At 36.9% G+C, this 72,089-nt stretch overlaps 3 protein-coding genes across 3 annotated transcripts; all 3 read right to left on the reverse strand.

Moving 5' to 3' along the window:
* Positions 1-9,210: 9,210 nt before the first annotated feature.
* On the reverse strand, positions 9,211-11,660 carry LOC133792611 (uncharacterized protein At5g39865). The gene is made up of 2 exons (XM_062230518.1): positions 10,555-11,660; positions 9,211-9,567 (listed from the first exon to the last, which is right to left on the reverse strand). Exons 1-2 carry the CDS (start codon positions 11,295-11,297, stop codon positions 9,561-9,563), a joined length of 750 nt encoding a protein of 249 aa, XP_062086502.1. The 5' UTR covers positions 11,298-11,660; the 3' UTR covers positions 9,211-9,560.
* A 2,487-nt stretch (positions 11,661-14,147) lies between these two features.
* Positions 14,148-14,615, reverse strand: LOC133789600 (uncharacterized). The gene is made up of 2 exons (XM_062227397.1): positions 14,393-14,615; positions 14,148-14,292 (listed from the first exon to the last, which is right to left on the reverse strand). Exons 1-2 carry the CDS (start codon positions 14,612-14,614, stop codon positions 14,167-14,169), a joined length of 348 nt encoding a protein of 115 aa, XP_062083381.1. The 5' UTR covers position 14,615; the 3' UTR covers positions 14,148-14,166.
* A 12,871-nt stretch (positions 14,616-27,486) lies between these two features.
* LOC133791694 (uncharacterized) lies at positions 27,487-30,019 on the reverse strand. Its single transcript, XM_062229612.1, has 2 exons — positions 29,856-30,019; positions 27,487-28,443 (listed from the first exon to the last, which is right to left on the reverse strand). The coding sequence occupies exons 1-2, from the start codon at positions 29,901-29,903 to the stop codon at positions 27,487-27,489; spliced, it is 1,005 nt and encodes a 334-aa protein (XP_062085596.1). The 5' UTR covers positions 29,904-30,019.
* Between the last annotated feature and the right edge of the window lie 42,070 nt (positions 30,020-72,089).

The following is a 72,089-nucleotide window of genomic DNA, read 5'->3' on the forward strand; positions in this document are numbered from 1 at the left end:
GTAAACACGAACACGACACGTTTAATAATCGTGTCGTGTTCGTGTTTGAGTTTTTGACACGTTTAATAATCGTGTCGTGTTCGTGTTTACCTTAATCGTGTCGTGTCATAATCGTGTCGACCCATTTAATAATCGTGTCGTGTCATAATCGTGTCAGACACGATAACACGAATACTTTACATAGGTTTTCTGATTTTTTTCGTATAATTATGATTAATCGTGTCATAATCGTGTCATAATCGTGTTACCGTGTTCGTGTCGTGTTGACCCGTTTAATAATTGTGTCGTGTTCGTGTTCATATTTTTGACACGTTTAATAATCGTGTCGTGTTCGTGTTGACCTTAATCGTGTCGTGTCATAATCATGTCGACACGAATCTGACACGTTTACACGAATTTCCACCCCTAGGTGGTATGACACATGTGCCACCGTCCATGTCACCTATGACAAATCATTGTTCAAGACCTTTGAAGAGTCAAAGGGCAACCATGAGATACAAATGGGCAATGAGGGCAAATCCAAGGTACTTGGCAAAGGTACTATTGATGTCTATTTCACCTCCGGCAAGAAAGTTACATTAGTGAATGTACTTGATGTTCCCGAAATGAGTAGAAACTTGGTAAGTGGTGATTTTCTTGGCAAGCCCGGCATTAAAGCCGTTTTTGAGTCCGGTAAACTTATACTTACCAAATCAAATGTATTTTTGGGAAAGGGGTACTCTTGTGAGGGTATGGTTAAATTGTGCACCAATGATGTAACTTTCAATGTTATCAATAAAAATGCTAATTCCGCCTATATTGTTGAGTATGATTCTTTATTTTTGTGGCATCTTAGACTATCGCATATAGGTTTTTCAACCATGAAAAGAGTAGTAAAATGTGGTATGATTGCATGCAATATTAAAAACTATGGTAAATGTGAAACATGTGTTAAGGCAAAAATGATTAAGAAACCATTTCCTAGTGTAGAAAGATCATCTAATTTACTAGATTTAATCCATAGTGATCTTTGTGAATTAAATGGTGTTTTAACTAGAGGTGGTAAAAGGTATTTTCTTACTTTTATAGATGATTTTAGTAGATATACCTATGTGTTTCTTTTAAAGCATAAAGATGAGACTTTTGATGCTTTTAAATTGTATAAATTAGAAGTTGAAAACCAACTAAATAAAAAGATTAAGGTGCTAAGAAGTGATAGAGGAGGAGAGTACTTCTTTAATGAATTCAATACATTTTGTGAAGAAAATGGTATAATTCATGAGTGCACTGCACCTTATACACCACAACACAATGGTGTTGCCGAAAGGAAAAATAGGACTTATCTAGAGATGATAAATTCTATGTTGGTGTTTTCTAAGTTGAACTTCAACTTATGGGGTGAAGCGCTTTTAATCGCTTGTCACATTCTTAATCGAATACCGATGAAGAAAAATGAGATATCTCCATATGAGTTATGGAAAGGAAGAAAACCCAACATAGGGTACTTCAAAGTGTGGGGGTGTCTTGCATATTGCAAGAAAACCGAACCTAATAGAACAAAGTTAGACTCAAGAGCCATAAAGTGTACTTTTGTTGGTTATGCCAACAATAGTAAAGCTTATAGGCTATTAGACTTAGAGTCTAATATTGTGATTGAATCTAGAGAAGTTGAATTCTTTGAGAATATGTTATGTGACAACAATTCTCAAGCTTCAACATCTCTAAAGGAGAATTTGTTATATGAGAATAATTCTCAAGCTTCTACATCCAAAATTGATTCTCAAGAGGAGAATTCTCAAAAGGATGTAAAGCAACCCTTTGAACCTAGAAGAAGTCAAAGGCTTAAAAATCATAAAAGTCTAGTAGTGGATGAGATAGATTATCAACGAATTTCATTCTACATGGTAGAAGGAAATAGAGAGGAAGTCATTAGAAAAATTCCTATTGTACTTCTCGTTGAGGATGATCCTAAGACTTATAGAGAAGTTATGCAATCGAGAGATAATGTATTTCGAAAAGAAGCCATCAATGATGAGATGGATTCCATTCTTTCCAATAACACTTGGGAATTGGTAGACCTCCCACCGGGGTCTAAGCCAATTGGGTGTAAGTGGGTATTTAGGAGAAAATATCACACTGATGGCACTATCCAAACCTTTAAAGCTAGATTAGTAGCTAAAGGGTTTAGGCAAAAAGAGGGTATCGATTATTTCGATACCTATGCGCCTGTTGCAAGAACAACTTCTATAAGAATTTTGTTCGCTTTAGCTTCTATACACAACTTGTATGTTCATCAAATGGATGTCAAAACGGCATTCCTTAATGGTGACCTCAATGAGAAGGTCTATATGGAACAACCCGAAGGGTTTGTCCTACCAAAATATGAACATAAAGTTTGTAGACTTGTAAAATCCTTATATGGATTGAAACAAGCTCCTAAGCAATGGCATGAGAAATTTGATCAAGCCATCATGTCTAATGGGTTTAGACATAACAATGGAGACAAGTGTTTGTATTCCAAAACTTGTAAGGGATATGTGATCATTGTTTGCTTATATGTGGATGACATGCTTATTCTAAGTAATAGCATGAAAGGGATAGAAGAAACGAAGAGGTTTCTATCATCAACCTTCATGATGAAAGATCTTGGAGAAGTTGATACCATACTCGGTATCAAAGTAAAGAAACATAGTGGGGGTTTTGCGCTAGGACAAGCCCACTACGTTGAGAAAGTATTGAACAAATTTAACCATCTCAACGTTAAAGATGACAATACTCCATTCGATCATAGTGTAAAACTAGAGAAGAATGAAGGAAGAGCGGTGGCTCAATTGGAGTACGCTAATGCTATAGGGAGTCTAATGTACGCTGCCCAGTGTACTAGACCTGGTATAGCATTTGCAGTAAGTAAACTTAGTAGGTTTACAAGTAATCCAAGTGTGGATCACTGGAAGGCAATTGGAAGAGCCCTTGGTTATCTCAAGAAAACCAAAGGACTAAGCCTTCACTACTCCAAATTTCCTTCGATATTAGAAGGATATACAGATGCAAGTTGGATATCCAATCTTGGGGACAACTTGTCCATAACTGGTTGGGTATTTACACTTGGTGGAGGTGCAATTTCTTGGGGTTCCAAGAAACAAACCTGTATATCTCATTCCACTATGGAAGCGGAGTTCATAGCTCTAGCTGCTACTGGCAAAGAGGCTGAATGGTTAAGGGATCTGTTGATAGAGATTCCCCTAATCAAAGATAATGTATCTACTATATCGATACATTGTGATAGCCAAGCAACATTGGCTAGAGCATACAGCGGAGTGTATAATGGGAAGTCTAGACATATTAGTCTAAGACATGGATATGTAAGAGAATTGATTCAAAGATGAGTCATCTCAATATCCTATGTGAGAACAAGTGAAAATCTGGCGGATCCTTTCACTAAGCCACTAACAAGGGATTTAGTGGCTGCATCATCTCGAGGGATGGGACTTAAACTCCCTAAAGAGATTCACGATTGATGGCAACCTATCTTAACACTAGTTATTCAACTAGTGTTAGGTTCAATAGGTAATAACAAGTCAATCAAGTGAATATTAGTTGTACTCAAAACAAGTCCCATCTGAGATATTGAGTACTTGTGTGTTACCAAGTGGAGGGTTAAAACCGAAAGGTTTTTTAATAAAATTCAGTCTTGTAAAGACAAGTATTTCTGGTAACAAAATACTGTAAGAATTCTACATATATGGACCTAGGGGTGGTGCCGCCTCTCATGAGAATTGGGAGTATTCTCAAGAACGTCCATGAATGGAAAGTGCACATGGCCATTAACGGTGCAAAGCAAGACATAGAGGTCTCAAGTGAACATCGCAAAGGTGTGTGTATTATCACCGATTTGTCATCATGAAAAGATGGTTCAATGCCTAGTGCAACCAAATTTTCGACAAATTTTGTGATAATTACACTATAGTAAAGTTCAAGTTGAAAAACACTTTACTTTATGCATCAATGCAATGACTCCTATAAGAGAGAGTTCTTATTTAATCAAGTGGGGGATATGTTATATTTTTAAATATAATGATTGATTAAATAAGTGTTACAATAGATGACTATTTAATCTAGTGGGGGAATGTTATATTATTTTATAATATAATGTAATATTATATTATTTTATAATATAATATTTTAGATTAAATAAATGTGACATAGAGTGTCACATATTGTAACATATAATAGAGAGTTACACTATTTGGATATATGTGAAATATCCAAACATGTAACATATTTGGTGTTACAAATTCATCACAAATTTGTAACTCCTAAATATCACCCATTATTGTGTAGATTTGTTGTTACACAATATTGAGATGAATTTCTTAAAGCCATATGAGAAATGGCTGATAGAGATGTGATTTTAACTCCCATATTGTGTATGGAATTTACAAAATCAAGTGGGAATAAATTGGAACGTTTTGGAAAAAACTGAAAAAATGTGTTGCTGAAATTGACTAAGGGCCGCGGCGCCTGGAACAAGCGTCGTGGCCCTAATGGCTGACAGCTTCATATAATTTCGGTTTTTATCCAATTTTGAACGATTGCAACAGCCAAGTAACTCCCAAGTCTCTATTTTAATTCCATAAAACACCCAATTAATCATTGGTAACAGCCATGAGGTTGGTGGAATTTGAAATTCAAAGGGTGTCTCTAAACTCTATAAATAGGAGCCTAATGCTCACTTGTAAGACACACCAATTTTCTATCCACTAGAGCACTTGGCTAGAAACACCTTGAGGCTTGATTATTCCAGAAAGCATTTCCAAAAATCTGAGAGAGATCCCTTAGTGCTTGAGTTAGGGGGAAATAAGCTTTTGGACAAAGGTTTTAAACCTTGTTCAAGTTGGTGATCCCCAATCCTCTTCACTTAGGTTGTGTAAGTGAGAGTTTGTTTGTGGTTTATGTTCTTCCTTTTATTCTATTGTTCTTCTTCTTATTCTCTTGTGTTATTTACTTGTATATTTTGTTTAAGAGTTGTAATCTCTTCATTTTGTCCAAACACTTTATTTTATTTGTAACTTTTGTTTTGAGTTGTATTTTACTATTCTCTTCTTCTTCATCATCTTCTTCATTTCCTTTGTTTTATTTGTATTTTCAGCTATAGAGTTGTAACACTTTATTTAATCAATCTTGTCCATTGTAATATTTTGCATAGAGTTGTAACATTATCTTACCATTTCCATTGAGGCAATATTATTTTTCCTAACAACAAGTATATCGCATTTACCACATTTATCACATTTATGCCCTCATCGGGCTAAAATTACAAACATGCTCCTAATAACCAGACGAGACCCACATGCATATTTAATTCACCTAACATGCATTTCTAATCACATACTCATCAAATTCTCATATTATAATAATAAATCACCTATTGCCCTCCAGGCACACTAATCAAGGCCCTAAGCCTTATTAGCAAATTTGGGACGCTACATCACTTGTATTAGGTTTTGAAGAACATGCAAAGCTCAGGTTCTCTTGGGGGCTTCAGGTAGCATATGGGCTCACTCTGAAACTAAGAACTTGTATTAGGTTTTGAAGAACATGCAAAGCTCAAGTTCTCTTGGGGGCTTCAGGCAGCATATGGGCTCACCCTGAAACTAAGAATTGGGCTCTTGTACAATGTGTGCCCTAGCCCTATTTATAGGCAGTTGAGACAATTAAGCCCATTAATTGGAACTGATTACAATTATTCTCCCTTAATGGAGATTTGCTACATAGTAAACGCACATGCTTGTAGTAAATGAGTTGGTGAGCTCCAGCGTATCTTGGTGGGCCCATTTTGGGGAATGTCAGCCTACTATGTTGTTGGGGGAAACGTCTCTAATACTGTCAGAGTGGTAGTTGCACGTTTTCCCATGTCAGGTGGCGTTGCGGTGCATCCATTTTTCTGCTTGTACGGACTTGACACCACGATCCATGTGATAGTGGGTGTCAGAATATTGTCTGTGGTCCAGGGTCACTGTGCTTGACACCTGACAACCCCTCTCTTGGACCAGAGGAAGGTTCTCATGGACCTGGAGGAAGTAATTGGAGGAGACGATCTTGTAAGGCTTGGAATACCATATCGGAACATGGTCCTCGAGAGGTGATGATTCTAGGTGGAAATACTCCTCCGATGGTGGTGAACTCAAGTTGAAGGATGAGTTTTACCTCTCGTGGAGCCCATAGTGGGCTCTAGGAGACTTCACCAGCTTTTAGGAAATCCTAACCCTTTTTAAAGTAAGCCCCATGTCACTTTGTGAAAACAAGGACAACATCTTAGATTTAAAAAATTAATTTTCAAGTCACAATTAATACGATTTTTTAAAGGGATTAATTTTCTTAAAGTACAACTTAATTATGTGAAAAATTATTACTTATTTGTTAATTTATACATTTATATGAGAATATATATTTGGAAACTTAACAAATAAGTCATAAAAATATTAACAAATAAAAATTCTCATATAAATAGTTATGCAGCAACATAATTAATTTTGATAAACGATGCATATGCACTAAAATTTAGTTTAAATCCTTGAAAATGACATATTAATCTTCTTGAGTAGGTCTATTATGAAAACAACTAGGCTGCCAACTCTTTCAGTGAAAAGAATGTTACTGAAAGTTTTTATTTATTTTTTTCCCTCAAACCCAATGATCCATCGTTGGCATATTATTACTTTAAACCAAAATTTGGTGAAGATGTATCCATCTATAAGAACATATAATCCAAAATTTTATGAGAAAATATCAACAACAAAAGAACGCGTGGCAAAACAGCAGTGCAAATATATCGCAAATATATCAATTGTGGGTATTTTTAGGGTGCAATTTGAAACTATGAACAGTTTTCGACGTGATATATTTTTATGATTATATATATTATAATTATTTAGAGTATTCTGTAAATTTTCAAAAAATTTAGAATAATTTACAGTACCAAAAATAAGATTTATACATGTTGCACTCATGATTATTTTTGGTACTCTAAATTATTCAAAATTTTCTAAAAATTTATAAAATATTCTAAATAACTATAATATACGTAAACATAAAAAAAAGAAAAATTATGCCAAAAATACAAACAAAATAAGGTGCACTGAAATACCACTTTTGGGAGTTGCCCCAAATAAATTCCCTATCATATGTATCAACCAACTGATTTAGACTACTTTTTTCTTTTTTCCTTTTTTATAAGAAACCAATTGACTGAGACTTATATTTATGGCCCATTAATAATATTCATGTCACCTTGCCAGTGTGCATGACAAATTTCCTCGGAAGAAAGAAAAGTGATCGAATGCCAAAATTTTGCCTTACCCAATTCATTGTTATTATTATTTTAAATATATATAAGAAAGTTTTTATTGAAGGTGATTCAAAAAGAGATCGGTGGAGTTATTGTATATTCCCGACATATAAATAGTTTTTGGTATGAATTTAGTTTTATAACTGTATATTTTGTAGTTATGTAAACTATTCTGTAAATTTTTAGAAAATTTCGAATAATTTATAGTGTCAAAAACTAAGTTCAAACATGTTGTTTTCCATGCGCATAAAAAATTAGTCACACGTACAACAATTTATTTTGAATCTAGTTTTTGGCGCTGTAAATTATTCGGAATTTTTTTAAAATTTACAGGATACTCTAAACAATTATAATATACACAGACATAAAAAAATTCGTCTTGAAAACTGTTTACAGGTCAGGAATATACAAAAACCCCATAATAGAGCTCTTTTTGTAGCCCCTACAGTAAAATCTCGATATATCTTCTATATAAAAAATGTATAGATTACGGAAATTCTTGGTTTTAACAGTTTTTTTAATTTTTTTGTTAACTTTAACGAAATATTCTTATATTTAACAGAATATTCTTATATTTAACTATAGAACGTAAAGATAACTTAAACTTAAATAAAATTAAATAAATAAATAATTAAACGGATTAAAATAAGATATATTTTACAATGATAATTATTTAAAAATAATAAAATCATACGTTTTATAACTTAAATAAAATTTAATTAAACTTACACTTCATGTATTAGAATAATCATATTAAACATATAATATAATATAATCTATTATCAATTAGCGACAAACTTAAATTTAAAATCCACGTATAATATTAATATTATATTAAACATAAAATATATAATCTCTTGTTATCACTGCCAAATTTAAAAAATAGAACAAACATAAACTTAAACAAAAATTAATTAATTAAAATAATATATTTTTAAGATATTTTATGATAATTTAAATAATTACACTATATTTATTTAAAAATAATAAAGACATATATATCATTTTTTTATCTTATAAATTTATGTGATAGTTTGTTTTTTATCAAGTTATTGGAGTTCTTTTTCTTCATCAAATTCACCAAAGGACATTGCGAGATACATTAGAAACTAAAAATAGTTGATACTGTCTACACTATAATTTTTTCTATTCTTATTTTATTTCTATTATTAATTTCTTTTTAAATATTATTATAATTTATATAAATATGTCAGGTAACCTTGTAAATATATATCTATGTGAATGTTGTGTTTAGATATCATATATATATATATATATAGATATTATTGATATAAATATTTATATATATTATAGAGATATAATTTATTCTATTATATATTTATATATTTTAAGAAAAAATAAGTTAACTAATTTTTATTAAAATGATTGACAAATGCTTATAGCTTTAAAAATTATATATTGCTCGTTGCTTATATATATTAAGACTGTTGATATGTGCTCTTTTATTTGCTTGTTGGTTATACTTTTTTAATAACAGGCAAGCCTCTTTTAGCAAAAAGTTTTAATGGCATTGGACCCTGCCTCTGTATAATAAGGGATTATGAGAATTTTATGAGTGGTAGTGGTAGGTATATCGACATTGAATGCTTTAGCAGCTTGAAAATATATGATGAGAAGAAAAATGCATGCATAACCATTAATCTTTTGTGAAGTTTTATTATGGCCATAATAATTAATCAAGATTGGTGCCACCATCCCTTAAACAATTAAAATTAGATTAATATTTGCAGACACAGACAACTTATCTATTAATGGAGAGTTGCATTTTACCTTGTTCATAAAACTACTTGCTTTGCTCAAAGAAAGGGATTTGGCAGCTGCTTTTAGCACTTATATAATAATTATATTTTTGACAAAATCCATTACTCAGTTCTGAAAGTGAAACCTGTTAATTTCATGTAACACTTGGAGTAACGTTTAAGGTCTTCAAATCATGTGTCATTTCTGAATTGACCTTTTTAATAAAATGTGATGAACAAACTTACTTGGGTACTTCTACTCTTTCTTGTACATACAGTTAAAGTTGCAGTGAAGTGTAGAAGACTATTTAATGGCCTAGTATTGTCCATGAAAAGCTGCCTTGTGGGCCTGGTGGGCCTGTCCTATAAGAGTGTAACATGTGCGCTTTGCTTCCCGGTCTGTATTTATAGAGCCTTATCTTCTATGGATAGAAAGCTTGTTCATACTTCATACTCGTAGCAGTAGCAGCGTACTACCACCTATGCAAACCACAACAAGAAAATCCAAAAAGTCTCTTTTATTATTTTATTAATGATTCATTTACACGAAATTGCATCTTCATAGGGTTTTAAACAAGTAAACTAACAACTGTCAGATTTAAAGATTATTCTATGTAGCATGTAGTAGTGTTCTGGTGTGTATTGAAGTTTTGGAATTGTACTTTTAAATTTTTGACCATAAATAAATGGATTGCTAAGGTACATTTGCAGTTGTGATCTGAAGATAAAAGTCGCATTCGTGTATTTTGTACTTTGATTAATATTAGATTAACTTTAAACATTATTTAGTAAGGAAGGAAGAAAAATATGTATATTCCAAGAAGAAGAAAATAAAAGGACAATACAAAATTTAATTGTCAAGGCATACAAGGGAAAAATTATTTTACTAAATATAACAAACTCAATAAAATAAAAATTGGTGAAATGGGTCAAAAGATTGACGATCGTGGATTAAAGTGCATTATAGAGTAAAATTCTTGAGAAACTATACAAGGGGATAAATTAATTTTGAAGACATTCGAATCCCAATTATAATGCAAACAAACACAACTTCTTATCTTTTTTCACTAACTTTAGTGCCTTAATTTTGTTATATAACTTTATTTAGTTCAATACAAAAAGAAAATTTTCATACATATATATATATATACAAACTACAAATAAATTTCAAAGTTAGCTGACAGAACAGAATCTTTGTTCTACAGAAAGCAACAAACAATTCAATTGGGGTGCCATTTCGTCTAATCACCCAAATTTATATAATTATTATCATTAATATATATGTGCTCGGACTACATTTTCTTCATACTAATAAAGAAAAAAAGTTTTAAAAATATTCTACAAAAATGATCGACCCATAAAAAAAACCCAAAAAAAATAAATAAAGAAAAAGAAGAGAATTTTTTCTATTAACTTTTTTATTTCATTCGTTTTCAATAATCGGACGGAGAAAAACAAGAAGGGCACCTGATGAGACCGTTCTCATTGCACGAGGTACAACTCTTGAAGCCGCCTTTCTCAGAGTACAACTTATGGCTGCCGTTGCAGTCGTCGCACAGAACAAAACAAATGCCGCCGCACGTGTCACACACGCCCGGTTCCACTGCTGGCAAGCCTTCGACGAACTTCTTGAGCTCGCCCATCTCGTGAAGCTGTCTCACCTCGTCGGCCCCACCCACGTACCTCCCGCCAATGAAAACCCTCGGAAGAGTCAACTTTCTTTGACCAAGGATTTGCTGCAGCTCAGCCAAGAAACTCGAGTCCATCGACAAGTCTCGCTCGTCGATCGACACCCGAAACCCTCTCAGGATGGATCGGACGGCCCTGCAATCCTCGAACGTCGACCGCACCACCCTCAGGCTCGTGAAGTAGACCACAATCCGCTTCTCCGCGCCAGGGATGGAGATCACCGGAGGCGGCGGAGAATGATCGTGTAGTTTTGCGGCATCGGGTTCGGGTTCGGGTTCCGGTTGGGGCTCGGGTGCAGCTGGCGGGCGAGTCGACCAGGCGCGGAGGAGTGAGTTGGCGGCTCGGACTCGGTGGAATACTACGTAGGTTTTCTTGGCTGCGGGAACGAGTTGGTGTGATTGAGTGGGTTCGTCTGAAGAACAGAGATTCTCGATGTCTTTAAAAGAAGAACAGGAGAATAGGGAAGAAGGTGATGACGTGTCATGAACCCGAGTCGGCGATTTTCCCCACGGCCGCCACATTTGGGGGTCCGGATCCAAATTCGGATTGACCAAAGATTCAAACCCAGCAATAAAATAACACAGCCCAAAATTTTATATTTTAATTTGAGAATTTTAGCGAAAACCCAAGAAAAAAAAGAAAAAGTTTTGGTGTTATTTCGGAGTTTAATATTTGGTTAAAGCGATGTTTTTTCGGTGATGGAGGGAAGAGCTATAAAAGCGGGTTGGAGAAATTGGGAGCCTCGGCCTAAGCCTTTTCTAGAGAGAGAGAGAGAGAGAAAGAGAAAGGGTATTTGGATTTTGGAGGTGGTGAGGTAAGGGGGGAATGGAGAAGAGGGTAGGGGTAGGGCTTTTGTGAAAGGCTGTTGGTTAAGGTAGTTGAGCGGGGTGTGTGTGTTTGTTGCTTTATCATTGCTTTAATAAGGGTTTAAAACTGTTTTAAGAGTCCCAAAACCAGGATTACAATTATTCACATTAATATATAAAAATAAATCATAAATTACACAATGGATTTTATTTTCCAATTGAGTACCACAGGTTATAATGAGGAGCTTTGGATACTTTCTTCTTTAAGGAAAAAGAATAAATATTATTAATAAAAAGAATTCTGGTTTGGTTGAGGATTGATTGAATGCTATAATTATAGAAAAAGAGGACAGTAATTTAGTTTAACGTACAATTTTAATTTTTTTTTTTTTTTTTTTATTAAACAAAAAAAAATAGAGATTATCAAAACAAACAAAAAAAAAAGAGAATTTTACTTTTCAGTATAAAAAATAAAGTATTAAGGAAAAAGATTTTGTTTGTCAAATCTTTTTACAAGAGAATAGTTTTGTATAAAATCAAAATTTAGGTATGAGTGTATTTTTTTTTAAAAAAATTAAATATGTTTAGGAGTTTGCATAGAAAAAAGAACACCAATGCATATAGTTACCGATATATAATTTGATTAATGATTTTTTTTTTTTGAGAAAGATTAATGAAAAAGTTGTGCCATCATTACTTATTTTTTCTAAATACGTGAAGCATCCTTTATCAAATTCCCATTCTTTACATTTATAACTTCTTTTTTCTTGGATTTTTTAAAAATCATATAAAAAGAAAATAGTTGTTGTTTAATAATTAAATAAAGAGTAATATTTACTTTGACATTCAATTTATTTAAATATTTCCTTATTAAAAGTTTAATCTTAAATAAAGTATACAACTTTAAAATTTTTAATTCTATTTATAAAATTTTAGGTTCAATTGTCTAAATTTTTTGTTATGGAGTCTCTCTGATTTTTAAAATTATAAAAATAAAACAATCAAATTTTCTTATTAAAAAATGATATAATATAACAGCAAGTTGATTATATTTTTTAATTACATCTTTCATAAATTTATATATTCGATTTTTTATTTAATATTTATGAATTTTCAATTAATAATATATTTTATTAAGAAAAAATCATTTAAAAACTTTAATTCCCAAATTTCAATATATGGGTTACCCAATTTTATTCTACTTTTATTTTTTATAAAATGGTGTAGGAATCAAGACATAATATAAGAAAGGGTTTTTACTGGCAAAAATACCCAATGTTTACATGTTGTTCCACTTATACACTCAATATTTATTTTTCGCGGTGAATATACTCAAACCCACATGAACTGTGTCTCCGTCACTACTTTACCCCTAACAGCATTAAAAACGCTTACGTGGCCAATTGCGTGTACAAAACCAGACACGTCATTTAGCCCAGGTAAGTTTTTAATTATTGATTGAAAAAAAAAAGCTTTAAATCCTTAAATACCATATGCACGAGAGATCTCCATTGTAGAAGAAGAAGAAGAGAGAAGAGATGAAAGGGGAAGACCCAAGTGTGTCTTGGGGCGAATCAATAAACCGAGGTGGAGCCAAAATGAGGTCGTCGAGATCTAGGGCACAAGGTGTATATCAAGCTTGTCGTAAGCATTGTGATTGTGGGGCAGAAACAGTGGAGAGGACATCATGGACCGATGATAATCCAGGGAGACGGTTCAAATCTTGCTATAGGATGAAAGTGAGCCTGTTTATATTTTTTGTCTTCTTTTTCCTTTATATATTATTAGCTTGGAAATAAATTAATTCAAGAAAACTATTTGTGAACAGTGGAATAGGGGTTGTAACTATTTCCAATGGATTGACCCCCCTATGTGTGAAAGGTCAAAGATGGTGATACCTGGTTTGCTAAGAAGAGTACGTGAGTTTGATGGTGATCTGGGCAGATATTATGAATATGAAGATAGATATGAGTCTTGCTTTGAACCTAGTGTGGAGCCTTTTCAATGTCAAAATTGTGGCTATATGACTGGGAGTTTGGATGGAAGAGTTCATGCAAGTTCCTGGTTGGTAAAGGGAAATGTGAGGAAGATGATGTTGTTTTTTTTTTTTTTGTAATTGTGTATTGGCTGAAAAAAAATTATGTAATGTTCGACTTCCCTGTTTATTGTATTTAGTGTTGCTTTCAAGCATAATAAAAATTATGTATTTTATTTAGTGTTCGACCCTTCTCTGAAAAAAAAAATCATGGCTTCATTGAATGTAAGAGAAATATATTTATTTAGTGTTGCTTTCAAGCATAATAGAATGATGCACCAAACTAGATATTTTGTCATTGATTAATATTTTCAACTTTACAGAGCAAACATATGACATATTGTTAAGTAGACTGAATATTGATAAAGTCAGACTGAATATGTACATGTCAAAAGTATTCCTAATGGCCAAGATGTCCCAAAATATTGATAAAGTCAGACTGAATATGTACATGTCAAAAGTATGGTAATGCCTATATTGTATGGCGACTACACCAAAAAGAAAACAAGTTTTCTACATCAAAAGGGTTTAAGATTAAAGAGTAGCTTCTTAGTTGGTCTGAGATGTGGAACCACCATTCCTTTGCTTCTGTCTCTTAGCTCGCTCCTTCCTTTTAATAGTTTCAGTAGTAGGATTCTGAGATGGTGGTCTTCCTCTCTTTTTTTGCCTTGCAGGCTGTAATTAAACCAAAAACATAAGTCATCATACTTAAGCAAATCACATTCATTTTAACTGCAAATGAATACAAGTCTGGCATACCGTGTACCAAGATTACCTCCATAGTTGCATTCTTGCATGTTACTCGTGAATGGCCTGTTTGCTTGCAATTGCTGCAGTGATTAACTTGGCCAACTCTCCTAGCCTTTGTTGCAGTAGTAGGTGGTGGTTCATCTGCCTCTTTGTTTCTAGACTTTTTAGGCCTTCCAGGTAAAATTGTCTCTGTTGGAGGATGTATCGGATTCAGACCAGTGTCAGGCCACTTATCTGGGCTAGGCATTGGTTCGATTGGTGTCGTATAAGTTTCTTCATATGCTTGCCTCTTGTAGTAGTCATCTATGAATCCCACTGGATCTAGGTTTGAAAACCAGATAGCAGCTAAAGCATGCCCACATGGTATGCTAGACAATTGGAATAGCCTACATGTGCATGTTTTCATTTCCAAGTTCACAACAAATGACTGAGCATTGATTCTTTGCAATAAATTTACCTGGAACTTACCACCTCCAGCAAGCATAGGGAAACTGTTATACCCAGATTTCGAGCCATAGTAAATATGACCTCGAAAGCTGAGTTTGCAACAAATGGTCCCGTGAGGATTAGAGTGATCTAGGATTGTATGTCGAGCCTGCAAAGTATGATATATGATCTCGAATGCAGTGATCTCGAAATGATCTCGATCTCGAAAGGTAGCTCCGAGAACACCTTCATCCTCAGGAACTTCGGAGCATGGGTCTTGAGCTCGATGTCCCATCTCGAAAGCAACGTTAGCTCGGGAGATGTCAGTGGCTCGCACAATGACATGAGACCTGAAATGCTGGAGCCTTGAAGATACATTATAACACCTTGAATATCTACAAGTATTATAACTATGAGATGTAGCCCTCATTAATTGATGTAAATCCCCAAGGATTGTGGGATATTATTTAATTCAGTTATACGCCCCCTGATCCTTGGGGGACGTTTCCTTTTATATCTGATTATTGGCATTTAAAGCCATTTATTTTTATTCACAAAAGAGTAACTACCCAAAATATGTGGGATAGTATTCTGCATCCTTCTCTATAAATAGAGAAGCCATGCACCATTGTAAAGGACCGAAATTCTGATCCTTGAGAGAAAACTCTGGAGAATTCATGCTAAAGAATTGTTCAGAGATAATCTTGAGATTAATAACAGAGACTCGTGGACTAGGCAGATTTAACTGCTGAACCACGTAAAAAACCGTGTGTTTGATTCGTTTGTTTCTTTTGGCCATTGTCTTTAATTGTTTACGTGCTCTCTTCTTTTATCTGTTGACGAAAAACGGCGTCAACAGTTTGGTGCTTTCATTGAGAGCCTCAAGCATCCATCCCTGAGAGATTCATGACTGCAAACAATCAGAACACTCCTGAAGAAAATTACCCAAGGCGTCCTGGAAAACAGCCAATGGAGAACCCAGACCCTGATGAAAGGAGTGGGTCCTCTGATTCCCGGGGACCACCTCCACAACCAAGGGATGAGGACATGTACTATAACCCTGAATGTTATGTCCCTATTGTAGAATTGGAGAATCGGCAGCTGAAACAGTTGTTGGCAGAAGCCAACAAACGTAACGAGGAGTTGACTAGGATAGCCGCAGAGGCGCAGGTGGCTCAGCCCCCGCCTCCGCGCGAAGACCAAGTCCCTCCTCCAAGGGACGTGCACGTTCCTCCCCGGAGGCCCCGTGGACGTCCACGAAAAAATGCTGCCACAAGGAGGCCGGCACAACCTCCAGCACCAGCAGAGCCATCTGCTCCTTCTAGGCCTCAGAGGAGTACCCGAGCTCGGGTCCCACCTAATCCACCTGTGGAAGCGCCTGCAGGAACTGAGAACAACCGAGCTCCTGCCGAGGCTCGGACTCAAGTTCCTGGTAGTGCACCGAACGCAACTGGCCCATCTCGGGCAAATTCTGGACCCTCTAGGCTGAGGCAAGGACGACAACCACCGTCACCTATACGGTTCCCTCCGTCTCCCATAAGATATCCTTCACCTCCCCGCAGAAACGCTCAACCTGGTCGAGATCAGGATCAAGGGCGTACAGGGGAAAGACAAGGAAACAGGGAGACGTTTCAGGAGCGGAGAGGCGCGCCATCTGAAAGAAGTCAGACGTCCCGATCTCGCACTGCGGAGACAAGGCGACGTAGAAAGGATCCTCCACGAAATGACCGATCAATGAGTTTCACCAGTGATGAGTCCGGAGAAACTAGGTCCGTCAGTAAACACGACCGGGGTCGTAAAAATACTGGAAATCACAAGAGTCATCCTGACCTGCGAAATCATCTGAATCAGAGCAGGGGGAAAGGAGATCAGACAAATCCGGATCTAAGGAATCATCTGAATGGGCGTAGAGATCCCTCACGGAGACGCGAGCCTGGGATCGCGATTAATGACTATCAATTCCAGGCACCACCTAAGGACCCAGTCCAAGAAAGGATTGATCAGCTCGAAAAAGCCTTTAGGCTTTTGAAGAATGAACGAGGGAGTGGTCGATACGAGGACTCTGAAGAGGAGCTCGAGCCGTTTGCTCCCAATATTTCTAACACTCAGTTTCCTCAAGGGTTCCGGATTCCTCACGTCCCAGCATTTGAAGGAAAAACCGACCCATGTAGCCACCTAAGTACATTCAACACTATTATGAGAGCCAGTAACGTAGGTTACGAGCTCAGGTGCATGTTGTTTCCGACATCATTGACCGGACCTGCCAAGAGTTGGTTCGAGAAGTACAAGAGACACTCGATAACTTCGTGGGATCAATTGTCTAGAGACTTCAAGAAGCAGTTCCGGGCTATGATGGGAGTCAGGCCAGAGGCGTCCACTTTGACTAACGTCCGACAACAACCGGGCGAAACACTGAAAAGCTACCTGACAAGATTTAATCTAGAGGTCGCCAGAGCTCGAGATGTGGATGACAGTGGGCACTTGATGGCAATCCGAGCTGGTGTGTTACCTGGAAGTGCCCTGTGGGATGACATGCAAGGGAAACCGGTGAGGTCAATAACCGAGTTTAACAAGCGGGCGCAGAGATTTGTTAATATAGAGGAGGCGAGGTCAACGCTAAAAGCGACCTCGCAAGCCGAAACTACAACGATAAACATTAACTCCGCCTCAACCTCGGCTGACCCAGCAGCTTCACAGCCTACCTCAGAGAATCCCTCTAAGAGGAAAAAGAGCGAGGGAAATAACCCGGAGGCTGAAGGGGGAAAGAAAAAGAAAGGAGAAAGGTATTACTCCGTATATAAAGTACACACCGAGCTCAACGAGTCTCGGGAAAATATATACCTGGCTAATGAAAACCAGGTCCCCTTCAGGCGTCCGGACCCTATGAGGAATCAAAAGTCCAAAAGGGATTCCAGTAAGTATTGCCGGTTTCATAGGGACACCGGACACACAACTGATGAGTGCCGACAGCTGAAGGACAAAATCGAAGGGTTGATCTCGAGAGGATATTTCCGGCAGTATGTCAAAAACCAGAGTACTGGACAGACTACTACCAGCCAGAGAGTAGCCGCGCTTCCAGCAGCACAGAATAATAACTCCCGATCTCGGGAAGAAGACAGGCCTCCGCCGATAGATGGAGAGGACGTAATAACCATCTCGGAAGGTCCTCATCTCGCAGGAGGGGGTAGAAATGCTCAAAAGCGATATGTGAATGAGCTAAAGACAGGGGACGGGTCTCCTTATGAACCCGAACCAAGGGCACCAAAAAGCCAAAGGGTTGAAACTTAGCCTATAACCTTCACCGAGGAAGATGCCTCCCATGTCCAGTTCCCTCATCATGATCCACTTGTCATCACCCTGCAGCTTGCCAACAAAAGAGTGCGCCGAGTTCTCATAGACAATGGGAGCTCAGTTAACATTCTTTATAAAGCAACACTAAAGAAAATGGGACTCTCCCTTCGCGACCTGAAGGCTTGTGCAACCACTTTGTACGGCTTTTCTGGAGAAGGAACCGCCTGTATGGGGTCCATCGAACTCCCTGTGACCTTGGGAGACTATCCAGTCTCGGTGACCAAGATGATGGAGTTCGTGGTAGTAGAGTTACCATCTGCCTACAATGTACTGCTCGGGAGACCCGCCCTGGTCGGGCTGGGGGCAGTTTCATCTGTAAGGCATCTAGCCCTTAAGTTCCCAACTCCAAGCGGGGTCGGAACATTGAAAGGAGATCAATTGGCAGGAAGGGAGTGCTACAGCATTTCCTTGAGGGGAAAGAAACAAACGAGCGCTCAAGCACTCGTTGTCATACAAAATAAAGATGGGACAGTTTTAGAAATTGATGAGGAGATCGATCCAAGGATTGAGGAAAAAGTTGACCTCCAACCTTTGGAGGAGCTCGAAGAGGTTCAGCTCGATGAAGCTGATCCCTCAAAGAAGGTGAAGGTCGGGAAACACCTCCAAGACGAATCAAAATAGCAATTAATTTGCTTTCTGAAGAAAAACCAGGATGTCTTCGCGTGGTCACACTCCGACATGGTGGGAATAAGCCCTAATGTAGCGAGCCACGCATTGAATATAGACAAAAGCTTTCCCCCGAAGCAGCAAAAGCGAAGGCAGCTGGATGAAGACAGAAAGAAAGCACTAAAGGAGGAAGTGGACAGGCTGAAAGAAAATAATTTCATAAGGGACGCTTTTTACCCTGACTGGGTGGCCAATCCAGTGTTGGTCCCGAAGCCCAATGGGACATGGAGGACGTGCATTGACTACTCAGACCTCAACAAGGCCTGCCCAAAAGACTGTTTTCCCCTGCCGAGAATTGACCAGCTCGTAGACGCCACGGCGGGGCATGGTCTGATGTCGTTCATGGATGCCTATTCTGGATATAACCAGATTCCCATGCATGCCCCCGACCAAGAGCATACGAGCTTCATCACAGATAAAGGGCTCTACTGCTACAATGTCATGCCATTCGGACTCAAGAATTCCATAGCCACGTACCAGCGGCTCGTAAACATGATGTTCTCAGAGCAAATAGGGAACAACATGGAAGTTTATGTTGACGACATGCTTGTAAAGTCTCAACTTAACAACAACCATGTTGATGACCTCGAAGAGTGCTTTGGCGTGCTCAGAAAATACAACATGAAGTTGAATCCTCAGAAGTGCACTTTTGGGGTGTCTTCAGGAAAATTTCTGGGTTTCATTGTCAATTCTCGTGGGATCGAGGCTAATCCCGACAAAATAAAGGCCCTGATCGATATGCCTTCACCTCGGAAGCATAAAGATGTTCAAAGCCTGACTGGCAGGATGGCAGCTCTGAGCAGGTTCATCTCGAAGTCAACGGACCGCGGTCTCCCATTCTTCAACTTATTGAAAGGAAGTAAGAAGTTCGAATGGACAGATGAGTGCGAGCTAGCCTTTCAGGAGCTCAAAAAGCACTTAGCCGAACCGCCCATCCTATCAAAGCCTGAGACGGGAGAAGTACTGTTCCTATACCTCTCAACTACCGAACACGCGATAAGCACGGTGCTCGTTCGAGAGGAAGAGAGAATACAGAAACCCGTCTACTATATCAGTAAAAGATTACTGGGGGCAGAGTCAAGATATCCACTGATGGAGAAGCTCGCCCTCAGTCTGATCCACTCATCTCGAAAGCTCCGCCCTTACTTTCAGGCACATCCTATCCATGTACTAACAGATCAACCACTAAGGCAAGTCTTGTCTAAACCAGAGGCGTCTGGTCGACTCCTAAAGTGGGCTGTTGAGCTCAGACAGTTCGAGATCACCTACCATCCGAGAACGACCATCAAGGCACAAGCGTTGGCGGATTTCATAGTGGAGTGCACCGGTATCGCCGACGACGAGGTAACAACCACGGCCCACGAGCTGTGGAAACTTTACGTCGACGGGTCGTCAAATGAAAATGGAGCAGGGGCAGGAGTTATTCTGATCACTCCTGCAGGGAGCAAATTTCACTCTGCTTTAAGGTTCGGCTTTAAAGCATCTAACAATGAAGCTGAGTACGAGGCTTTACTTGCGGGACTGCAAATAGCAAAAGAGCTCAAGGCCAAAGCTATACATTGCTACAGCGACTCCCAGCTCGTGGTTAATCAAATCTTGGGAGAATACCAGGCTCGTGGCACAAAAATGGCAGCTTATCTGGAGAAGGCAAAGTCCGCATTAGAGTTTTTTGAGTTTTATGCAATCGAACAGGTTCCCCGAGAACAAAACTCAAATGCAGATGCCTTAGCTCGGCTCGCCACCTCCGCCGAAAATGAGGAGCTGAATGTTGTACCCGTAGAACACCTGTCAGCACCCAGCATTACTGAGCCTGACGAGGAAGATGTGTGTATGATCGAGACAGAGCCGACCTGGATGAGCCCGATAGTTGAGTATCTCGAAAATGGAATTCTTCCAAAAGATCGAAATCAGGCTCGGAAACTAATGTATCAACTTCCTCGTTACACCATCCTGGACGGGAGGCTATACAGAAGAGGGTATTCCATGCCATTGCTCAGATGTGTAACTCCTCCCGAGGCAAAGAAGATTATTGAAGAAATTCATGAAGGGTTCTGCGGAGACCATACCGGGGGGCATAGCCTGTCCAAGAAGATTATACGCCAAGGATATTTCTGGCCAACCATTAAAACGGACTCTTTCGAGTACGTGAAAAAGTGCGACAAATGCCAGAGATTCGCCACGATACCCCGAGCTCCACCTTCCGAACTGACCATGTTGACATCCCCATGGCCTTTTGCGGTATGGGGCATCGACCTCATAGGCTCACTCCCAACTGGCAAAGGAGGAGTAAAGTATGCTGTGGTCGCGGTTGATTACTTCACAAAATGGACAGAGGCTGAACCATTGGCGACCATAACTTCGAAGAAGATCCTAGATTTCGTGGTAAAGAACATCGTATGCCGATATGGAGTGCCAAGAAAGATTGTGTCTGACAACGGAACCCAGTTTGATTGCGACTTATTTACCAACTTTTGTAACAAGAACGGTATAATAAAGAGCTTTTCGTCAGTGGCTCACCCTCAGGCGAATGGTCAGGTCGAAGCCGTTAATAAAACTCTCAAAAGTTCTTTGAAGAAAAAGTTGGAAGAAGCAAATGGACGATGGCCTGAGGAATTACCTCAAGTCCTTTGGGGATATAGAACTACAGCTCGGACATCAACTAGACATACCCCATTTTCTCTAGCATACGGCTGTGAGGCAATGTTGCCCATTGAGGTCAAAATTCCAACGATTCGAACTCAGATTTACGACCAAAGTTCCAATCATACTCAGCTCGAAGAAACCCTAGAATTGATCGAAGAAAAAAGGGAGGAGGCTCAGCTGAGAAATGCTGCTTACCAGCAACGAACCATAAGATATTTCAATAACAGGGTTCGAGATCGAAAGTTCGGAGTAGGAGATCTGGTATTGAGACGCGTATTCTTAGCAACCCGAGATCCAGCAGCAGGAGTACTCGGGCCAAACTGGGAAGGACCATACCAGATAGAATCAGTCATCCGCCCTGGCATATACAAACTTGCGAGATTAGATGGGACCCTCATACCACGAGCATGGAATGGCGAACACCTTAGACCTTATTATCAATAGTGTAGGAAAAGTGTTGCCTGTAACCATGATTTTCTATCTATGTTAGTTTGTTTTTGAATTTCATCAAATAAAATGTCTACTTTGTTTCACATGTAATTTATTTTTATTTTTGCAATCTCTCTTAATTTAATAACCTATGGTCACACTCATAGGATATTAAGGGGGCATCATTGGTATACATACCACCAGCTTAAAAAATAAAAAATATATATATAAAGTATTTGGATATAACCAAGTACGCGAGCTTAGATAGTTCGGATATAACCGAACCATCAAAAACAAAGTATTTGGACATGACCAAATACGCGAGCTTAGAAAGTACGCGAGCTTAGATAGTTCGGATATAAGCGAACCATCAAAAACAAAGTATTTGGAGTTAACCAGATGTGCAAACACAACAGGTTTGGAACAAACCAGCCAAATTATCGATCGATGATAAATGGGAGCCTAAACCTATTGCGAGATAAGTCAGAGTCGAGGCTGGAATATCTTAGAAATATAGTTTCAAACTATTAACCTCGGAGCTAAAATACTGAGGATGAGGAAAAGTAACTAAAAAAGATATAACCAAATCATTCGTATTACATACCATATAAGTACTTTCGAGTTCATGGTTAAAGTAATATCCGACCTTGATAAGTAACGAGGTCGGAAGCGGATAATTCGAATAAACTATGCATGAATGCATCGAATTTCGAGCCTAAATCCAAACTATGTTTGTATGCATAAATAAACATAACCGGTTCATCAATTATAAAAATGTGCAAAATATTTCGAGCCAAGAAATGTAAAGCATGTAAAAGAATTAGTTAAAGAAATTGTATCAGCCCCATGGGTATAAATTACAATAATTACATAAGGGGACGCAGCCTCGATAACTGATCTCCCCAAGGTCAGATTCAGTGAAGAGGAGTCTCCTTGGCCTTCTCAACATCAGTGGCACCGGACCCCTCAGGACGAATAGCATGACTATCCTCCTGAGCTTCCTCCGAAACGGTACCCGGAGCAGCCTTTTCCTTCTCGAGCTGCTCAGCCTTCTCTTTCTCAAGCCGTTCAGCCTCTTCCTTCTCGAGCCGAGCATTCCATCGTTCAAGGAACGACGCCTCGTGGGGACCGAAAAAGCTGGTGTCCAGCTCTTCGTTATAAGCCCACATCCGGTACATGGCTGAGTCGACTGCCGTTTCCTTCTTTTCTTTGTACTCGGCAGTAAGGCGAGCTTTGACATCCTCTATAAGGTCGAGGGTGACGGTCTTGTCTTCCTCGAGCTTCTTATTGGTCTCCCGAAGCTGGATGTTATCTTTCTTTTGCTCCTCGAGTTCAGTTTTCAGCTTTCCGAGCTCCTTGGCCATTTCCTCACGCTCCTTAACCACTGCCTCGAGCTTAGTATTCGCCGCCTTCAGGTCATCATTTGATCTAAGGTGGAGGTCCCTCTCCTCTTGGGCGTGGGTCCTGCTCGAATGGATCTCGTTGTTCAGCTCGTAATTGAGCTGGGCAGTGAAAGCAAGAGCCTGAAAAAAGGAAGAAACCACCATTAGCCTCGAGACAGTATGAATGTAAGCAAAAGGAATATAGAAGGATACTTACCGCGGCAGTGTGCTCGATACTCTTCTCATACAGGACAGTGCGGTCTCGGGTGCCAGTTAGGCACTGCCACTGAGGAGCCTCGAAACTGCCGTAGCTCTGGCCGATCCGGGACATGACATCCGAAATCAGCGTAGATCCATGAGGTCCGGCAGCGTTATCCACCACATACGAGTCCATATGGGTGGAGATGGTTAGCTTCTGAGCTCGAGAAGCGGAAGGTCTCTTGGCGAGCTGAGTAGAAGACGTTTGACCCGCCACAGGAGGTTGGGATTCGACCACGGCAGGGATACCAGCCTGCGAGGCCGGTGCCACCGCAGAGACGACGACCTGCGAGGATGGCATCGTCGTGGGGGCGTTAGTCTGGCCAGTCGACGCAGCAGCAGAGCTCGAAGCCGGCGGGGGAGGAGGAGGCGTTTTCCTAGATCTCTTGGAGCCTTTCCCAGGCTGGCTGGTTTTCAGTCCCCCTGCCCTGGGGCGTTTGCTCCTCTTGGCACCCGCATTGTCGATAAGGGCGTCGAGGTCGGAGTCCATATCGCCTGCACAAGTCAACACAGTGAGTCAGTAAAAGAGGTGTACAAGTTACTTCGGTATCACGTATAGAGTGGTGGTAGAAAAAACCTAACTGGAACTTTCCCCCGAGCTTGAGCTTGGGGACCATGAAATTCCCCCGTCTTCAGAAGAGGCGGGGGGAGTGCCTTCCCTATAAGTTGGTGATAACCTCGAAAGGTCCCTATAATCATTGGTCCCATACTACACAGCTATCCCATTCCACACCTCGTCCGTGGTGTACATAGTGTCGTATTTCCCGAGCCCACTATCAAACCTATGGACACAGTCATCTACCCAACTCCATATGTAGAAGTGGTATCTATCCTGTGGGCACGAGACTAGTCTATTGGGCCTGTGTGTTTAGCAAAGTGGGGGACCACATTCTCGAAGTAGGAAGGGTTTTACCTTCATCTGAGTCCGAGCTCGAGGCTTCGTCGTTGGCTTCGTTCCCAGATCGTGGACTCCTCAAGCGAACCGGGAGAGGTGCCCTCTTTTCTCTCCTCGGAAGAAGGGTGTTTGTGGGCTGTGGCACCTCCTCCCAACGTTCGTATTTTTTATTAGACCAGTCAGAGGTTGACTGGCCTTCTCCCAACAACCCACAGGCTCGGAGCTGGTCCTCATGAAGAAGATATGAGAGAGACCTCCTGCCATAAGGAAGTCCGAGCAAGGCCTCTCTGTGTTCCCTCATTTTCTTGGAGGGGGAGGGACGCTGAAAATTAGCTGAAAGGCGAAGCACATTTCAGCTAAGTATGGTTTTAAGGGCTAAAACTCCGAGCTCAAAAAAAAAAAAAATAGTAACAAGAGTACTTACGAATCCGCCTGAAAGAACGATGTCGAGACGGGGACAGACCGTCTGTCCAGAAAAAAGCCTTCTTGGAGTCAGGAGGGTGGTTTGGAAGATCTTCAAAAATCTTTGTCTCTTTGGGGTAGCTCGAAAGATAGTAAAAACCATCTCCTCCCCGAGCTCTGGAGGGATTACTCTTCAAACAAAAGAGATATAAAATCTCTTGGGGTGCAGGCCCTGTCCACCCCAGCTCGTGGAACAAGGACCTCAGGGCAGACAGCACCCTGTATGAATTGGTGTTGAGTTGGAATGGAGCCAACCCAACGAAATCAATGAAGTCTTTGAAAAAGGACTTCAGGGGCAGCAAAGCTCCTACCATTATATGTTCCTGGCTCCAGGCCGCGTATTTCACACTGGAATCGCGACCCCCAGGGGCGAAACAGCTCCGTTCATGCCTTGTCGGAGCTCGACACTTCAGTGTGTCCAACGAACTAAGGCCATGGAGGGCCAAGATATCAGTTATTTGGTCGGTGGTGGTAACCGAGCTCTGGTAGAATTCGGCTTCAAACATCTCCCTCCTAGGCTGTGAAGACGAAGGCTCCGTCATTAAGGAAAACTGGAGTTCCCCTAGGTGGTATGCAACCGTGACTTTTAACGCTGGGTCGAGGGGAATTGGCCTAGGTCCTGGGTTGGGCTCCGGATAGATGGCTTCCCGAAGGACTCTTCTCTTCTTTTCAATGACCTCGTCTATCTGACGACGATAGTGGGCTCGAATGTCCTCCTGCTCGTGCGCAAGCTCGTATTCTTTTATCCGACGTTGGTTCCGGGCAAAGACCGATTCCGGGCTCGGAGATTTGGGCTCGTAAGGGATTGCTCGTAATGACCCCCACCGTCTTTCCAGATTCTGTGACATCTAACGAGAAAGAAAAAATGGTGAGGGCCATGCATGCAAGAATCACGAGCTCGATGGGATGAGCTCGGGGATCTAAGGGCAAGAAACTAAGTATTAAGACCCTCACTAAAGAGTCAGAGCGCGTGTTCCACAGGGAAGAAAAAGAACGTGGATGATTTTTTGAAAATCCCGAAATTCAAGGGAAAGAAAGGTGGCGGTTAGCCAGGTTAGGGCATTTTTGGGTTTCGTGTAATTGTCAAGAACAAGGGTTTTTACCCGAAAACTTAGTGTACAAGAAACATGGCCTAAAATTTTCAAAACCCAGAAAGTTGAAACTCCGTTCAAAGGACAAAACTGGGCATAAACCAGAGGCGAACATCCAGAAAGAGAATCCAGAAAACATAAAAGCCTATTGATTCAAAACCTCCTATCGTACCATTCTAGTAACGCAAACTAGCATACGCAACAAGTACGACATAAAAAAAAAGCTAAAAACAAAAATAGCATACTTACACAGTGATGGTGATTGCAGCAAGATCGTCGTTCGGAGAAGAGGTTGCAAGAAAGAACTCACTGACTCGAACAGACCAGGATTCCTTTGTTTCTTGGGTCGAGAAAACATGCACGGGACGGAAGCTTCTTAAGAAAGTTTCTGGCTTTCTTGTTTTTTTTTTCCTTTCTGGTTTACGATGAACAAATGAGAAGAAGACGAAGAGGGGGTCTTGTATATATAGGTGGGAAAACTAAATTAATCAGGAGCGTTGATTAAAATCCTCAACAGATCGAATGGATGGGGATCGGTGACAAGATGGCGCCGAAAAGTTGTCAGAAGAACGATCGTGGGCGTGTTCCCAAGGTACTCAAGTACCTAAAGTGAGCAATACCCATCTGGCACGTGTCCACTTTCAAGAGTGTGACGGTATGGTTCCCAGGAAGAGTAGTTCAAAAGTTTCCTTCTCTTAGGATTCGAACAAATACTTTTGAGGGGGCAAGATGTTATACCCAGATTTCGAGCCATAGTAAATATGACCTCGAAAGCTGAGTTCGCAACAAATGGTCCCGTGAGGATTAGAGTGATCTAGGATTGTATGTCGAGCCTGCAAAGTATGATATATGATCTCGAATGCGGTGATCTCGAAATGATCTCGATCTCGAAAGGTAGCTCCGAGAACACCTTCATCCTCAGGAACTTCGGAGCATGGGTCTTGAGCTCAATGTCCCATCTCGAAAGCAACGTTAGCTCGGGAGATGTCAGTGGCTCGCACAATGACATGAGACCTGAAATGCTGGAGCCTTGAAGATACGTTATAACACCTTGAATATCTACAAGTATTATAACTATGAGATGTAGCCCTCATTAATTGATGTAAATCCCCAAGGATTGTGGGATATTATTTAATTCAGTTATACGCCCCCTGATCCTTGGGGGACGTTTCCTTTTATATCTGATTATTGGCATTTAAAGCCATTTATTTTTATTCACAAAAGAGTAACTACCCAAAATATGTGGGATAGTATTCTGCATCCTTCTCTATAAATAGAGAAGCCATGCACCATTGTAAAGGACCGAAATTCTGATCCTTGAGAGAAAACTCTGGAGAATTCATGCTAAAGAATTGTTCAGAGATAATCTTGAGATTAATAACAGAGACTCGTGGACTAGGCAGATTTAACTGCTGAACCACGTAAAAAACCGTGTGTTTGATTCGTTTGTTTCTTTTGGCCATTGTCTTTAATTGTTTACGTGCTCTCTTCTTTTATCTGTTGACGAAAAACGGCGTCAACAGAAACAATGCTTAGCAACATTCTTGCTTTTCTCAATGATGTCCATAATTCTTTTGGAAACAGGATGCACCCACTTAGAGACACTCATTCTTCTATTGTAGAACAAACTCATCATCCAATGCCTAATATTTTCTAGCAGAGTGATAATAGATTTATCTCTGGCATCAAGAATGGCATTGTTGAAACTTTCACAGAGGTTATTAATAAGATTGTCACATTTCACATGCTCCCTGAAATGAGACTTGGTCCATTCTTCTGGGTTTTTTTTCATCAGCCATTCATACGCCTTGAAATTCTCTTGCTTAATTTCATTCATCCTATTTTTCCATTCCACTTTAGTTGTTGCCCTTGCAGCGGTCCACATCATTTGCTTAAGTAAGAGTCCAGGGAATTGCTTCTTGAAATTGGCATGCATATGTCTCACACAGAATCTCACTTCCGAACCTTGAAATACAGTACTTAATGCCTTTTCTAAGCCCTTTTGCCTATCTGAAATCATTGTTAATCTCTCTGGTTCATCAATCTTCAAATCCTCCTTCAATAAATTTAAAAACCATGTCCAGCTACCTGTGTACTCCTTCTCCACTACAGCATAAGCCACTGGAAACATGGCATTTGCTGCATCAATGCCAATTGCAGCTAATAACATTCCTTTGCAATATCCTTTTAAAAAACAACCATCCAAGCAGATAAGGGGCCTACAACCATTGAGGAATCCATCTTTACAAGCTTTAAGACATATATACACCCTTTCAAATAACCTCTTTCCATCCTGCATTCTGGTTTTCAATATTGATGTGCTCCCAGGATTTGTCTCTAACAGTTGCTTGCAATAATCTTCCAGTATGGCATATTGTTCCCTTATAGTTCCTTCTAACATCACTTTTGCACAATTCTTTGCTCTGTAGAAAGTTGACCTTGTTGTTCTTGAAAACTGAGTACGTGTTGTTAGCTGCATGAAACCAGTGTAAGTTAAGTTTGGGTTTATTTTGAACTGTTCAAGATAATGCTTTGCAAGCCAATTGGAGGTTGCATGTTTGTTGTTGAAAACCAATCCACACGTGTGCCTATCCACCAATGTATTTACCCTGAATGAACGCTTGTCTGACAGTTGGACTCTTGCATAAATGACCCAATTGCAGCCTGCACTCTTGCATTTTGCCCTTACCCGACTTTGGTCATTGGCCAGCCAAACATACTCCCTGTTAATCTTAATAAAATGCTCCTTCAATGCAGTTCTAAATTGGTCCACGGTAGCAAAAAGCATGCCTAATTTAAATATGAAGTTATCCATGTTTGTTGCATGATTGAATTGGGTGTTGGATCTTTTTCTCCTCCTGGCATTACCATCCTCATCTAAACTAGACAAACTTTGTAGGTCTTCCTCACTAACATAAGCACCTTCATCATCATTTGGATCAGCTTGGCTACAACCGTCTGTAACTGAATGCCACCATGTTGCAGGATTAGCATTAGCAAACATCTCTTCAGCCTCACCCTCATTCTGCATGTACTCCTCCTCCTCTATAACAAATTCAGACTCTTCATTACCTTCACCTTCATTTTGCCCATTCTCATTAACAACAGCTTCACCTTCATTTTGCCCATTCTCATTAACAGCAACTTCATCATGCTGACTCTCTAGACCCCTTTCACCAACATCACCTTCACTCTGAATATTCTCACCAACATCAGCTTCATCATTTTGACTTGGGCCAAAATCATTATACTCATACTCATATTCGACCTCTTCTCCAACTTGGGCCTCTTCTGCAGCACAATTGAGTTTTGGTTTGACAACCACATCGACAAATACATCTGCATCATCAGGCAAGTCTTCAATGACACAACTAGATTGTGTCCATTCCTCTGGCATATTGACAACAAAAAAAGGGTCCTCATCTTCAGAGTTCACAGAGTCAATGTCTACAACTTCAGGACCATCCTCATATCTAATTTCATTGTGATCAAACCAAGGATCTTCATCATTTGATAATGGGTTGACCACTACATCTGCTGGGATAGTTGTATCATCAGGCAACTCTTCTATAGTGCACACCGTCTTCTTAGAAAGTTCTGGGATATAAGGAATTGCATCTTTCTCCTTACTCCATTCCAACTCCAAAGTTCTTTCTGGTTGGACCACAAAAATATCCACTTGTCTATACTTTCTCCTCATCATATCTTCAACCATTTCAATAACTTGTTTATCACCAATTACCATTTCAGCCAAATTCAAATGCTTCTCCTTAGGCTTCCACAAAAAACCCACAGGCAATTTATACCCTAAGCATTGCACCATCCAATCCAACTCATATCTACTGAAGTAATCAGTGTGATTCCAGTCAAAAAAAGAAACTTTACCTCCATGATACCTTTTGTTGCCAAATGGAGTGAAGAAATTTCCTCCATGGTGCATTGCCACAGTAAAATGGCCCCCACACAAATCTAGCATATCAGATAATAAAAAAATACAAATAAAGTTAGTGGGAAAATGGACAAACTCATGTGATATACGACAAAGCACATTACCCAAACAAAACAAAGAATATCCCACAAAAGTACATGCATAACATAGTCAGGGGCTTACCATATCCAGGGGGTTCTTCGTCCTCAGTCCGAAGCATGGGCATTTTGTTTCAGTTCCTCCTCCTGCTTCGTCGTCGTCCTCAATCCGAAACGGTAAAAAGCAGGGGGTTCTTCGTCCTCAGTCTTCGTCGTCCTCCTCAATCCGAAATGGTAAAAAGCAGGGGGTTCTTCGTCCTCAGTTTTCGTCGTCGTCCTCTGTGATCTTCGTAGTCTCAAGAAATTAGTTTCAGAAAAAACTTTGAATGTGGGTTTGCCTTTTCTACATGAAATGTGGGTATAAAGAAATCATTCTCTGTTCAAGCCGTTGGAAATTTTTTTTTTGATTTGCAGTTAATATTTTAAAGCACATGTGTCTGGTTTTGTACACGCAATTGGCCACGTAAGCGTTTTTAACGCTGTTAGGGGTAAAGTAGTGACGGAGACACAGTTCATGTGGGTTTGAGTATATTCACCGCGAAAAATAAAGATTGAGTGTATAAGTGGAACAACATGTAAACATTGAGTATTTTCGCCGGTAAAAACCTTATAAGAAATATATGAAGTGTAATTATAAATATATATTTTTTAATTTATATAAAATAATATATTTAATTTAGGTTGTATACATAAATTTATGGGTGTAAATATAACTCTCCTGATCTAATTTGTAGACTTTTACGAGTAAAATTTGAACTTTTTACTTTTAGTATTAAAATAGTATAAATAAGAACATAACATTGAAGAATATTGTAAATAAGAACAATAATTATTAATTAAATTTAAAAAGTCCATTTACATAAAACAATTAATTAAATTGAAAAAAATTATTTGATGGCTTTAATATTAAGATTGATTATAAATTGCATTTACAAGACACCTATGCTACTCACAGAGTAGATATTCCAAGCTGAACTCCTTCCTCCCACAAAAAAAAAAAATCTACATTTTATTATAGAACGCGAAGCTAAAAAATATTCATGAAATTTTGTTTTTTTAAATGATACTTTCATTATCAAAATTATTATGAAAAATATATTTTAGAAGAATAAAAGGAGATAACAATAGCAGCGCCCTTTTATTTTACCGACTATTTTTTTATTATTATTATTTGATTAGATTTGTTATTCTTGGAATTGATCTTAACAACAATAATCTATAGTTAATTAAACTCACCAGATAACCATTTTATGTTGATCTGTTTATTTTATCATCTTTTTAATTAAAGCCTATTTTCTAGATTTGTAACAATTTTTTGTGGCTTTATCTAGTTCTAAAGTGTATATGAGTGCCATTTATTACACAAAACAAGCTGCCATTTTATTTTCTTAGAAAGAGAGATGTAATAGACATTGACCCTAATATTTTTATCAGTTTGTCTTAAATGTCTTTCTTAAAAATAAATAAAATAAAATAAAAATTGGAATAGTTGACCTGGTCAAATCTTAAGACACCCTTGGGCGGGCTTTTGATATAATACAGAGTAGGGCTGTACAGAAATTTTTACAACCCGCCCAACTCGAATAAACCGTCCAAACCAACCCGAAAAAACTGCCAAAAAATGCAACCCGAATAAACCGACCAAAATTTAAACCGCCAAATTGTTATATTGGGCGGGTTGAAAATAATTATCAACCCGCCCAATATAACCCGACCCGCCCAATTAAGAACTTTTTATTAATTTATTATTTTTAATATATTTAAATAAATATATTAAATTTATATATACTTAATTAAATTTATATTTGTAATTGGACTTTGGTTTGTAATTGGACTTTGGACTATATTAATTTTCTTTTTCATTTTAATGATATATGTTTGTTACTTTGTTTAATACTTTTAATGTTGATGCAATTATTAATATATTGCTAATTAATATATAAGAAATTTTTTCAAATAAATTTATAAATTAATTAAGTTTTGTTTTATTTTTTTACTATAAATTTAAAATATTGTTTTAAGTTTAAAAAGATAAAATTCACACTATTAGTACTTGTATTTAAAAGAAAAAAAATTACAAAAATGTAAAAAAAAAAAAAACTACTTCGGTTTGGGCGGGTTGACCCGACCAACCCGCCCAAATTATTGGACGGGTTAAAAAAAAAAATTCTTAATTGGGCAAGTTTCGGGTCACTTTTGCTAACCCGATTATGATATTGGACGGGTAAAAATGCATTGTAACCCGACCAACCCGTCCAATGATCAGCCCTAATACAGAGGTTATAATATAATTTTATATTATTATAATTGGAAGTTGGAAAGAGAAACAAATGATAATGCTATGAATATAAAATTACTTCACTAATTTTATAGGGAATGTAAATATTAACTTTTACCTTCCCTGATAATAAAATATTACTGGTGTAGAATAATATTTGAATACAATAACTATCTCATGGTCTCAACACTGTTTACGGTAATTACTAAAATAAAATCATTATTCCATCCTTTATGTTTTAACTTGTCAAAACTTTTCTATGCATTAAAAAGGAAAGTAATTAATTTGGACAAAAAAAGTTGTGACTAGTAATAGTAGTAATTAACTGTCAATTCTTTTTGCCATTGGGATCTCAAATAGGGAAAAAGGAAAAGGATAGTCTTAAAAGATCAAAGCTATACTTCCTTCCTCGAATCATCAATTTAATTATAGCATATAAAAAAAATCCACTTTTCAATTTTTCTATTAATTGATTCCTTAATTAACATCAAAGTATGGGAGTGGGATGCTAGTGAGTGATCTAAGACCACTCTAAGTAATGTAAGTTTTGACAATTGTTTACAATAATGCCAACATCTTCACCTGCTGAGACCATTCAATTAAACCCACAAAATTAGAATTTTAGACACTTAGCCTAGCTAGCTAACCAATTATTTAGATTTTTTTAAAAATAAATGTGAGATAGAATAGAGTAGAAGAGAAAGATAATGATGCCCCAACATGTGTGTATGGGGACCATTTTATAATAATAATAATAATAATTACATTGGTGGAGAAGGAAAGACAAGGCAAGTCTGCTTGGCAGTTCTGAATAGTTGTAGTATGTAAAAAGATAAAGGAGTTGAAAGTAGAAAAAGAAAAAGGAGAAATTTCTGAAAAGTTTCACATGGTAGGGTGGTGTGTAGTGTGGTGTGGTGTGGTGTCTCACACTTTGATCAAAGCAAAGCAAAGCAAAGTATTAGTAGTACAGCTTAGCTTAGGCCTCATATTCTCCTAGAGTAGAGGGAAAGATCCTTACTCCTATTCCTCAGTCCTCACGGCTCATGCCATGTGATTTTCAACCAAAGCTTCATATTCTATTCACATTTTTTTTATGTACATTTCTAAAAGAGGGTTGTATTGATTCTTAACCCTACTACTAATCACATCATGATGATTTTAAGTGTAGGGTTTTTTTTTGCTTATTAGTGACCCAAATGCATCTCTACCAACTTGGACGGGACAATGGAGCTAAGTCAAACCAACAAATGTGTATCCTGTTCTGAAATATTAATAAATATTTTAAATGTATAAAGCAACAAAACAAAAAGATAAGGAGGGAAAAAGTAGTATTAATTAAATGGAGTATCATCTTCTTGGCAGTGGCAGTGGCAGTGGGTGACAGATGAGATAAAGATGTGTGTCAAGATTTTGTAAACAAAGTCTCTTGAAATGGGTCTCTGTTGATTATCATTTGCTTAACGCCCCTTCAAATGGACAATGTTGCATATGGTGTGTCGTTTTTAACACGCTCTTCCATTCATTCATTCAATATTATGATTATTATTATTCAAGATCCACGTGTTTTCTTCACAGCTGGAAACCCAACGAAAACGCAGCATATAAAAATAGTTACAATGTATCACAATCTACAAAAATGCTCTTAAAGTTAAAAAAAAATCTGAATATATGGTACATTACAAAAATATAAATCTTTTGATAAAATCACGAAATGACAAAAGTGTAAATACACAGTGGCAAAATTATAAATAAAAGTTGTAAAATATAATTTTTTGTGATCAACATTTACAAACTAGTAAATATCTGTTACAAACTTGTAAATATCTGTTACATATTTGTAAATAATATTTACAAAATCATTTATAGAATTGTAGATTTTTTTTTTGTAAATAAAACTTACAAACAAATTTGTAACTAATTTTTTTTATTTTTGTAATAATGGTTTACAAATATAGTTTTACAACTAAGAAATATATTTTTGTAACTAACATTTACGAAATTATTTTATAGTTAAGAAATCATAAACAAAATACACATAAAAATATTATACTTTTCCATATTGTTACAATATTGTACCAAAAATTATATGAACCAACATATTTATGTTATACAACTTAAAAATATAAATTTAAGATATTCATTATTTATAAAACACTTTATTGAATATAGTGGTGAAATACAATATTTTTTTTAAACAAGTTTTACATTTTTGTAGCAACAATTTACAAAACTAATTTCACAACTAAAAAGTTTATTTTTGTAACTCACATTTACATAAATATTTATAAATTTATTTAGCATGATTATTACAAAAATTTACAAAACTAATTTTTTAACTTTAAATATATTTTTGTAACAAAATTTGAAACCTAGATTAGATTATGATTTTGGTTTAACATTGATTGTTGAGATTTGACTAGCTATGATTTAAAAAATATATATAATATTTTTATAAAGAATAATAATATTATGATTATCTTTAACTGTATATTGTATTAATATTAATTTTAATTAACAACATATTGTAACTTGTATAAATATTTATTTATTTTTTGAGTAATTGTATAAATATTAATTTTAATATTAATAAATATACTTATTTTAAATAAAAATAAATTAATCTACTTCATTTTATTTTATTGAAGGTAGTAATTCTAATTATTATTACTTTTATTATTAAAACAAAAGTAAAAAAAATGGTTGGGGAAAACGTATGCCTGAATTCGAAGACAAAAAAAAAAAATTAAAACAAAGGTCAACATATATATATACACACGGTTGGGGGAGATGTAATTATTCCCAATTAAAATGCATGTTTTCCCTAAATTATAATGTGACATGAGACTCATAAATATATAAAATGTTATATGTATATATATAATAATTTAAATTTTGGACATGGTGATATAAATTTTTATAGAGGAAATTATATCTTTTATAGTTTTTTTTAACTAGTTTATAAAAATATGGTTTATTTTTCAAAAGAACTCATTTTACAGTTTATTTTTTAAAAAAAAATTAATTTTATGGATTAATTTAGGAGATTATTTTAGTCATTTAAGTGTTTTTCATTTGATTATTTTTATATTAGTTTTATTATACAATATTGACTTAGTATTTTAAAAATTGAACTTAATCTATTTTATTGTATTTATATGGTTTAGTGTTTATTTTTCATAATGTAATGTTACAATTTAAAATTACAAATACATTTTCACTTTATTATTTTTAGTTTTTACAACTTTTTTTTTGTTGGCGTCTTATTTCTCATCTCTCTTTGCCAAACTTTATTTTTTTAGAAAGCTTCTTATTAAGTTGTCTCATCTTCAACTCAAAACATTTTATTATTTATTATTATTTTTTTACTATACATAAAAAAAATCAAATCAATTTTTTTGTTCTAACATTTTTTTTAAAGTTCATGACTATTTTTTTTCCTTGTTTGGGTTAAGTAACTAATAACAATCACGTTTTCATATATGATTTTTTTTTTTAAAATTTGGATGTTCTCATCAAGGTAACCATGTATCTATTCACGTTTTCATATCAATTTTTTTTTTCAAATTTGAATGTTTACATCAGGATAACTAGTCACTCATTTATGTTTTTTATATCTATTTTTTCTTTCCAAATTTGGATATTTGTATTAGGGTTATTGGTTACCCATTCAAGTTTTCATATCTAATATTTTTTTCCAAAGATGGATGTTCCCGCACATTTTCTTCAGATTTGAATGATCCCATTGGGATAACTGGTTACCCATTCATGTTTTCATATCTATTTTTTTATTTCCGAATTTAGATGTTCCTATCAAGGTTACTAGTTACTCATTAAAGTTTTCATATATATATATATATATATATTCAGATTTGGATGTTTCCAATAGGATAACTAGTTACCTATTCACATTTTCATATAATTTTTTTTTCTAGATTTGAATGTTCTCATTAGGGTAACAAGTTACTCATTCATGTTTTCATATTTTTATTGTTTTTCTTTCCGAATTTGGATGTTCCCATAAGGGTTCAGTAAAAAGAAAAGGTTGAAAAATTGATTTGAATTTTTTTTACATATAGTGGAAAAACTATAAAAAAAAATAATTACAATAATAAAAGATAATAAATAATGAAATGTAAAATATTATGTAATGTTAAAATATATGTGTTAAAAAAGAAAAAAAATGGAAGGAGAAGAATAAGTACAAAAAAGAAGAAAAAAGAAGGAAAAAAATAGAAGAAATAAAACTAAAAAAATTATGAAAAAAAAAAAACAAAAGAAATGATGAAGAAAAAAAAATGAAGGAAAAAATTGGTAGAAAAAAAAATGGAAGAAGAAGAAAAGAAAGAAAAAAAGTCCATATGTGTGAAAAATAAAAAAAAAATGGAAGGAGAAAATAATATACTAAAAAGGAAAGAGAAAGAAACAAAATAAAATATAATTAATATAGAAAGAGAAAGAAAGAAAAAATAATAAAATATTTTTAACTCAATGAATAGTTATCTCTACATGTGGAGTAATACTATTCATTAAGGTAATAAAAAATGTTAAATAGCTCAAATCTAGCTCATACATTGGAAGCTCATTTTTATCGTTCTTTCTCTATATTTTAAAAAGAATAAATTGTATTTTTGCTCCCTGAACTATGACAATTATATGATCGTGGCCCCCGAATGATTCGCGATGTTAAAAATTCCCATCGAAATATGCACGTTACTGAAATATGAGACTTCTGTTAGATTTCGTCCTAGGTGGTTAACGGATTGATGATGTGACATTTTTTTTTGTTGATGTGGCACTGCCATGTGTAGAATAATTAAGAATTTTTCCCTCGACCTTTGACTGCTACCAAATAATACTCCTTTTATTAATAACAAATAACTCTTTTTTAATTTACTTTTTCTTTTCTTTTACAATATAAAATAAATATATTTTAGAATGAAAAATTAAAATAAATACTAAAACAAATAAAAAACCTTTAATTAAAGAGGATGACGAAAATCTTAAATAAAAAAAATTTAATTTAAAAGGAGGAGGACGAAGGGAAACAAACTTTATTTTATAATTTATTTATAATTTTTATTTTAAGATATATTTATTTTATATTGTAAAATAAAAGAATAAGTAAAAAAAATTATTTGTTATTAATTAGATTTTTAATTTTTCAATATTTAAGAATTTATTTAATTAGTTTGAAATTTTTAGTATTGTTTATTTTCTTAATCTTTTTCAAATTTAAAATTTTTTAAGGATATAATTATTATTATGTTTAAGAAATAATGAGGTTTTCTTAAAATAATTAAATTAGTTTTAATAAAAATAGCACAATTATGTAGTGATCAAAGTTTGGGGGCAAAATTGTGAATTATTCTACACGTGGCAGTGCCACATCAACAGATAAAATGTTACATCATCAATATGTTAGCCACTTAGGACAAAATCTAACAGAAGTCTCATATTTCAGTAACGTACATAGTTTGTAAATAATTTTTAACATAGTAATTATAGTTCGGGGGACAAAATTATTATTTATTATTTTAAAAAAATTAGCTAGGTTACCTTATGAGTACTCTAAGAGATAAAAATACTTCCACAAAACTAGGCTTTTTTTTTTTCACAAATAGATGGGAAATAATTTATAAAGGATATTAACAACTCGCATTTTAATTTAAAAGAACCAAGACTGCCGAAATCAATGTATATGAATTTCTTTCTTGACAAAAAAAAAAGTGTATATGAATTTCTTTAAGAAATAAAATAAATTAAAATCACCTCGTCAATATCATCTTTAATGTCATAAATCATCATAAAAATTAATATAAAATAACAACAAATTATGTTATTAATTTTTTTATGGAATTATAAAGAAAATTCTTTCAAGTGTGTCATTACATTGAATGTAAATATATTTTGTTTGAATTATTATATGGATATAATCACAAATGTAATTCTATAATCACAATTATTAATTGAAGTGCCTACTAATTGTTAAGAACCATAATGGGATGGTTAACACGACTAATTACATTTGAGGTATATGATAGCACCCTAATGACTATAAGTTGACTCATTAAACCATAGTCCACCATCACTAATAATATGAGCCCAATATGCCAATATACCTCTTAGGGTACGTGGAAGGATATTATGATATACATATTGTGAATATGTGAAGTGTGGGTGTAAGGTGGTTTTGGTAAGAATTTGCTCTCCATAAGCTCTTTCTTGCATCTTTGCATTTGATTTTGGGTATTGTTGTTATTCTAGACAAATTCATAGTGCTCAAGGATGACCATTGGAGATCCAATGTAAGGCTTAAGAGGTATGTTTATTATTGTGCAATTATTGCTATCCATTTAGGGCATGCATTTTAGACACAAACCCATTTTTTCAAATCTGGTTTTTTGCACAAAATAAATTCAAAATAATGCAATGATGATGTTAGAAATTGAATTTGATAATGTTTAATGGGTTTTAAATATCATTTGGGCACATTTTTTTAATGTAAAAATTGAGCTTCTAAAAGCTCTTCCATGGTCGAAAATGGGTATAAAGACCTCGGGCTTTGAGTGTGTATTTAGTTTGAATGGATAGTAGAAATTGATAGAGGATCAAAAATGAAGGGAAACCTCGCAATTGACGCCGAAAAACCACCCAAACCAGTCAAGAAAACGTCGGGTCTGATCGCTAGAGTCTTGTCGCCTGCGTGCCTAGAATTACGTGACAGGGACGAAGAAAATGACAAATAGTTTTTTGCCTCTGTCAAGCGAAAAATGACATATCGTTTTATGTATAGGGGTCATTTGTTTTTTTAGAAAATGACATGTCATTTTCTAGACCTAGAATTAAAAAAAAATTAAGATGCGTGGGGGCGCATGCGAGATTCGTTTTGGACCATTTTACTCCATTATTAATCTTATATCATTTTCATATGTTTATGCACAAGATTAATCCATGAATTTCATTGCATAGTTGCATTTGTGTTTAATCTTTTTGTGGCATATACGTGATTATTTGTTAACAATAGTGAATGCTTATTTTCTTGCCCTCGTAAGATTGAGCGGTCAAACTATTTGGTAATGATGAACATTTAAACATTTATCTATTGAAATTTGTGTTTTTCCTCCAAAATTATAGGCTATTTAGGATTTTTACCCCCGAACTATCACCACTACCGTATCGTGCCCCCTAATTTTTTCTTGCCGTTTAAAATTCCTCCCAAAATATTCACAGTGATGTAAAGTGAGACTTTTGTTAACTTTCATCACAAGTGGCTAACAGAATGTTGATGTGGCTCTTTACTCGTTGATGTGTATTGGCCACATTAGCGCCACATGTGTAATTTTAAATTAAAAAATCTATTTTCTAATTAAAAAATAAGTATTATCTTATTAATCTTGTTTTTTTAATTAGAAAATAGATTTTTTAATTGAAAATTACACACGTGGCGCTGATTTGACCAGTTCACATCAGCGAGCAAAAAGCTACGTCAGCATTCTGTTAGCCACATGTGATGAAAGTTAAGAGAAGTCTCACTTTACATCACTGGGAATATTTGGGGGAGAATTTTTAACGGCCTGAATAAATCAGGGGGCACGGTATGGTAGTGGTAATACTTCGGGGGTAAAAATCCTAAATAGCCAAAATTATATCAAGATTCATATGAGTAATTAATTATCCTATCGATAGTAATTTCTTGGTAAGGATGCTTAATATGGTGAAGAAAATCTATTAAAAATTATGAATCACAATTTTTCTATCCTCTCGATAGTAAATTAATGTATTTGGTTATAATGTTTAATAGATTGTTCTTACTTGTGAATGAGTTCTATATTTTGTTTATTTGAGAACTCTAGTATACATGATGATCATTTGTTGTTTTATGATCATTAATTTGTGAGAAAAAGAGCACAAATGACATGACCTTGTTATTACATGCATGTAATGGTTATTGCTCTTGTTTCTTATTCAGCTTTAAGCATTCGCCATCTTGACGCTAAATGGAACCAACCACAAGCAGTGGGTTGAATCTCTCATGATGAATTTTACTCTCATAAAAGTGGACTTGACCTTGAGAATTGATGCACCATCCAAGCCTGCTGAAGATGCTACTAAGAAGGATAAGAAATCCTATTAGGACTGGGAACACTCTAACCATTGTTGCTTGATGATCAAGCGATATCACATGGATGAATCCATTTGTAACGGCCTAATAACCAGGATCGTTACACTGTGTGTTTAAAATTGTGTCTAACTTGTTAAGCGAGTCATTTGGACTAAAACATGTAGTTAAGGTTAGTTAAAATTTGGTATAAAAGTTTTTTATTAAACTTTGGAAACTTTTCATTAAAAGCTTTAGTACATAACACGGGATCCCAAAGAAAAGATAGGTTTAAAAAGGTTGATACAAAGGGAAATAAATGAAGTACATAATCCTAAGCGGTAAAACCACTAAACCCTAGCTTTCCAAAAGAAGTCTCGACTGTGGCGGTTGAGCAAGATGCCTATGTACATGCCACCCCTGCAGCTCTCCAACTCATTGCTGGTCCAGCTTCCCCTTGCCCTTGCTTGCACCACGTAGCACTCGTGAGCTGAGGCCCAGCAAGAAAACTCAAATAAACAGATACAGATAATCAATAGATCACAGATAGCAAGCTTAGCAGTAATAAACATACTCAAGCAGGCATTCAACTCCATTACACGACCATAGGGTCAAATGAGTGCATAATGGGACTTCCAAAATGACTCAGCCATACTGCCTGCATTCCACATGCTTATGCCGATCACGGCCTTAAGCCGAGCTTTTCAATCAGATTCAATCAAATGAACTGTTCATACATTACAAAGTCATTCACGTTTAAGCAGATATTCAAAAATATGATTATTGTCATACTTAATAACCAGGGCTCAACGCCCTAATCACAACCCGGGTACAATTTTCTTACCTTAAGTCTCGAGCAGATAGCGTATGGCGATCCCGAGTGCGATCCTTACTCCAGAGCTTAACGGTATATCCTAGTCACAACATAACAACTAATAATCATCAAGAGAGCTTCAAGGTTGATTCCTAGCCTCCGAGACCTCGAATTCTACTAAATCGGGTAGTAGAATTCTTCCCAAGCCTTTAGGTTTGGGTTCTCGTACTCGAAAACCCTATTTGGCTAATTTTCCCCGTTTGAGTCGTGACGCCCCTCACTAAGGGCTGCGATGCTCTTCAAGTCAGAGATCCCTCCAAGCCATTTCTCTGGGCATGCGCCACAGTGCAGCCCACTAGGCACCACAGCGCCAAGGCGATTCAGAGAATCGCCCCAGCCTCTGAGTTCATGAGGGCTACTGCGCTCCAAGAACAGCGCTGCGACGCAACCCCGTGAACCCAGATTTTCAAACTTCTCTCAGAGTCAAATCCCTTAAAACTCACCCTAATTAACCACCAAAGTCCCAATTAAGACTAGGGCCCTCAATAACACATCATAAGAAACAATATAACACTTTTAACCAAATTAAAACTCCAGTGGAACCCATAATCCCATCTTGAGCTTCTAAGCTCAAGAACACCAAGAAATCAATCAGAAATTCACAGCAAAACATACATTAAACCTTAACTCAGCTATGTAAATCCAACTCCAAGCTGCTCCTAATCCCGTTCCTGTCTCCAACCTTCAAATTCCCAAGCCATTTCTCCTCAAAATTTAGAAAAAAAACCTCCACCAAGCTTCAAGAGAGAGAGAGAGAGAGAGAGAGAGAGAGAAGATGAGTTGAGTGTGTTTTTGTGTTATTTGAAACCTTCCCACAACTTCTAGTTGACTAAGGTAATCCAAGGCTAGGTAAAAGACCAAAATGCCCCTAGCCTAAAACCTTGTTCTTTAATGCCCCCAAGGGCAATATTATCATTTACCACATTTTCTCGCTAAACCTTAAATTCCACTTAAGATTCCCAATTAATCCCATTAATCTTCAAAACACTAATATTTTCTCCCACTAAAAATGCATACTCTAATATTTCTGGTAACCCACCAAATTACTAAAATACTCCCTAGGCTCACCCCGAGCCAGGTATTTACCCACGTTGCGACTTTTCCACCAAATTGCTCATTAGGATCGCCTCGTGCTACACATCTCATATATATCCACATAATAATGTGGTCCCACTCACAAATCACATATAATTACAATTATACCCTTAATGGGTAAAAATTATGAAAATTCCCATTTTCACCAAAACGGGCCCACAATCACATTTAATGCACACAAGCATGCATAAATAGTCATATTATCATACAACTCATATATTTCACATAATTACACATATATTCAATTAAATTCACATATTATTCAATTTATGTCCTCCCATCACACTAATCGAGGCACTAAGCCTTAGTAGCGAATTTAGGACGTTACACCATTCATGATAGTATTCCTGAGGCCGAAAATGCAAAGGATATTATTGTTGCCATTAAGGATAAGTACCAGAAATTCTCAAAGAATGATCACTTCCATCACACCAATTATGATGGTTTAAGTGACATCAGGGCTCACATTAACAAGATCATGGCTTATTATAAAAAACTTAAGGCAATGGGCATGGACCTTGGTGAGGATTACATGGTATGGTTGGTGATGGAGACCATTATATCTCAATTTGATGCGATCAGATCAAGCTACAAAGCTCAGAAAGAGCAATGGACTATTGATGAGATGTCTCCTATTCTTGTTAAGGAAGAGGAGGTTATGAGAAAGGGAAGGAAGAGGAGGTTATGAGAAAGGGATGGGCAAGAAGCATCTCCATGGTGACAAATATAAACAATCCTCACAACCCAAACAATCCTAACAAGAGAAAGTCACTCCCAATAACTCTAATGACCAAAAGCCTCCCATAATAAATCAAGTCAATGCATAGGAAATGAATCCATTTACATACTATTGCATTTATCCTAAAGAGAATAGACAATCGGGCTCATCCTTTACTGGTCATAAGAATGAGTTTTACAAAGGGAAGAGCAACTTTTATCAGAACTTTTGGCACAAGAAAGTTGATTGTCGAAAGCTCAAAGCTCACATAGAGAAGAAAGGTAATTGTCTTGTGATGGTTTGTTTAGATTCCAATATTATTGATGTTGTCTCAACTACTTAGTGGTTAGATACTGAAGCCACAATTCATGTTACGAATTCCTTGCAGGCAGTGACAAGTCGAAGAAGACCAAGTAGTTTGGAGCAACATGTGTACATGAAAGACGATACAAAAATACAAGATGAATTTTTGGGGACATTTAAATTACAGTTGAATACAAGACACTTTTTGGAGTTACTGTTAAGAAAACTTATACAGGATCTTTATTTATTTTCATATAGATCTAATATTAAACAAATTAATATGAGATAACCTTGAACATATTTCTAAAATTGAATTCAAAGAGAAATAATGATAAGAATACTTACAATATGCGCAGTGGAATGAATAAGCCCTTCCTCCAGTTTCTCTAACACTTGTATCCTTTCTATCGCAGAGTATTATCAAGAAACTGAACCGATCTTCAATTTTCTTCATAGTCTTCCAAAGTATCCTTAGAATCACCTAGACTAGAGTGGAAAATTCTCAACACATGAGATAGATACAGAGAGAAGAAGAGAAAATAACAAAGAGGCTTAGAAAATGACTTGTGTTTAGAGAGAATCTAAAACCTATCAGAAAATCTGACTTGTGACTTGTCAAACTTGTGCAACTTGTCTTCTAACTTCTCTCTAAGCACTCCTTTTATAGACTCAATTAGGCCATTTAATTTAATTAAAAAATCAATAAAATAATAGCCAATTTGAAGCCCTAGGTCGAAATTATCATGGGCTTTAGGCCCGTGAAATTTCCCATTTGATTATAAGCCCATTGGACTTAAAATCAAGGCCTATATTATTTTCTATTGATTTAATTAATTAAATAATTATTTAAATCATTTATCAAATTAATTATTTATAATTTGAACCTTGATTTAAACTTCTTTATTAATTTAGATACAAATTTATCTTAATTAATAAATCTGCCCTAATTTATCTTTTCTTCTCAAAATTACATATTTCTGTGAAACTATCCAAAATTGACCTGGTCAACTTTGATAATTATAATTGATAATTAAATCAATTAATTGAGACTATCTAGATGATTTTATCCAAGGTACAATGAGGACCATGGGCCTATGAAATCAAGCTCCAATAAGTTATCATAAATCTAACAAATAAATTTACTAACTTATTAATTCCTCGTGACTCCACTAAAGACTCGGAATTGCACTCTTGAATTCCTAGAACACTCTATAAAAAATATAGATACACTATTAATTATCCATTGTTACAACCATAATTGTCACTCATTCCTCTATAGAAGGTCTACAATGAGATAGGACTAAAATACCATTTTACCCCTCATTGTATTTTATCCTTAAAACACTTAGTTCCTTGTAAATGATATTTCAGTAAACTAATTTAATTAATGAAGTGAGATCTTTATCATTTAACACCTTGAACCAAACTAAAAGGAAACCATCGTTTCACTTCTTCATCAGAAGCTATAGATGTTCATATCTATGATTAACACTCCCACTCAATTATACTACCGAGTTCCCAAGATGTAAGTATGGGCTAGTCCGTAGGGTAAGCTGGTAACGAACAAGTCAAAGAACTCAAATAATACAATCAGTTAGAATACTAACCACTCAGAATTGAGATTGAATTGACCTATGGTCAACTCTATGATATGACTAGAATAGACAATAACGGTATGTTTACTTATCTTATCAACTATCAATATCGGTCCAGTCTGATGTAACAAATTCATCCGATCTTATCTACTTTGCTAATGTTCTAGAAAGAACATAACACTACAATGTGTAAGTAGATCATATCGTAGATTGGCAAGTCAGTGTAAATCCTGTGCACTGACTAATCTTATTTTGAACATATATTCATATTTATATTCCACTATGATTACGTCACTATAAATACGATTAGCTATATGCTCGAGATTTAATAGAAGTTTATATTAAACAAATAATCATGAAAATAAAACATGTGATTAAAGTGATTGACCAAGTCAAAAAATGATTTCTATTCTTTTATTGATAATAAAATGAGATTACAAAGAAATTGGGTTTTAATTAGGGCATAAAACCCCAACAGTTACAAGATGTTTCTTACATACCCTCTATTATGTAGAATTTGATGTTTGTATCTATTTTGGATATATTATGTTATAGTCTTCATTTTGGAACTGAAAAACTTACTTTGTATTGTGACTTTCTTTTGGTTGTAATTGAAACTTTATGTGGAAATTTATATAAACTTTTTTTGCATGATGTTTTTCATGTTGCTTCTACTTTTTCTCTTAATATTTTTGTTGGTTATAAACGTGCAAGATTAGATTTGGAATCTTTTATGTTGTGGTACAAATGTTTAGGTCATATCTCTAGAGACAGAATGGAGAGGTTGTTCAAAGATGGGGTACTTCAAGATCTTGATTTTTCAAATTTCACTGCCTGTGTTGATTGCATTAAACAAAAATTAACTACCAAGGTTAGGAAGAGTAAAACAAACAAGTGCATAAGATTATTGGAGTTGATTCACGCTGATATATGTGGACCATTTATTCCACCTTCCATGGGTGGTTATAAAATACTTCATCACCTTTATTGATGACTTTTCCCGGTTTGGCCATGTAGAGCTCATTTGTGAAAAAAAATATATGAATCTATGGATGTGTTTAAGATTTTTAAGACAAATGTTGAGCTTCAAAAGGGGTAGAAGATCAAGGTAGTTAATTATGATAGAGGTGGATGAGTATTATGGGCATTACGATGAAAATGGAAGGAACCTCGGGCCTTTTGCTAGGTACTTACACGAATGTGGCATTGATCCAAGATATACAATGCCAAGAACACCCCAACATAATGGAATTGTTGAAAGAAGAAATCACACTCTTGTTGACATGGTTCGATGTATGTTGATTCATTCTAGTTTGCCATAATTTTTATGGGGTGAGGCATTAAAGACTACAACTTATATCTTGAATCAAGTACCCAACAAGTATGTCCCAAAGACTCCTTATGAGCTATGGTCAAGTAAGAAACCAAGGTTGCATCATTTTCATGCTTGGGGGTGCAAACCAGAAGTGAGGCCATATAATCCATAATCTAAGAAACTTGATCTGAAAACAATTAGTGGCTATTTTGTAGGCTACACCATTGGATTAAGGATTTCTAGATTTTATTGCCCATCTCACACCACTGGAGTTATAGAATCAGATAGAGCTGTCTATTTTGAAGATGAATTTGGTTCGAGTCAGGGGTCAAGAAAAATTATTTTCAGAGAAGAATGTGTTTTAATCCCTATACCAATCGCTTCCGCTCCTACTAATGACCCCATGATTGAACATATTCCAGTAAAACTCATGGTGAACCTCAAAATCAAGCACAAGATGAAAATCTTGATGTTGGGGATGATGAAGTTATGGTGAGGAGATCACAGAGAGCCCGCAGACCTGCTATTTCTGATGACTACCCTGTGTATTTGCAAGAACACGAGTTTGATGTAGGAGACACTCCTGAGCTAGTCACTTATCAAAAAGCCACAAATAGTCCTCAATCTGTGTTGTGGATGGATGCAATGTAAGATGTGTTGAGTTCTATGTCAGAAAATGAAGTTTGGGAGTAGATTGAACTACATAAAGGTTACAAACCCATTGGATGCAAATAAGTGTATAAGATTAAATGTGACTCAAATGTCAAAGTGGAAAGGTATAATGCTAGACTTGTGGCAAAGGGCTTTAACCAGAGAGAAGGTATTGACTTCAAAGAAACCTTCTCGACTGTTTTTACCAAAATTCATTGCGAATCATTATGGCCATAATGGCTCATTTTGATATAGAACTCAATCAAATGGATGTGAGAATGACCTTCTTGAATGGAGACATGACTCAACTTGTTGGTTTTGAGATGTCTGGCAAAGAACACATGGTTTACAAGCTCAAGAATTCTATCTATGGGCTTAAACAAGCATCAAGGTAGTGGTATCTCAAGTTTGATATGATTGTCACTACAAATGGCTTCAAGTAGAATGTAGTAGAACAATGTATATGCATGAAGGTCAGTGGGAGAAAATTTATTTTTCTGGTATTGTATGTTGATGACATCTTACTTGCATCTAATAATTCTGATCTATTGTTTGAGACAAAATAACTACTGTTTAGTCACTTTGATATGGAGTATCTTGGTGAGGCCTCTTATGTTCTTGGGATTCAGATTCTTCGAGATAGGGCTAATGGTATTCTTCGCTTGTCTCAGAAGACTTATGTTGATTGGATCTTGAAAAGATTCAATATGCATTCTTGTTCTCCTAGGAAGGCACCGATAGTGAAGGGAGACAAGTTCTCAAATGCCCAATGACCACAAAATGATAAAGAGAGAGATGAAATGAAAATTGTTCCTTATGCGTCACTTGTAGGTAGCTTGATGTATGCTTAAGTATGCACACACCTAGATATTTCTTTTGTTGTTGGCGTGTTGGGTAGATACTTGAGTGATCATGGACTTAGTCACTAGAAAACGACTAAGAAAGTCATGAGGTATCTTCAAGGTGCTAAGGATCATATATTGACTGACTGACCAGCTGACAGTCTTGATATAGTTGGGTTCAATGATGTTGATTATGCATGATGTGTGGATGATAAAAGTCCACTTTAGGCTACATCTATATGATGGCTGGCGGAGCTGTTTTGTGGAAAAGTGTCAAGCTGACCCTCACAGCTTCCTCGGCAATGGAGGCATAGTATATGATGTGTTATGAGGCTACTTGTCAAGCAATATGGTTACAAAATTTCATTTCAGAATTGGGTTTTGTAGACTCTATTTCGAGGCCATTGAAATTATATTGTGACAACTCTGCAACTATAGCTTTCTCTAAGAATAATCGGAGTACTTCTCGCTCAAAGCATATTGATATAAAGTACTATTTCGTTTAAGAGAAAGTTGTTGAATCTCTCATTACTATTGAGTACATGCCTACCACTAGCATATTAGCAGATCCACCTACAAACGACTTACCTATATGTGTGTTTGCAGAACATGTTACCTGCATGGGATTACTAGGAGCCTAGATTGTTGAGTTCAGTGGGAGTTTGCTATTTTGTGTATTGAACATGCTAGTATTTTGTACGGATTGCTTATGACTTATGTTTATGAAATATGCATAATGATATTTTCAATCACTTCTTATTGTTGTTATCATATATATATGTGTGTGTATGTATATGTATATGTATATATATATATTATTATTTGGCGAAGTGACATGTACAAAATGAGACAAATGTGCATAGTCTCAATTGTTGTATTATATGCATGTTTGGTTTAATTGTTGTTATTGTATTTGAATGTCTTCAAGACCGAATCATGTATAATATATGTATCCTATTGGTATGATATTATGTATTATTTATTTGACTTTCTTTGTGATGGAAAATATTGTGGTGGTTTGATTATACTGTCAAAGTGGGAGAATGTTAGAATTATTATATGGACTAATATAATCACAAACATAATTCCATAATCACAACCATTAATTGAAGTGCCTACTAATTGTTAATAACCATAATGGGATGGTTAACACTTACTAATTGTATTTGAGGCACATGGTCGCACCCTAATAACTATAAGTTGGCCCATTGAACCATAGTCCACTATCACTAGTAATACAAGGGGTAGAAGGGCACAATATACATATTGTAAATGTGTAATGACCCAACTATTTCTAAGACCTTCGACCATTAAAACTAATAGACATTGCTACTACTTTGAAGAAAACATAGATAGGAAATAATCATAGCTTTATTAAAACTCAAAAGGTTATGCAAATTACAATATAAATTACAAAATGTGGTATGGGTACCCATTGTTTAATAAAACATAAAACATAACTTTAAATCATTTGTTCAAAACAAAATGCGGAATTACAAAAGAAAACATAATTCAAAAACTAAAATAAACGTCATCCTCGATCAACTCGCAGCCCATTCATTCCATTCATCCTCAACACACAAGTCAAGCCACCAAGAATCCTTCCGCCTCCGTATCTAGTTTCCTGCATCACACTAAAAGAAAAAGGAGTGAGCCTAATGCCCAACAAGGAAAATCTACTAACAACATATAACATAATTCATATACATCTATATCATAAACATATACTATAAAGCTTATATCATATAAGACTACAATGGCCATCATACTTCTTGGGGCTTGTTAACTAAGCAAGTCATATGCCCATAGATTTGTGGGGCTTGCTAGCCAAGCAATTCATATGCCCATAAATTATTGGGGCTTGCTAGCTAGACAAGTCATGTGCCCAAGGACTATAAACATACGTAACATAACATAACATAACACAAGCATAACATATCATATCATATAAACATATAAAATCTATCCTATTTTCCTTACCAAAACCGGGATATTTGAGAACAAGAGCGGGATTAGAATACTCCTAAAACCAAAAGTAAGAATGGTGAGTTTCTAAAGAAAAGAGATGAAAAGGAAACTAAACCATCAAAGAGGAAACTTACCGAGAAGAACCTTAGATTAAAGAACTTAAACACCTAACCACAAAACCATAAACATAAGTTAGGATTTGAAAGAAACTTAAGGAAAACTAAGGAATCATAAAGAATAGAACTTGTGAATAATATTACCTTGGATGAACTAGAACTAATCTACACTTCAATATCGAAAACACACTTTATCTCACTGCCCAAGTGTTTATAAAGCTTAAGATGATAAAGCTTTTATCCCCAAAACCCAAGTGTATCACTCTATAGAAATCCTAGCAGCTTGAAGGCTCTGAACACAGCTTGAAGAATGAGAGAAATGGCTGGGTACTAGGTCCTATTTATAGAGTTCAAGGAATGGTAATATCTCCTTTTTGGCTTGAATAAAATAATGAATATTAAATGAACAATACTTGAATATTCGGTCAATAGATGCTTAAGACTTGGTAAAAAACGTTCAGAGGCAAGTCAAGAAGTTAAGAGATGAATCAAGCTCGAATTTCTCGGAGTTTGAAAAACCACTCCTAGGGCCGATATATCGCCCACCCTAGGTGATATATCGCCAGACCCTATTTCCCGAGTGTTCGTGGTTTCGTTCGTACGAAGTCAACGTATTTTCTGTATCTCCCATACTGCGATATATTGCCTCTAAGGCTGCGATATGTCGGCATACATAGATAATTTAAATGCATTTTTGCACGAATTTTGGATAATTAGAGTTGATTAATTTCAACATTTACTTTATAGTTTTTTTAATAAAGTTATGAATGTTTCGTATGTATGTTTTTTTTTAAGAATAATGTCTATGTATAGTAGTTTTAATGGTCCAAAGTCTTAGAATTAGTTGGGTCATTACAGTTGGTATCAGAGCAACGATTCATTTGCATGAAGTTCTCCTTGATACACACGCTCAAGCTCCGAATCTAACCGCCAAGTAAGTGTTTATGTTATAGTTATTATGTTTATATGTATAGCTAACATTTTAGCCTTATATTTTCAGTTAAGAATGAATAGAGCATTAACTTATGAGGATATCTGAGCCATTAAGGCCTTAAAAAGAATTAGAGAACCAAGAAACACCGTAGGAGTGCTAGAAAGAATCACTCGAAGACTACTCTTATTCCACAGGGAGATAGGTCACCTCCAAGAATCTAAGCAAATCATGATGAGAGCAACGGAGCAATATGTTTTAGTAATTAGACTCTTTGAAGATTATCCTACTGTAATTGCAACTCTAGAAGATATATGGGAGATGATAGATGATGAGGATGAATTACCGGTAGCTATGAGATATTATACCGGTAGCTATGAGATATTATTTCCTCATACTTAGGTTCACCTCTAAGATGGAGTTCTATTTCACAAATGAGCAAAAACATAGAATTTTTACGAATCTTCCTCGAGGGCATTTTGAGGCTCAAGATAATGATGACTATGAAGAAATAGATGACGATATGTTAGATGAAGGATTAGATGTAGAAGATCCCAATTTTTAGATTAGATTAGTTTCTTTATTTTATTTTTTATTTTAATTTTATGATTGTATTTAGTGAAAAACTTTTTCCAAATTAATATCATTGTTGTTTTGTTGACATGTATGAGTTTGATTTTCTTTTGCAATCATAATAAATAATAAATTTAATAGATAATGACTAAGTTCGGTGAGAGTGGATACAAATCAATGGACCGGGTTCCATATTGAGAGTTAGGGGGCCATAGTAGTGGGAACGATTTTACTGATCCCAGCCCTCCCTCAATATGGTTAACTTTGGAACAACGATGAGTTTCGAGCCTGAGAATTAAGTCATATAGGACGATTAGAAACATACTTAGAAAATAATAAAGATGGCTTATTTTTCTAAGTATAGAACCCCACTCTAATAATAAAGAAGGCTTCCATAATTTTTCATTAGAAATCATAATTAATAGGTCCGAGTTATGTTTGCTTAGATTAAGATTTTGTCTTAGAGCCTATTAGGGTAAGTTCTAACATGTTTTTCTCAACTGTTAGAACTTCGCTGAAGATGTCACTCAGAAGGTCTACTCGCACCAATGCTAATGCCTCCAACGCCGCTCCTGAGAGCAATGAAGCCCCTCCAGTTTGCAGAAGGGGAGTACATGCTACTTCCAACCGCAATGCCCCGTTGCAGCCGCCGGTTGAAAACACTGCAGAAATTGCCAGACTGCGACAGCAAGTTGATGAATTAGTGCAGCAATAGTGACAACAGGCTTAGCCTTAGACTCAGCCTCCACCTCAGCCGCAACCACAGCCTCAGCAAATGGCCCCAGCACCCCAACAAGTTGGTCCATATGGGGGATGGCCAATGGCGAATTATGCGCCATACCCTGCTCAGCACATGGAGCCAGTTTATGAGCGGTTTTGTAAGCAACACGCTCTGAACTTTGAAGGTACAATAGACCCCTTCGAAGCAGAAAAATGGCTTAGAAATGTGGAGCCGATCCTGACTCACATAAATCTCGACAACGCGGATCGCATATCCTGCGTCTCGTCTCTACTAAAGAAAGATGCTAGAATATGGTGGGATTTAGTTCAGTAGACTCACGATGTTGCCATCATGACTTGGACTAGATTTGTGGAGCTGTTCTACAAAAAGTACTACAATTCAGCAGTTATCGCTTCAAGAGTCGAGGAGTTCGCTGGTCTGAAGCAAGGGAGTTTATCAGTGGCAGAATATGCTTGGCAGTTTGACCAATTAGCCAAGTTTGCACCAGAAATGGTTCCAAATAACTTTCTGAGGGTGACCAAGTTCGTTAGAGGACTTCGATCGAAGATTGAACTAGAGGTTAAGCTAGCAAACTCAGGAAATACTACCTATGCTGATGTTCTAGAAATGACAATAGAAGTAGAAAGGCTACATGTGAATGTTAGTAAAGAGGAGGCCAGTAAGCCTGAGCCTAAACAGCCAAGTCAACCTCAAAATGGTCGGAACAACCACAACAACAACATCAATTAGTCCAATAACAATAACGGTTAGAAAAGAAGGCATCCTGACAATAAGCAGTTTGATAGCGATAAAAGGGCATGGACGAATAATGGATGTAACGCCCTGGATAGCCAAGACCGTTACACTGTGTGTTTATAAAAGTGTTAGACTTGCTAATCAAGTCGTGTAGTTGAAAACGTGTTATCGAAACTATTGTGGAACTAGGGTTAAAAGATTTTGGTCTCAAAAGCCGCATTTCTTATAAATAAACATTTTCTGTTTACACAAGATCCCAAAAATACAACGATTAAAGTCATTTACAAAGATCCAAGATTTAAATACAGTAATTAGCCACTCTAAGGCAAAACAGACTGATAGGCATTCCTTGTCCTGATCCACTCCTCGGCCATGGCGGTCGAACAACTGACTGTGTACATTCAGCCTCGCAGCTCTCCATCTCAGGATTGGTCCATCTTGCCTTTGCCTTTACCTGAACCACGTAGCACCCGTGAGCCAAGTCCCAGCAAGAAAACATAATAACAGAGCATAAACAATCAGCAAACAATCCAATATCTCATATCACATAAACATGTTCTCAATAGTTTAAGCACTCATGATAACCAAGTATTCAGCATACCAAACATATAATCTCATATCAATAATCAATTCACAAATGATAACTAGGGTTAGCGCCCTTAGGCTGCACCCTCTGTTTATCCCACTGACTCTGGCCCGCTTAAACCGAGCTCAGTGAATATTAAGCTGTCCTCGGCTACCAGTGGCCAAGCCGCGCCCTGTGCGCAAATATTGTATACGGCACCCTTAGGCCGTTTATCACATGTCCCATGGAATAATACCATCATTGACATTATACAGATATCGGGAGCACTTAGTCCCATCAGAAACATATAATCGGGTGCAGTTTTCTTACCTTTAAACTCACTAGCATCGTTCACTTTGATCCCTGAGCACGATCCCTCTTGAGCCCTAGCGCACACCTAGTCACAACCATAGGTTAGAATCATCACCAAACCTCAAGTCCAAAACCTAACCTTGAGACCAATCCCGAGCCCTCGGGAAGTCCCAATTCCACCAAACGGGGTGGTGGAATCGAACCCCGAACCCCCGGGCAAAAACCCTTAAAAATAACTCAAAAAACCCTTTTTGGAAAAAGGGTAGCGCTACAACGCTCTAAGGAGGGCGCTACGACGCTAAAAACAGAGCCCAAAATCATCCCAAGGCACTTGGCCTAGCGCTACAGCGCCCAAAGGCTAGCGTTGTAGCGCTCGTCACAGAACAACAAATGCTATTTTTCCCTCCTTCGATTTTCCCCGAGCCAAACCTTACCAAAACTTATCCAAACTTCCTCCAAACCTAGAATCAAGCTTTATAACATGCTACACTCATCCCAAGCATCCCAAATACACATAACCCAATCACAAGCATCCCTAAACATAGAATTCACCATAGTTGAACATAAAACTCAGAAACTCAGCAAAAACCATAGAAATCACAGAGCTTGAAACTAAAGTTCCTTACCTCTGATGAATGAGCTTAGCTTAGGTTATCTCCCACTCTTGCTTAGCCTTCACCTCTTCAAATCCCCAGCTTCAACTCCCTAAGATTCCCACAGAACCTTGCTTAGAAAACTAGCTCAACACCAACACTAAACATTGAAGAAAACCTCAAAGTCTTACCTCAAGTGGATGAATTGCTCTTCCAATTCCTCAAGCTAGAGCAGGGATCCTAGCCTCTAGCTCTTGCTCAAACTCCTCCTGGACTTCTACTCCAAAAGACCTCAAGAGCTGATGGAGAAAAGCCTAAATCGACCTTGATAAAATGCCCTGCTTTCCTTTCCCTATTTCCTTCTCTTCTTTCTTTCCTCTCCTTTCTTTTTTTCTTTCTTCAGACTTCTATTTCTTTCTACAAGTTCCACTAAACATAAAGCCTCGGTTATGCCTATCCTTTATAAGCCTAAATGACCACAATACCCTCCCCTTTAATTCTAACTCCTTTAATCCACCTAGGGGTATTTTGGTCATTTCACCCGATTCCCGCTAATTCCTCGAGTGTCTCTATTATTTTCTGCTTACTTCCTGATACCTAATTAATCACCAATTATATTCCTTAATATCAAAATAGACCCCAATATATTCTCTAAATTCCCATTTATACCCCAGGCTCTCCCCGAGCCGGGTATAAATCTCCGCCGTGAATTTTTCGCCTAACCGCTCACTAGGATCGTCTCGAATCATAGATCACAAGTATATCCACATAATAATGTGGTCTCAACAATTTATCACCTATGAAACGTGTGAAGTGGTTTGGGAAGAAAGGCAAGCTTAGTCCTCGGTTTATAGGTCCTTTTGAGATATTGGACAAAGTGGGAGAAGTTGCATATAGATTAGCCCTACCGCCAGCATTAGTAGATAGTCACAATGTGTTTCACATCTCGATGCTACGAAAGTATGTGTCAGACCCTTCTCACATCCTCAAGTATGATACAATAGCACTCCAGAAAGACTTGAGTTACGAGGAACAACCGGTTAGCATCCTAGACAGAGGGATGAAGCAGTTACGGTCCAAGAGTATTCCGATAGTCAAAGTCCTATGGAGTAATAGTTCTAAACGAGAGGCAACGTGGGAGTTGCAGGAGGACATGCAATCTTAGTATCCAGATTTGTTTGGTAAGTAAATTTCGGGGACGAAATTCTTTGTAGTAGGGGAGAATTGTAGAGTCCCATAATGTTTACTTAGCTAGTTAGATAGTAGTAGTAGTAGTAGTAGTAGTAGTAGTAGTAGTAGTAGTAGTAGTAGTAGTAGTAGTAGTAGTAGTAGTAGTAGTAGTAGTAATAGCTTGTAGTGGTTATAGTATCTTTATTACGGTGGATTTTGGTTCAAGCTGGGACTTAGTTGAGCACTCGTAGCAACACTTATAGAATTTATAAGTTTAACCTATAGTTTAAGAATATTAATTATAACATAAGGTTTGATTAATATAGCTGATTATATAGATATCATTTATTATACTATAAGGTTTAGATAGAATTAATAAGATCATGACACTTTTCGTGTGCAGGTTTATTTAAGGATTTAATTATAGTTTAATTAAAAGAAAGTTCAAGAAAACTCTAGAATCTTCCAAGACCAATAAGAGCATGACATTTTTCACAACCTTGTTTATTTGAGGATTTAAGTTAACAAGTCAGAAATAGAGGTTTCTAGAAGCTCTAGACCCTTCCAGAACCTGCTGGAATCTCGTATTACTCAGTCAAACCTATTTTATCTTTTCAAATTAAGGTGATAATGTGCAATTACGTGTTTAATATATTCACGTATGCTGATATATCACAGCCTATGAGCCGATATATCGCCACACGGGGAATACGAAAAAACATGTGAACTTCGCACAAACGCTTTGACGAACCCTCGGGATATTAGCCCAGGCTCGCCTACAATGGGCGATATATCGGCTCTAGGGCTATGTTTTCAAACGTTTTTGAAACCGAGCTCAATTCAACACTTAACCTCTTGATAAGTCTCTGAACGTTTTGACCGAGTCTTAAGCCTCAGTTGAATGAATATTCAAATATTTTTCAATTTATATCCATTATTTTTATTCAAGCTAAAAGAAGTTCTTTCCACACCTTGAACTTTATAAATAGAACCTAGTACCCAGTCATTTCTCTCATTCTTCAAGCTGTGTTCAGAGCCTTCAAGCTGCTAGGTTTGCTTTAGAGTGATAAACACTTGGGTTGGGGTATAAGCTTTATCATCTTAAGCTTTATAAACACTTGGGAAGTAAGATAATAGTGTGTTTTTGTAACGTCCTACGTTTTTGGGTACCTTTAAACGACTCGGGTCGGGATTTTTCCCCCGGGTTAAGAATATTATTTTAAATAATATTATATTTTTGTTTGTAAGTATTCCATGAGTTATTGCTAGCCAAAATATGAATTTTGTGATTTTAAAAGTCAAGACAAGACTTTCGGTCCTGGATCGACACAAAAACCCTAATCGGGTAAAAATCTCAGAAAATAAAACGAAAAATCATGGCAATTATATTTTGGGCATAAAATACATTCATAAAAGTTAAAGTTTGGTCAAAAATAATAAACCTAAAAGAAAATGGAAATTTTAAGGCATTTTGTGGTAAATGCCTAATTTTGCCGAAATGGGGAATTTTATTCCATGAATGGACCTTAGGTTAAATTTTATTATGTGATTAATTAAATTTAATGTGAGAGACATTAAATTTAATTAATTAATATTAAGTTTGGTGATTAAAACTTAATAAGAGTGAAAAAGGTGTCAAAAGCCAATTTGGACTTTTCTTCTTATGAAACCTTTATTAACCTTTATAAAAAAAAAAAAAAAATTTTAATGATCACATATATGGCAAAGGGTGGCCGGCCATGTGGTATTTTAGGGTGGTGTGAACCCAATTTTATAAAGATTAAATCCCATTTAATTAAGTAGTCAAGTGGGCAAGTGGGTAGAAAAGCACTCAAGTGTTTTGTGATATTTTGAAGAGTATTGTGAGCTATTCTAACCCCCAAAACCGATCCCCACACTCCCTCATTCACTCTCATCTGATTTTTGAAGACTCTCTCAAGTGTTCTCTCCATTTTCAACCCCAAGAACACCAAAGAAACTTGGAAGCTAAGTCTTGGTCTAGGAAGGGTTTTCCCTAAGGTAAAGTTTCATTAATCTAGACTTTTGTCAAGTTTTAATCATAGAGTTTCAAATAGCTAATTACCTATGTTGTTGGGGGAAGTTGGTTAGGGTTTTTGAAAGGTTTTGGAGGAGCCAAAGCTAATAGGAAGGTCAAAACCTTAAGCAAGAACACCAAGGAGGTAAAAAGTTTACTCTTGATGATTTTGTTGTAGGGTTTTTAGTTTTAAGCATTATTTTGTATATTTAATGCTTAAAGTTTCTTGTTGGTGATGTAATAAGGTTATGGTAGTTGTTTAATAAATTTTATGATGCATGTGTATTGATTTTTGAAAATGGGAACCAAAACCCCCAAGGGTTTTGTAGGATACCCTAAAACAAAACATGTTTTAAGCTGTGACTTCCAAGGGGTCAAGCAGCCACTTTATATTGTTTTTGTAACATTAAATTGTACTGTGATGTTGTTGAGATTGAGTACATAAAATTGAGCTTTTGAAACACTAAAAAATGTTTAGAAATGAGTAAGTTATGCTATTTCAAAGTTTAGGTAAAAAATTGTTTTTTCGTATTCTTATTTTCGGAACCAAGTTTGGACAGCCACTGTATAGGGCAAATGAACCCAGTTTTTTCTAAAATTTTGTGGATATATTTCTGGCATAACCTATTATTCCACTGTAAAATTTGGTAAGAAAATATTGAACGGTTTGAAAGTTATTAACTGTCAAAGTTTGGAAAAAATAAGGGCTTGGAAATAAGGTAATTTTTACCTCATTGTTGGAAAATGATTTCACCAATAAAAAATGCTCATTTTGACCTAAGATTTTACAAAGACCTAAATGGCATAACAAAAATGGAATTGGGAAATTTTGGTAACAATTGGGTAAGTAAATTTCAAGTTATGAGCTAACGAAGTATGTAGTTAAAAATATGAAAAATAGGCTTTTCACACTTAGTGTAAAAATGAGATTTTGGAACATAAGGTAAAAAGTAAAATTTTGCTTATTTCAAGATATAAATTGGCAAGTCTTGAAATCATATTTTCACTAAAATTACCCCTTTGAGTTTAAATGAATTATTTTTATTAAAGAGTTTTTATTCTTTCTAAAAATAAGAGATTTAATTTATTAATAGTTAATAAATTAAAAGAGGGTTTAAAACCCTATATTTTGAGAAAATAATTAAATGAATTATTTTTCTAGTAAGTAAAAATTGATTAATTGCTTTTGGAAAATTAATTAGTCAAGATGAGAAATTTATAACGGTTTTCCTAATTAAGACAAATTAGGCAATTTTCTTAAATCGGTTTTTAGATATTAAAACCTTAAGAAAACTAAAAGGAAAATTTAAGAGTTTATTTTCTTTAAAATAACTAAGGAATTTATTAGTATTTTCTGGATATAATACCGGCTAAAATCTTACATATTTTAACCGACTAGTCGAAAGTGCGGGTTAATAACGATATCTTGAAAGAATAAGATTTTTAGCGGATTGTGGGAAAATACCATTGTGATACCCGAGCCTAGGTATCGAGACCTTAGGATAGGCCTCCCCGAGACTTAGGGTTTAGTCTCGAATATTTTGTATGACTTTCCTTAATAGGTGTAAAACCAAATAAGGATTTTAAATCCTTACAAATGACTTTTATTAAAATGACCAAACTGCCCAAAATAATAATAATGATTTATGAGTGCCATAATTAATCCGAGTATACTGTATGGATAACTACAGTATTGGCTAAGCGTAACTGGACTGAACATTGGAGGGTGAAAACCTGCTGAGCGCTAAGGACTCCAAGTAAGTCAACTTATATTGTATGGCTGCAACATAAAATGATTATTGTCTTGTATGTTAGTATAGGGATACATGCATATATATAGGCTGTCATAGAAAGTTGCTTAGAGACGTTAGTCTAGTGAGTGCCGATTTAGAAAATATGAACGGTAGAAGTCCGTCATATCCTAGACGGTTGATCCCCGTCACACTGCTTGATTTTATTTATGTCTGGTTCATTACCGCGACGGGTGGCCATGAGATGAGGATAAGCTGGTTAAACCTAGGGGCGTCAAGATAAATGGGATCTAGAGGCCCTCATGCTTACTTAATCATTGGGCGGTTAGAATCCGAGCAAGTGCTCTGATAAGTTATTCCCGGATAGCAGCTGTGAATATTGGCCATTCAGTGAGAGTGCCTAGAGATACTAGGGGTTGCCAAGATTGAGTGAGGCTGAACACCCTAGGGGCAACCGCTCACCAGCACCCCTGATTAACAGAGAAGTCTCCGTAAAATCGTGTAAATTGGATTACACTCTTGAATAAGTAGCGATGCCCTAGGTAACATGATAGTTACCCTTGATGAGAATATTTATTGGCTAGATCTTAGTGTGGAGACTCGGTTCTCTTTGACAGATTAGCAATTATGTTGGAGGGCGTGTTACGCCTGAATTATTGGAAATTGTCGAGCGTTGGTCTCGAATTATACGGTGATATAATATATCTGCTTGCTCTGGGATTTTCTGAGTGCAGGGATATAATTGTTGATAAGATATAGGTGTGATATAATATATCTGCTTGCTCTGGGATTTTCTGAGTGCAGGGATATAATTGTTGATAAGAATTAGCTGTGATATAATATATCTGCTTGTTCTGGGATTTTTCTGAGTGCAGGATTTTTATCTAGTTATGAATTAATTTATCCTTGGTTATCAGGCATGACCATAAGTTTGCCAGGACGCTTTAGCGTTCTTGAAATTGATTGTGTAGGGTCCGGATGGGTCCGGATCCCTATTTCTCTACCTGCTTTGTTTGAAAGTTGATCTTACTAAGCGTTTTCGCTTACCTAGTTGTTTCATGTTGTAGGTAAGTGCAAGGGCAAGACAGAGCAGTGAGCGCTGGAGTCTTCCTTGCAAATGTACATGTGGACCGACCTTTTGGGAAGCCGTTTTATTTTTGGAAATGTTGTGTAATTTTCCTAAACTAGGCTCACTCTACTCTTTATAAAACATGTTTGTAACTAAATGTTAAGTATGGCCATACGACTTTTTTTAAAGTTTTTTTTTTATGGGTTTTTGAGACATTTTGTTAAATGAAAACATTTATATTTCCGCATTATCGAGTCTTGAAAATCCGGGTCGTTACAGTTTTTCTATATCGAGGTGTAGTTCGGTTCTAGTACATCCAAAGGTATTCCTATTCCTAGTTCATTTCTGTATGTCTCTTATGTTTCTTGTAGTTTTCTTTACTCAAATCCTAACTCGCTGTTTTCTATTCTTGGTTAGGTATTTAAGTTCTTTGAACTTAAGATTTCTTTTCGGTAAGTTTCATTTTGATGGTTTAGTTCATTTCTTTATCATCTCTTTCTTTTATAAATACTCACCTTCTTATTATTGGTTTTAGGAGTGTTCCAAATCCTGTCCTTGTTCTTATATCCTGATAATGGTAAGGAAAATAGGATAGAATTTTATATGCTTATATGATATGTTATGCTATCTTATGTTATGATGATCTTATGTTATGTTATCTTATGTTACATTATGTGTAGTATGTTTTAGACCTTGGGCATATGACTTGTATAGCTAACAAGCCCCAGTAAATTATGGGCATATGACGTGCTTGGTTAGCAAGCCCCATCAATCTATTGGGCATATGACTTCTTTAGTTTACAAGCCCCAAGTAGTATAATGGCCATTGTAGTAGTATATGACATATGTTTATAGTATATGTTTGTGATATAGTTTATGTGTATGTTTTATGTTTTTAGTAGATTTTCCTTGCTGAGCATTAGGCTCATTCATTTATTTTTATGTATGCAGGAAAATAGTTATGGCGGTGGAAGGATTTTTGGCAGCTTGGGGTTGTGTATTAAGGAAGAATATATTCGGTGGAATGTGTAAATGATTCGAGGACGATGTTAATTTTCAGTCTTTTTAATTATGTTTCTATGTATTTTCCGCACTTGGTTTTGTAAACAAATTTTAATTAAGTTAAAGTTATGTTTTATTTTTCAAACAATGGGATCTCATACCCCGAATTTATGAATTTCAACATTTACTTTATAGTTTTTTTAATACAGTTATGAATGTTTTGTATGTATGTTTTTCTTAAGAATAGTGTCTATGTATAGTAGTTTTAATGGTCCAAAGTCTTAGAATTAGTTGGGTCATTACAGATTCAACGTCTTGGAGGCTTGAGTTGGGTTCGAAAGTATTTATTTACTCATTTTGATGAGGTTTTATATTATGGTTGTGACTAGGTTATCGCTAGGGGCTTGCAAACAGGATCACGCTTGTGGCTCATTATTGGTAACATGTGCTTGGACCAAAGGTAAGAAAACTGCACCCAATTTGTGATGCATGTAATGCATAAGATACATGTGATTAGGGCATGACATAAATCCTGATTATGGAATTGATCAGAGCTTGAGTCTCTGTAATTGTGCATGATCATAATTATGCTAGTGATTGTTGAGTAAGCATGCTAAATGCCCTACATTTGGATAATTGCCATATGATATATGCCTGGTTGCATTGTTTACTTGTGTATGGAACTGACCTATGAGTCAGGAATTGTCAACGGTGTCAGTATTGACTGTGAAGATGGGACTTACTAGTCAAGTTCAGCAGTAGTACTGAGCACTGGTCGTATGGTATTGGCTTATGAGTCAAGAATGGTATTAGTGTGTTTAACGCAAGTCGAAAATATTATATCTAATTGACATAAGCATTATCATCATAAGCATAAAATTCTTGACCGACCTTAAGTTCGATGAAAACAAAAGTGCTTGTCTAGTCTAAAGGATAGTTACTTAGAGCCAGGGCCAAAAGGCTCAGGTGAGTGTAATGTCACATGGCTTAAGTTCGTGACTCCATAGTCACTTATTTGGTTCAAGCTCGTTACTCCATAGTGTTGGAAATGTTCCCTGAAAGCATATGTAGTAGACATTGTTTTTATGAAATAAATAAATGAATTGAATTTGTTATGCATATATTTTATGGACTATATTATTCTGTGATAATATTAAGTAAATATCAGGAAAATTCCTAAGTTTATATATGTGATCTCAAACACGTATTGGTACGGGAGGATTGTGTTTGAGATAAATGAACTTGAATAGTTCGCAGTAAAATAAAGTTGTGGAATCTTTAGATTAATTACTGCAAGTACGATCCACTAGTTTTATGAATACATGTGATCCAGATCTGGATCACTAATGTGGTAGGACACTTTAGTGGAGGTGCTTTATATATTAGAGAATATATAGAACTGGACTAGATATGTTTATTAATACTTAGTTAAATACCATTTTGAAGTATTAATTAAATATATCAACTGATGATCATATACAAATAGATCTTAATCCTGAAGTTACTATGAACTCCTGTTTATGTTATATGAGTTCTTTGATTCACTTGTTAGGGTCTGTCAGAATGATCAGGCTAGAAACTTTTATTTTGGGAACTCATTAATATAGATGGCTGGGGACATAGTATACATATATGGAATCTATGCCTTCTCGCAAGAGATTGAATGATGGTTCTCTTAAGGGTTGACTTTTGGGACTGAAAGGTTATTGAGCTCAAATTCATAGTTTAGTTATGAATTAACCTTCACTAGTAGAGTCAATGGTACTTAAGGAAACAAGAGATAATTAAAAGGGTAAAACGGTAATTTTATTCCCGATAAATTATGAACCATTATTAGAGGGTCAAGTTGTATGACATGATTATATCAATGGACGCTTTATGATTATAAAGTACTCAGTAAATGAAATGTCTATAATTACAAGAGTGCAGTCTCATATTTAGAGTGGAATAATCATGAGATTAATAAATTAAGATTATTTAATTAAAGAGTTTAATTAATAATCTCAAATTTATTGGAGCTTGGATTTATAGGTCCATAGGTCCCCATAGCGGCTCTATCAACACTGTTCAAGGTAAGAGTTGATATGAAGGGAAAATAGTTTAAAGACATATTTAAGAAGAAATTTGTTCTTCAAGCCAAATATGCAATTATATGATAATAGTGATTAATTAATTAATTATAAATTAGTTGTAGTTAACAAAATTAATTAATATTTAATTATTTTAAAATTTTGAAATTATATTAAATAATTAAATTAATTTTGAAATTTAATAAAATAATTAATTAATTATAATTTTCGAAATTATAATAAATTAAATATTTATTTTCGAAAATTTTGGATTTAATTAATTGGTAGAATTAATTAAATATCTTTATTTGAGTGGGAGATAATAATCTGATAAGTTCAAATTGGATTTGAATTTGAAAGATTAATATTTATTCAATTAATTAATTATATTTGATAATTTATTAAAAAGATAATTAATATGAATTCAAATTTGAATTAGTTATCAGGTTGTTAGATCTTATCTGACAAAGTAATTTGAATAAATAATTAAATAAAAATTGAAAAACCAATTTCCCTAAAAATTAGGAAGCTACACGTTCACACACAGTCCATGGACTGTGTGTGGCGTGTAGGGCATTTTCAGGGATGGCTTTTTTCATTTTTATTTATTTAATTAATTAATTAATGGATAATTCAAAAATTAGTTTTTGGTTTTTTTCATTAATAGAATAATTAATTAATTAAAAAGTAAATTGTAAAATGGTTACAAATTTATTTTTTAAAATTTGAATATTTTCTTTTAAGTATGACTAATAAGAAAATTATTCAGATAAGAGAGAGTGTGTGAGACAACTCTGAACATTTGCTCTGTGAAAAATAGAACGAAAGTTTTCTCTCCCTGAAAATAAAGAACCAATTCTCAGGCCTATTCTCTTGATCTCATGTGTTGAGTACATCAAGAAGATTCACAAATAAACTATCCTTCATTCTCTAAGTGCCCACACATTTCTTGAGGTGTAGAGAACGCTTTGGAAGATCTTGGTGTGAGTACGTGGGAGCGGCTTGGATAGGAAGATCGTTCTTAATACGAAAAGATAACAAGGATACTTGATAGGCTTCAAGAGGTATGAATTCTATCCTTATCTTGTTTATGATTAATGTATGTATATTAATGGATCCGCATATTTAAAGGTAGTTTAAATATGTTACAAATTTTTTTGTTGTACACTGGGCCAACCACACCACCGTTCCACTGCATATTAGGAAACTCGTTCCTAACAATTGGTACCAGAGCGCTCATTAATCTCTGCATACATTAATTACTGTGTGGGCATAATATGCATTCTTATGTTATTGTAATATATGTGAATGGATGGACGTATGTATGATAATAGTTTATTCTTAAGGGTCGTTAGTTATATGGTGTTTTGGGTTTAGGAAATGTTCTTAAAATTCTAGATGAAAAATGTAAGCCATTTTGGGGCATAGGAATTTTTGTAATTTTTAATTTTCTGTGTTATAATTATTTGAAAAATTCTGTAAGGCCCGAGCCCCGAAGCCCGAGCCTCACCCAGCCGGATTGCTGCGTACCCAGCCCCAGCGTGCTGCCTGTCCAGGCGTCCTGCGCCCCTACCCAGCGCACACCTACGCCCCTGCCCAGCGCGCGCCCCTGCGCCTCACTCAGCCTGCGCCTCTGCCCAGCGTGCTCCCCTGCGTCTGCCGCACGCCCAGCTGATGCTGCTGCTCTCGTGCGCCCCTGTGTGCCGCACCCAACAGTAGCCCGTGCACTCCAGCCGCATGCCCCATGCCGAGCTACCATATGCAGCCGCCCCTAGAGTTTCTAAACCCTAGGGCTTGCATCCAAAAAATTGTCCATTTAAATTATGGGCTTAATTAAGTTAACCCATAATTAAAAATTGTTTTATTTTGAATTAATTGAATGAGCCCAAATTCAAATCTGGGCCTAATAACTTATCGGGCATCAAACCCAAGTTAATTATTCTTAAAATTTGTTGAAGATAATTAAAAGTTATTTTAATTCAAAATTAAATAGATAAGTGGCTTAATGGATCAAGACTACTTGTGAAGGCCCTAAGTAATAGATAGAGATCTATTTAGGTCTTATTTAGTTTCTTACATTTTTATGTATATTTTTGCAAGTGTTGTAATTTTTCTAGAAATACCCAAGACACCCAGCCCGCATTTATTTATTTAAATGTTTGAATGTGATTAAATTGTTTAATACTTTATCATGCATTTTTTGACATGCCATACATATAACCCACACAGTATTTAAAATTGTGCATGCATCTCATATGAGTAGAAACATGCCTTAGGATTGTCCTATGTGATTATATGCTGGACCATATAATAATAAATCTAGTTTTTAACTAGTTCAAGAGCGGAAATAGATTTTAAAAGTTGTTTAATTTCTAGTATTTAATCAAATTGTTTTATTAAATTATAAATGATACTCTTAGTAATTATAGCAAAATAAAATTGAACTAATTAGGGCATAGTTCTATAATTTTAATTTTTGCTTAATTTGATTAGTAATTATTAGAATATCATTTGGTAAAAATAGATCACTTTATTTTTACAACCAATTAAAAAGCATAGGATGTTTTGAGAAAACACATGTTCTAAAATAGTGAGTGGGAGAGGGAGTTATGACAATAATTCCCATGGTCTCCATTATTAGTTAGCATCGAGGTAACATGGAGAGGGCCTCGCGGCACCATTGCTTGTGTCCCCCTAAGGAAGGCTTCCGACTGTGTTATTCTCAAGGCAAACTTCTTTTTCAAGAATAGGATTTAACGATGTATTTCAAGTTTGACTGACCCTAAGACACACTCTTGAGTTAAGTCATTGATCTAAAATAATAGGTTACACTCACAAGGTACATCGGGCTTTCGAGCGGACTAGTGTATTCTTGACCAAACAAGCGGTTGTTTATAAGTCAAAAGAGAAATATTGATTTAAGTTTTAACTTATAAATTTGAGAACTTGTCTCAAAATTAATTTGGAATTAGTCTGACCTACCCTAAGGCTGGTCCATTAATGTTCAAATTAATTAATCGTGGAATTAGTAATTATTTTTTATGTGTTTTTTGTTGCATTCATGCATCACGTTTACTATTCCGAAAATAACTGATATTTATTATATGCATAGATTCATTTTGTTTATTTATTTATTTTTAGCAATTATGTCTAGCTCAAATCTTGTATCTTCTTTACTTGCTAATGAAAAGTTGACTAGTGAAAACTACATGAAATGGAAATCAAACTTGAACATTGCATTAATATGTGAGAAGCCTAAAAAGTCATCCAAAAGCAAAGAGAACAAGAACACTAAAACCTCCAAAAGGAAGACCCCAAAAGGGACTTGCTTTCATTGTGGAGAAAATGGTAACTGGATGAGAAACTATTCAAAGTATCTCGATGACCTCAAAGAGAAAAATACAAGTAAATTTGATTTTCTTGTGTTAGAAGCTTGTTTAGTGGAAGATAATTCCTCATCCTGGATAGTAGATTCAAGAGCCACTAACCATGTCTGCTTTTCTCTTCCGATTCTTAGTTCAACGAGGAAGCTTGCTGATGGAGAGGTGACTATGAGGGTAGGCAGTGGTCAGATTGTCTCTGCAGCAGCAGTTGGAATAGCCCGTTTGGAATTTGAGAATAATAAATTTCTTGTTTTAGAAAATGTTTATTATATTCCTGGATTTTCAAGAAACTTAATTTCTGTTTCTATGTTGCATGAACAAAATTTTAAAATATCTTTTAATAATAATTCGATTGTTATTTCAAGATATGGTTTTAAGATATGTTATGAAAAATCTATCGATGGGCTTTATAAACTGCAAGCTAAAGAGAAATCTGTTAATAATTCTGAATTATTTAAAACAGCCAATCCAAGATCTATTAAACGACAAAAGACTGATTCTGATAGTGATACATATCTGTGGCACTTGAGATTGGGCCATATTGGTCTAGACAGAATAAATAGGCTTGTTGTTGACGCGGTTCTTCACCAACAGGTAATTAAGAAAATAAGAGGAAGGGATTAGTGCTTATGTTGAATCGAAATAGATGAATGATGTATTTTATGGAATGGTGACACAAATACGTTTTTAGGTTGTTCAAAGGTTAAAATCCTTCTACTCCACCAGTCAATATTATTGCTATATGCTCGGTATTCTTTTACAGGGTATTTCTTACATAATAGAATCTAACCCTTTGTAACTCCCAGGGTCTCCATATTTATAGGAGAAAGCACTTGGGAGTTGGTAAGAAGGTCATCCTGTGACCTTCTTACCTATCATGTCAACTTTGTGACATTCATGATTAATTCCTAAAACCTGACACATAAGTGTGGTCTAATCAATAGGTAAGGGGATAATGGGCTGCACGGCCCAACCCAGTCGTGGGTGTCTGAATACGCACGTTCATGCTGCATGTCCGAGAAGTCAGGGATATATCAGACACGTGATGTCTAATATATGCACGTTTACCTTGCGTGGTTGACTTTATAAGGGGTCACAACCTCCACCTCTAGCTCGTACCACGAGCTGGATGCCTTCCTTGACCTGTGGCCTTCAAAGTCCAAAATTAGTCTAATCTTGGTGAACCCTTAGGTTATCTCGAGCTGAGGAGGTAGGATCTTTCTATGGCAGCTCCGGTCTTGGAGATGTCCACGTGGTAGACATGATTAGGCCGTACCGTAGCTCGCTAATAGCCCGTGGGAAAACTAGGGCGTACACTTGCCCCCAAGCCCCTGCTCGTGGTACACGAAGTCGGATACGGCCACAGTAGGGGCTTTTAGGCTTCCCCATGAACTCTTCATATTCCACATTCTACGCAGGCGCCGAATACGTGGAACATCGTGGTTGGTGACGGTACGTCTTCCGAGAACCGCATTTAATGGCCTAGCCTATACTCAGCCGTCGTTTCGTTTTTCGAGTGGAGGGCCTTGGATCCCACATCGGGGCAATCCAACGGTCCTCCTCATGTGGCCCTTCACATATATAAAAGGGGTGGCCACCTTACGCATGGGCCACCCGTTTATTTGAAAATTTTCAGAAATTTTCTCCTTCTTCTCTCTTCATTTTCAAAAGAAAAAACCCTCTTCTTTCCAGCTGCCATTCCCAGCACCCAAGAAGTTCAGGTACAAGGACTCCTTCGAAGCTTTGGAATCAACTACCCCGACGAAGCCCCAACCCAGGCAATCCCTTCATCCTCTTCTCAACCAGAACATTCAGTAAGTCTCCTGACCGTGCATGTTTTGAAATTATTTTTCACTGTAGCTTAGGTAAATATTTACTGTAGCCACATGCAGGGTTTTGTTGGTGTTTTGTGGGCATGAATGGTAAAATCCTTTTAGGTTAGGGCATCTTTGCAGTAGAAAACCATTTAGGAGCATTGGTGTGTTTTCTGGAGAAATTTTCTAGGTAGGATTTTAGGTATGCTTGTTCAAAATATCCAGTATTTTGGGTGCAAAACCGGGTTGCTTAGGGGACACGCTTCACAGGCGGTTTTGCCTCTTTTGCCTATGGAAACTTTCCTTCCAAGGAAAATTCTATCCTGACCCTCCTGACACACGAATTCTGAGTAATCGAGAATCTGTTGGGAGCACAGGCGCGTGTTCATAGAACCGCGTGGTCTCACTCTCCACGGGGTGGGCTTACCTCAGCTCGTGTCAAAGAAACATATTCAGATTCTCCTCCCTTTTAGGTCGCCTTTTTCTAAAATTTCTTCTTTTTGTTCACTAGGCGACCAGATGGGACCCAAGAAGAATGCTCCCAAGAAGCCTGTAGGTAGCTCGTCCTCCCGACAAGACAAAGGAAAGGAGGTGATGGCTGAATCCCCGATCCCCAACTTCGGGCCAGCAGTGGAACGGGAGCTCGAGGTGGCCCCCGATGCATTCTTTGAGGAGGAGAGGATCGTCTCAAAGATCACTGACCAGATGAGGGTAAAAAAAATATTCCTCTCCCACAACATCGAGCTGGGGAGGGGAACCATGGTTGCCCGACCTCCCTTAGAAGGCGAGCAGAGCTGCGCGCCGCATGATGAGGTGTTCTCGGCCTGGAGCGACGAACATTTCAAGGCGGGGGCCTTCCTCCCATTGGACTAGCACTTTTCTGACTTCCTCAACTATGTGAGGTTGGCCCCATTCCAGCTCCCCCCCCCCCCCCCCCCCCCCCCCCCCAAATCTTACTGTTTGTTGGTGGGGTTAAGATACTTGTTCTTGAAACAGGAGTGGGAGGTCCCCACTCCTGCGGACATTCTGTATTTCTTCTGCCTCAAGGCCAGCCCGGAGCAGCGGGGGCGAGGTGACGGTTTTTATTATTTAACCTGGTTCCCCAACACGGTTGCGGTCATCGAGCTGCCCAGCCACCCCAACGACTTCAAAGATCAATTCTTTATGTCGACGGGGTTCCGGAACTGCGAGCTGCACTACTTCAACCGTCATCGTAAGTGCCTTTCAACCTTAGCTCGTAAGTTAAGTATCAGTTAGCTCCTCATGTATCCATTTTTGACTTAGATTAATTCTGCAACTATCTTCCCGAGGACAGAGGAGTCTGTGATCCTCGGGAGCCAGTATGAGACACTGGCGGGCTTGCCCCCCAGTGAAAAAGACTATCGCCAGCTCGTGACAGACGAGACGATGCTGGCCTGTAAGCTGATCTCCCCAGGCCAGACTCTGAACCTGAGGAGGTCCCTAGTGCTTCCCCCAGCCCGCGATACGAGGACTATCATCATGGAGGAGGTCACGGGGGATGAAGATGAGGAGGACGAGGTGCCCCTCGCGAGGTCAAGGAAACGGGCGTTGGAGGTCGCCCAAAGAACGGACGAGGAGAGGATCCGGTCCGGAGCAGCTGCAGGTCCTTCCGGCCAAGGTAACCCTTATACGTTTAGGAACTTAGATAGGGCCACTGCAGACCCCCGGCTAGCTAGGTTCAATCCCAGACAGATCATCCAACGCCATCGAAGTGACCCAGACTTAGATGAAACCCTGCTCCACTGCGTCGACCAGCTCGCGTTGAACTACGAAAGTAGCCGCCCTAGGGGGACCATAGTTGTAGACAACACCCTAGCTTTTAGGTCGGTCCATCACTCCGGGAGGGTACCGTAGCTCCAGGACTTAGGCAATACGTAGAAGAGTCTAGTCCTGAGCCAGCCTCGGATCTAGAACCCGTGCTAGCTCGAGAAGTGATTGTCTTAGATTCCCCCGAAGAAGCTCCGGGGTCGATGGTCGTAACCGTAGACTCTTCCTCTTGCTCGGGGGGTAGGATTCCCTTTAGTACATATATATATACTTGAATTTCACATTTTTCCCTTTTGCTCTTATTTTTGTTTTTGCATGAATGCTAACTTGTGTACTAACCATATGTTTGTTTTGCCAGAGGAGATGTCTCAGTCCGGGGGAAAAAAATTGCGGGCTGTGTTCACCGGGGGGAACTCCCCAGCTGGGGCGTCTGGGCCCAAGATGAAGAAGCTCCAGATGGCGAAGAAAGCCGCTGGGACCCCAACCAAGTCTCCTGCAAAGGATAAAGATCAGCTCCCAGCCGCCCAGGTCGAGAAAACCGCACCTCCTGCTGCAGGAGGGAGCATGCCCCCACCCCCTCCGTGAGCTTCGACCTTCTTCCAGAGTACAGGGGCGGAGCCTGGGACTTCGGCGATTGAGCCTTTCGAGGTACGCATCCCGGTGGACCCCTAGGATCTGGAGAAGATCACAGATGTCTTTAGGGGGACGGTGTACGAGACGGCGAACTACGCCGTCAGCCACTTCTACCATTTCAAAGAGATGGAGCTACGGGCCATCAAAACGATGAGCCCGGTGGGCGTGCTTGAATCTTCATTGGGCATGGCCCTTATGGTAAGCTGACCTTATCATTTTGTGATCTTTGATTAGCATGCCTTGCCCTGTTTTTCCTTTCTCCCTTCTCTTTTTCTTAAGGCAGTTGCTTCTCCATTTTTGCAGAGCGCCTGGGCCCTTCACAGGAGCATAGCCACGACCAAGGCCCAGCTCGAGGACATGAGGGGCGAGCACCAGGCGGTTGTGGCCACCCACCAGACTTCCTTGCAGGAGGTTAAGGATGCCCTGGCGGCCGCGCGGGCTGAGCTGGAAAAAGCCCGTCCCAAGCTTCAAAGGTCGAGGCAACCAAAGCCGCCCTTGCCGCTGCTCGGGCAGAGGTAGACACTGCGAAGGCCGGGGCCGAGGAGGCCAAGGCTGCCCTGGAAGCCGAGAAGGCAGCCTCCGGCACCGCCATGGAGGACATGCTGTATCACAGCTGGGTCTACAACCCGGACGGTGACTTCTCCTTCTTGGGAGCGGATGTCTGGGAACCCTTGCTGGAGGGGTTTAAAGCTCGCCTCGAAAAAGAAGCACCTTCCGAGATCGGGGAAGTCTCCGGCGCAGCTGAGCAGGAGGGTGAGACGGCGACCTCCACGAGGCAGCCTGGCGGAGCTTAGAGCCTTCCTCTTTTGCACCCCTTCCTTTAATATCATTTACTTTCTTTTTTGTTGTTGTAACTTTTGCATGAGGTGTTTCCACCTCGATACAATCTAACTATCAATTTTATTTTTAATTGATTTATTTCCTTGTCTTTACGCATTTTAGTTACTATTTTGAAAAACTTAGTTCGCGTTAATTTTTGTCAATATCTTGTGATTTTTAAGAAAAACAACGATCATTCGATTTAAATTATCTTCTATGTTATATGACCTGGTTATTTCCAGGAACTTAATTTGAA

The sequence above is a fragment of the Humulus lupulus genome, chromosome 7 (assembly GCF_963169125.1).
Source record: "Humulus lupulus chromosome 7, drHumLupu1.1, whole genome shotgun sequence".
NCBI lineage: Eukaryota > Viridiplantae > Streptophyta > Magnoliopsida > Rosales > Cannabaceae > Humulus > Humulus lupulus.

Bases quoted from the DNA above. Each gene is read 5' to 3' on its own strand.
- LOC133789600 (XM_062227397.1), bottom strand. From the start codon at position 14,614: ATGCCTAGCCCAGATAAGTGGCCTGACACTGGTCTGAATCCGATACAT. The intron at 14,293-14,392 runs GTAATCTTGGTA...GTTTAATTACAG, and splicing joins GCAAGAATGCAACTATGGAG to CCTGCAAGGCAAAAAAAGAG.
- LOC133791694 (XM_062229612.1), bottom strand. From the start codon at position 29,903: ATGGAGGAAATTTCTTCACTCCATTTGGCAACAAAAGGTATCATGGAG. The intron at 28,444-29,855 runs GTAAAGTTTCTT...GGTTTCATGCAG, and splicing joins CAACAAAAGGTATCATGGAG to CTAACAACACGTACTCAGTT.
- LOC133792611 (XM_062230518.1), bottom strand. From the start codon at position 11,297: ATGTGGCGGCCGTGGGGAAAATCGCCGACTCGGGTTCATGACACGTCA.